At 42.2% G+C, this 68,273-nt stretch overlaps 2 protein-coding genes across 2 annotated transcripts; one reads left to right on the forward strand and one right to left on the reverse strand.

The window, feature by feature from the left end:
• Window positions 1-14,832: 14,832 nt before the first annotated feature.
• NUFIP1 (nuclear FMR1 interacting protein 1) lies at window positions 14,833-35,756 on the reverse strand. The gene is made up of 10 exons (XM_084227017.1): window positions 35,225-35,756; window positions 34,885-34,973; window positions 33,706-33,810; window positions 33,011-33,073; window positions 32,603-32,679; window positions 26,156-26,248; window positions 22,245-22,507; window positions 20,636-20,764; window positions 19,532-19,764; window positions 14,833-16,983 (listed from the first exon to the last, which is right to left on the reverse strand). Exons 1-10 carry the CDS (start codon window positions 35,691-35,693, stop codon window positions 16,645-16,647), a joined length of 1,860 nt encoding a protein of 619 aa, XP_084083143.1. The 5' UTR covers window positions 35,694-35,756; the 3' UTR covers window positions 14,833-16,644.
• Window positions 35,757-35,847: 91 nt separating this feature from the next.
• On the forward strand, window positions 35,848-53,266 carry GPALPP1 (GPALPP motifs containing 1). The gene is made up of 8 exons (XM_084226167.1): window positions 35,848-36,008; window positions 41,438-41,582; window positions 42,592-42,687; window positions 46,540-46,648; window positions 49,161-49,295; window positions 49,522-49,686; window positions 50,103-50,201; window positions 52,306-53,266. Exons 1-8 carry the CDS (start codon window positions 35,924-35,926, stop codon window positions 52,522-52,524), a joined length of 1,053 nt encoding a protein of 350 aa, XP_084082293.1. The 5' UTR covers window positions 35,848-35,923; the 3' UTR covers window positions 52,525-53,266.
• The last annotated feature ends 15,007 nt before the right edge of the window (window positions 53,267-68,273 follow it).

The raw sequence follows: 68,273 nt of genomic DNA on the forward strand, positions 1-68,273 counted from the left end.
CACAGGCTGCATTTGTGTGACTCCACTTGTTGCTCAGATGCCTTTTATTTTTGGTGCCTGTCCTAGCAAGCAATCTCCCCCTATCCTATTTCTACCCCAACCCTTCAGGCACAAACTGCAAGGACAGAGTCAGGCCATGAGTACAAACAAGCCTGTACTTACAATCTGTGATGTGAGTGAGGCCAGGCTACAATTTCCTGCAAAACCAACAGATATTCAGTGGTCCCTGGGACAATCAGGAATTGCCTGTACAGTGCTGCAGGGCTGGGTCTGCAGGTTTGCACCTCACACAAGGGCTGGGTGGGGAGACACGTGGTGGCTTCTCTGCCACTGGGCACACCTCAGCCCCTCCTTGGGCAAGCCTGGGCCTTTCAGCAGGGCTCAGCAGGGGACATGCAGCACTGCCTAGTGCTGAATTCAGGTCAGATCTTGAGTCTTTGCTGTTTCGTCTGTTTTGATTGTAGTGGAAACACCCCCATTCTGTTATACTGGTAAAATCATGTCAGGTAACATTCATCATTGTCACTTCCCCAGGATTAAAACATGGGTACTTTTTGTTATTTAAGATTTCCCCCTGTATCACGATTTGTATAGTTTATCCATTTCTCTGCAGCAGTAAAGTAAATCACAGGCAGACATTAGCAAGTCATACCAGGAGCAAACTTTCTCAGGAGCATTTCTGCAGGCAAAGCACACCCAAGTGCCTCCTTTGTTTTTAATGTCTAGAGATATTTTAATGTGTGGGAAAAAATCCACCTCTTAGCCTCTTATGTTCCACAGGTTCTGTCCATTTCTGTCTTGGAGCCATAATCCTTTCCAGTGGCAACTAGTTGGGCTGTTACAAATAAAGGATTATACCTTCAGGTGAGGCAGAGCTCCTTAAGAGCTTACTGCTCAGCTATTATAGATCCTGTTCTCATGCAGAAATCACACACACATAAGGACGTGTGCATTATTTAAGATGGAGCAGCAAGACTGCAGATGGATGGGTCTTCTAGCTGAGGAAATTCTAATTATTGTTCCTCTGGTGTAGCCATCCAGAGCTGAGGTGGGGGGAAATGGTGCATGGGGCATTAGATGGTCTCACAGATACACTTCTAAAACACACTATTCAGCAGGGAAGCAAAAGTTATTATCAGGATATGTTTCTCATAGTCAAGTGGCCAATGCTGGATTTAGGTTGATGTTTTGACAGGTTGCAGCTGTGAACCCCACAGTCAGGTTATTCCATTTGGATATTTCTGGCGTGTTGCAAGATTTCAGGAAGAAAGTGCACTTACATTTTTAATGTGCATCCTGCTGACACACCACCTTTCCCTGGGGGAGAAGCAGTGCTTGAGGAGGGAAGACTAAGAAAGAAGATAAGTAATTTCACTCACTTGGATAACTCATTGATTTCATGTGCACAAGGTTAAAAAAAAATTGAAATCATTGTTGTAATGTGTTTATTATTTCAGTGAGTAGCAAAATGTCATTCTAAAAACAATATCAATTTACCATGGGAAGCCACATAATTTTTATCAGGATAATTGATAAATCAGACCTCTATCTAATGCTTCCCCTCACAGAAAATTACAGCCTTGGAGAAGAACATTTACTGCAGAGAAAGAGTGCACACTGAAGAGCTGACAGCCCAGGCTGGAGACGGAGATCGCTTTTCATGGACAAAACAATGTTTCACCAGCACTAAACTGATCTGGACTGCACGAAAATCAAAGTAACAACATCTGCAGAGCTGAACCTGCCCTACAACCCAAAGAGTTACAAGAAGATTGCCCTTTCACCACACTTGTCTTTGAAACATGTAATATATATCAAAATACAAACTTAGAGGAAGCCTCCAATGATCTGCTGTTTTCCATCCTCTCTCCCCTGGATAAGAAAGATCTGTCACTCTGACACCAGATGAAGCCATTCCTGGCTCTTGTTTTCTTGCACTGTGGCTGCTCTGCAACTGCTTCTGACAGCCTCAGTCGTGGCTCCTTTTTCCATTTCCTCTCTCCAAAAGGGAAGACAGACAGCTGTACAGGGAGCCTTGAAAAACATACTGTGGAAGAATTTAAAAGAAGAAGGAAACAGTGTGAGAGTGTGTGCATGTGTGTGTATCCAGGTGCTGGCCCATCTCCAGCTGGCTGATGGTATGGTGCTGGCTTTCTTTGTTTCCAAGATGCAACAATAACCATAAAAACCTCAGAACCTAAATAATGCATTAATGGTTTGATTAATTTAACTTTTGTTCGTGTATCCCAGTATGTATGCAGCCTAAGAGAGACGTTTCACTGTGTAACTCTAAATAAAGGAGTCCTGTAGTTGTGGAAGAGTACAGGAGCCCTGGTGTGAGTTCAAAATAGCAAATAACACTCTGCTCTTCTATACCTACTGCATGCTAAAAAGAAAAAAAGATATTACAGTTCAGGGAGAATTTATTGTTCTCTGAATTTTTCTCCTAAGTGCCTGAGAACAAAATTAAATGCAAATAAACATTTCTAGGAACACCTGAGAAAATCAGTATATGCTGCCTTGGATTCCCAAGCACACTCCTGTTTCTTCTTGGCCCTGGGTGCTGCACAGTAGAAGAAAAGATGGATTTGTACTGTTCCTGATAATCTTAGGATGGTCATTCTGAAGGCCAGGACAGCTTTTGAGAAACTATTTTCTTTTTAAAAAGTCCCAAGGAAGGCAGTAGGGAATAGTTTTTGTTTTGCTCCATTGCTTAGCAGAATTCTGGTTAATATTTAAAAAGATCAATCCAGAATCACTCAAAATTAATGCCACTGTTCAGCTCTTCATAAGGCAGCCTGAATGTTGCATCTCATCCTTGACCTGCCACTTTGTAAATTCCCCATAAATTTACGAAACTAAACTAAATTTAATTCAGTTGAGGTCTTAGCTCTGTGTCCAGCAGAACACGCACAAGCACGCACACAGCATTTTCAGTGACAAAAGGAGCCACTGCCACAACTGATAGGCACCACAGGCAAATATCTTTCCGTGATGCTTTCATTTCTTCTGCTTGTAAATGATTGCTTCTCACTGTGCACTCCCCAGATCTTACTCTTATCCTGTCACCGAGCTGCAAGAAGTCATCTGTCTTCTCTCAGAAGCAATCTGCAAAGAAAGACAGACAACCTAAATCCTGACTCTGGTCCTCCCACAGAGAGTGGCTGTGTTAAAGAAGCGTGGTTTGACATAGCCTACCATCCAGCTGCATTTTGTGCTTTGCTGGCTTTATTGGTAGTGAAATGTCCGTGCAAAGCTCAAGCACCCTCCCAAGCCCTTTATTTGCTTTGCTGTGAGATTTCATTCTGCAGAAGACCAAAGGTAGAGCAATGCTAGATAAGCTACTCAGTCTTTCTCCAGACATATTCCTAGCGCTTTCACTTTCAGAGTCCACAAGAGCAGCATGATGCCCTTGCCTTTTAATTAGTTTAAGCCAGAGGGAGCAGAGATCTGAGGTCTGGGGCTTTACCAGAGAGAATGAAGAGCTGAGGCAGAGCTGCTGCCACCTGCCATAACCCCCCCTCACCATCAAGTCCCCATCAATGTCATCAATGTGTTTACTTCCCATCAGTGTGTGAAATCAGAACCTTTGTGCAATTTTTATCAACAACTACTTGATCACCCTATTTTTGTGCAGGTCTGGTGATTGTAGTGCTGTCAGGGAACGGGTGAGAGGCTAGGAGGGATCAACCTATTGCTTAAAAACAGAGTGTAACAGCTAGAAGGACTGCATTTTTTGCAGAGTTTTTTTATTCACAGGCTAAAATTGCTTCACATTAAACAAGCTAGGCTAATAGATGTGGCAAATCAAATGCTAAGTCAAGCCTGCCTTGACCAGCCACTGCAGCTGTGAATCTGATTTTTGCAGCCACCAGCTTGCTGGGCAGCATGAACACAGTTTGCTGGATGCTCTCATGGCTGGTGGTGCAATGTAAGCACAACACTTGGAATACAATCCACCAGTGTCTCCACGCCAGATCCCAAAACCTACTTCCTAGGCCTGCTGCCAGTGTTGTGCTATGAGTCACGGAGAGAAACAAACACAAGGAATGTCAAATTAAATAGGACGCAACGCTTTCGCAGGATTTAAAAGCAGAGCAGTTGGGCTGTGGAGTACAAACCTCCCTGGACTCCTCTTGGACTGCTTCTCATCTTGGTAATAAGAAACATCCCTTTAATTAGTTCCACCTAATGAAATTCATAAGTCAGGGAGTGGGAGTTTTGCTCCTGGGTAGAAACTGAAAACTTCTCTTCACTTGATCTGCCCATTTTCTGCAGCAGTCATTAGCAAATTTTATCAAATCTCTGCATTAAACAGTAACAACTATTGTTCATTTAGAACACAAGTCCATTTATGAGCTGCAATATGACACATCTTGGAAACCCCAGACTGAAAGGCACTTCTGAAAAAAAAAAAAAAGATTAGGACTGGCAAGAAAAAATAGTTTCAAATTGTCAAGAAGAAACAATAGAGAAACTTCTACCTGATCTTTCTGGCTGCTGAGATCAGAGAAGTTCCTTTACCTTTCTGGGTTTGGGTAAAATAATTTACAGAATTTATTTGTCTTTCCTTACAATTAAGGGGTACCCATTACCTCTCCAGCTGAAACTCTGGGTACTTCATTCTCCTTGCATTAGGGACAAGTAAAATAATACGAGGAAGCCTCAAGCTGTGCATTTGCTCCTATGGAAATACTGACCCACAAACATCTGTTTAAATTCATTTTGGTTATGTGTCTCTCAAGACAAAGCGATATCCATGGTAACAAACAATTTCACTGCAGAAGAGGGAGCCCATCCAGAAGGAGTGTGTAATCGCTCTGTTTATGGATGACTAAAAGCCTAAAAACACAAAGTTTGGGATCTCAGGCACAACAGCAATACTCTGCAGCAGGCCTGGACCTTTATCAGGACACTTGTGTAAATGTCTGTCTTAGAGGACAGAGAGGGAAACCAAAGCCTTGCCTGCTGTTTTATTTTCCAATCTTTTTTTGCAAGTTTCACTGTGCAGTTATCGCTGCAATTGCACTTTGAGAACTTTTACCGAGGAGAATGGGACAGAGGGAGATGATGCTCTCCTACATTTGGAGACTGCAAAAGCACCAATCTCCACTAGGACAAACTGCTAGGACAGTCTGGGGTTTGGTACAAACTGTTCCCAGCACCCACGGGGGCCCCTTGGTGTATCTGCACGCTTCCCTGAAAGTGGCTGCTGACCAATGCATCCATCCTGTTCTCCACACTGGGCCCCATAATTACAGAGCTGATTTGCAGGGCTGGTTAGAGCTGCTATTACGGGAAGGTACAGTGTTGGACACAACTGCAGTGCTGATGGGGGAAGGAAGGAGGAAGGTGGCACGTGGCAGCCCTTGCATGAATGCTTGCTGCACTGGAAAGGGGCAGCAGAGGAAAAGGAGGAGGAAGCCACAGCCCTCCTAGGGTCTTCCCAAGAATCCTTCACACTTATAAAGCTCTCTGATTTGGGCTGCATGGAGCAATTTTCTAGTTTAACACCCAGGGGCAAGAGCTTGAACTGCTTCTGCTCTCAGGGTCTCCTAGAGGAAGGTGTTGGTGCAGAGTGCACCTTGCTATGGCCCTGCAGGAGCTGATGGACTGCTTTGCAGGCTCAGAGCATTCTAAGCCAGGAGTGTCTTTCATTGCCCTGAATCCCTTCCCCTCCAAACCTGGCTGCCTGATAGCATTTGCTCTGTTCTCCAGTCTCCACTACCTTGAGACAAAAAACTCCCACCAGCATTGATCAAGGCCTTAAAGATAATTTCCTGAATTTTTGGGATCCTGCTGCCTGCAAACCAGACCCAGCGCTCAGTTGTAGCCTTAAACATCTGTGGAGGGCAATATGAGCTTGCCTGACAGACACTGCTGGGGAGACACCCAGAAAGAGACCCAAGGATAGATTTTTTCAAGCAATGTCTCAGTGCCATAACCCATGTAAACACTACACAGCCACTTGCAAATGATGTGATTGATTACAAATTACATCAACACTGTCCCATCAGACCTTCTTGCCCACCGTGGTGCTGACAGAGCACTCACCAGCTTAATTTCTGGGAACCCATAAATGCAAGGACTCTAAGGTCATAACACTCACAGGCAAAAGAAGGAACCCTTGTTTTGAGAGCCAAAGCAGCTCTATTAGGAATTCAAGGTCGAGGTCCTCAAAGGGGCACACACTGTCCCCTGAAGGTGTATCCAAGTTGAGCATACCTCCCACAGAAAACACAAAGTGTGACCCTTGCTTTGTCAGGGAGAAAAGACCAGGTTAATGTTGTATTGCCCTAAAGGTTTCTTTCAGGAGTTGGCTTTTTCCACTGTGGTTTCCTGTCCCAAAGGGAAACAGGTCCTACTTTCTAGAGGCCAAACCTCATCCATTGAGGGCAGCAAACTATTTGAAGATCAATTTAGTGTCCCCATGCACTTGCAAGTACCTGCAGCTGACCCTTCCATATCTACCTTCTCCCTGCCCCCACCATCCCTGGGAGAAGCCCTGTCGCTGCAGGGATTTCCATTGCAGCCGCAGTAGAGGGTGGCCTCTCTCTGCAGCAACAGTGATGTATTACCCACACAGGTACTGACCAGGCTCCACACATCAGCTGATCTGCCAAGGTCTGCTTCCATGGCCCTTTGTCCCTGTTCACCTGCTGAATTTATGCCCCTCCTCTGATGTACTGCTCCATGTTGCTGAAGCAATGATGAAGGGGGTGCAGCTAAAACCATGGAGAAAAAAGCTAAACTGTCTCACTTCACCAGGATCAGGTGGGATGCAACCTTACTCTCTTTTTTGGAATGGAGCAAATATCAGTAGATCAAAATGGCTTCAGGTACAGCATTTTTAACACTAATTTGAAAAAGCTATTAGAAAACATCCACACTGTCTTGGGAGGATGCTGGCCTGAATTTAAAGAGACCCCCAAGCGAGAGGAACTCAACTACATGGGCCAGAGTGAAACTCTCTCCTCCAGTGACTCTCAGTGGAAAGATACAGTGCCAAGCTGGGATTTTATTATAGTTAACCCTTTTGATGCTTACTGCTGGAGTTAGGGATTCAGATGCATATTTAGATGCTGCTGGTGTAAGCAGCATCTTCTTGAGTCCAGAAACCGATGGCTGGTCGCACAACTGTCTCTTGGGTCTTTTCTTCCCAGATAAAGTGGGTATTTATAAGTCACTGCTCTCTCATTCACTTGCCCTTAATAGGGCAATGCATTCCCAAAGCCATCTATCAGAGCTGGGCTGGCCCTGGAGTCTGTGCCATCTCCTTATTTTCCCTCCCCTCCTCTTCCACATCATGCCCTATAATGCTTCTCTTAGAGCTGGCCAAGATGCTGCTGAAGGTGACCGAATTTCAGACTACTCAGCAATCCCAGCTCCCAGAGGAGCACGAGATGCAGGCTGGAGAATCCTCTTCTGTCATTACTCCCTGGAGCTGTTAACAGCCAAGGAGTGTTTTTGCTGGGTCTCATCTCCTCTCCAGTTACATCCCCACCACCCGTGACCCTAAGCAGAAATCCCAGGCTTATAAAATTAAACAGGCCTTTCCCATGAGTCACCCTGGGACTCCATGCTTGGATGGGATCAGGGGAAAGAGCAGAGACACAGCTGCTCTGGGAGCAGTGCAGAAAAAGCAGTGTACAAATACAGGCTCCAAGACTCCCTAGTCCCAGTTTTTCTCATAGCTGCGAGTCAGACCGGACACAGATCTAGCACAGTAACCTATTGAACCAGATCTCGTTAGCTAACTGCATGGAAGTCTAGCAGACCATTAAAAATTAAACTAAATATAGGCAGACATCAAAAAAACAGTGACTCTAAATCTCTGTGCCTAATTCATCAGGGAGCAGAAAATCCCAGCGCATGGGATGTTCTTCAGACGATGCATATGCCTCTCTAGTGAGACAGGAAGCTTTAACCAGATCTCTCCAGAACCACAGGGACGATGCTGTGCTTCTGCTCTGCTGCCAAGAAGACCCAGTTTCCTGCATGCCTGGTTATTTTCCATGCTCAGACATGTGCAAGCTCACACAGCATCCTGGGGATGTGCTACCCTCTCCAGCCTCGGGAGGCTCACTCCTGCTTTCATGGCTGCTCCTGCTGGGTAGCCCAAAGGACAGCACTATTCATTTCCCTCGAGACCAGGAGTGTTGGTGGCAGTCAGTGATGAGCAAGACAGGCAGCCGTGGACAGCTCTTGGACAGCTGGTGTCACCAGGACAACCTCCTGGCCTAAGCCTGTGAAGCCACTGATGTCACTCCTGCTTTTGTCTCTCACTGAGGCAGTAATGACACTCGACTAACAGCGCAAAGAAGGCATCTATCAACTGAGAGAGTCTTGTGCAGTGGTCTAAGCACAGAGCCTGGCAGCAAGAACTGTCCCCAACTACAGCCTTTGGCTTTTATTAGGCTCTCATGGGGGCAGAATGAAGGAAGGAGACCGAGGAGAGACACTACCAGAAATAAAACAGGACCCTTACAGTGGTCCCATGAGATTAAATTAGTTTGTGTGGAGACTTCAGACTCACAAATAATCTCCTGATTCAAATCCCCAACATTATGTGAGACACAGTGCTTTGACAAGGGCTGAATTACTCCAGGAAACTTCAAAGCCATCAAAGAACTTGTGCTGGGTGACATTTGTGTGCAGTGCTTTGAGTGAGTTTTCTCTGCTTTCCCCAGTCACCGTGCAACAGTCAATTAAAAGCGCTGCTCTCTTTGTAGCCTTCTCTGCAGTACCAGGTTTATTGTCCTATTTATCACCATTGACTGCCTTGGGCTGAATTATTTATAGCACTGGAGAAGATGAATTAAGTGGTAAACTCAAAGTGGGTCAGAGGGATGTTGACTTGGCCTTGAGACACAGACGGGTCAGTGGGCTGATGTCTTGGCCTGCCTTGCTTAATGGGATGGAGCATCATCACCTGCTCTCCCACCAAAACCTTGAGCTGCCTGCATGCAGCCAGGGCTCCCGAACCAGAGTGCCAGGAGGCAGGTAGCAGCAGCCTGCATTCTCCTCCACAGGTGACTTGCCCCCACTTTTTTATCTGTGCATGCTATGGTACTTCAATTAAGAACACTTTGCAGCACCCTCATCCAGAAACTCCAATACAGACCTGCATTTTTAGCACTTGATGTGGCACATCAGTACATCACACTGCCATTGACGTGATGCAGGGTGAGCCAAAACACCCCAAAAATTCAGGAAGTAGCCCACTAGACTGAGGATTTTTGGTTTTAGTGTAGCAACAAAACAGCTACTCAAGCACAGGGCTTTTTAAAGGAAATCATCCTGCATGTATTTCCGTCCCTAAATCCCAACAGAATCTTATAATCCTCCACCAAGAACAGCCTGTGCTCCACATTGCCTCTAACTTTAATGATGAAAATGAATCAGTTGTTTCCCAAAGAGGAGACTCACTTTTCACATTACTGCTGTTTTTATGCCACACCTGACTGCATAGCAGAGGCTGCAGCAAGATGCTTATGCCAGGGTTCCCCCAATATTTTCCATGATGGAAAGTGAAGAGCACTCTTGCAGGCAAAGGGGATGGGGGTTCCTGCCTGGCACGGCCCTGGAACCACCTATATGAGGATATTAATCTCATAAATATTGAAAATTTACATTATTTTACTAATATATATGTTCAAATATGATACACAAACACTATTTATATACACTTTAAAAAATAAGTACATACAGGAAGTGAAAGGCTGCTCCTTTCACACACCCTTGTTCTTGGAAAGCACCAGACTTTGATTCTGGTCATCTTGAGGTTTTCTCAGGGGGTGTCACAGAAGCTCAGACACCAGCTCTGAGCTCCCATGTGTGGGTGGAAGTCACGGGCTCACAGACACCAAGTTCCCTGAAAGGGTCATCTGAAATTGAGATGGAAATTGTGCTCCTGGCCATGAAACCAAAGGACAATAAAAGAAGATTCTTTTTCCTGCATTGTTATTTTATCTCGATGGTGCAAGGGAGACAAATTTTATTCTCTCTTGTGAGAAAATATCTATCAGCAGTATCACCTAATAACACAAAAGATCAGAGAGGCACCAAAATTCAGAATGAATTTTAGAAGGGTGGGGAGAACAGCTCTACTTTTGGAAATCTGCAATAACATTTTGCTGCTATATGATGCAATCAGCTTCTCTCCAATGTTGCCTGGTACACTACTGACATCTTGCCCTTGAAAGTCAAAATCTCTTTGCTAAGGGACCAAAAGAAAATAAAGAGAGTTTAGATTTAAGCACAGCAGAATTAAGAGTTTTACAAACCATGAACTTGCTGAGAAATGTGGTTTTAAGTAATCCCACTGCTATTTTCCAATTCAGGTTGGGTTTACTTAGTAGCTCCAGCAAATGAGAAAGTGTGGACTACACTTTCCATCCCTGGCAGAGGAGGAGCAGGAGGAGGAGGTGAGGAAGCAGACAGCTTTGATTAACAAGAAAATTAATAAAAGTACTTGCTCAGGAGACAGGCATCCCAACAAAATGAAGCCCCAGAGTGTCTCTGACCAGGAATACTTCAAACATCACCTTGACTCTCTCCAGCATCCTCTGGCTTTGTTTTTTTTTTAATTCCATTTTGCAGAGATCTAGCCTCCCAGGCAAGAGATGCAGCCCCTCAGCAAAGCATCCTGGTCCTCTCCATAGGAGACAAACATTGTGGCCAAGTGGAGCCACGGAGAGGCAGGAGATGGGATCAGCCAGCCCTGCATGTTCCAAGGGGGCCACTCCAAGCAGCCCTCTCTTGGGAGCCTGGGAGTGGGGAGTCCCCTCCTATGCTGAGAAGGATCTGCTCTGGTTTCCTCATTTCTGTTTTAACAGAAACAAAATGTTTTTGTCCCAAGCGAAATGAAAGGTTTCACCAACCTAAAACCAATGTTCCTCAAAAGTTACACTTTGGACAAACATAAGAAAGAAATCTCTTCTGAAATCATTATAAACAGGTGTACTTTGGCATGTTTCAGGCCATTTCTGGAACTGGAAAAATACCCTTTTTGCCCAGATCCATCCATAAGTCAATCCAGTGGGAAATCTAGTTATTTCACCCCAACTGTTTGCCAAGGAAACAGAGTTCAAAAGGGACCCAGCTCTGAACAGATATCCTCTAATCAAGAGAGCGTGGATCAGTATAGATAAATACCGGTGCAATTTTCTTTCAGCTTCCCCAATGCCAGGGATATACTTACACCATTCAAGCACATCAGCCCGTGTTTGGAAAGCAAGATGGTGAGACTGGAGGGGGCGAAGCAGGTTAAACAACTCAGTACATGGCTTGCTGTGACAAATATAAAGCAAACTTGTTGTTTCCCTCCAAATACACATTGCACTTGTTCCAATTTCTTGTTTCTCTTTCCTCAACAAGTACCATATCAGTGTTTTCATTGAGACTTTAGTCAACCTGAAAGAAAATTAAATCCACCCTGAATTTCCCCTCACCCAAAACAATTGCTCCTATGACCACTTAGGGGTTTTGGTATGTCAGATACTCCTCAGCACACAAGGTTTTATTTTACTGAGCTGGTATTGCTTTCATACAAGAGCCCATGCTCATACACAGTGTATACAGCTTCCTTAATGTATACAAAAAGGATGGAAAAATTATGCCCTGCCAAGAAAGCTGCCTTGCCAAACAAGAGCCACCCCCTGAAGGGTATATTTAGAAATCAGAGGACAATTTAGGAAGAGAGTCACACAACATAAGCCAGAAGAGTAATGAAGAGTAGGGAGAGTGGGAGTTTCTTTCAGGTATTGAGCACTCCCAGACTACGCCAGTGAATACCCAGACCAACACGACTCTTTTTCACCTCACCAAGTAACAGCAAAACCCAACACTTACACAGCATTTTTCATTCATCCATCTCAAATTGCACCGCAGGGAGAGTTAAAGTGTTGGATTTAGCATCCCTCTCTGCAAATTGATGCACAGAGCTGAAGTTCAAGGTTGCACAAGGACAAACACTGGGGACAAATGTAGGCCATGCAGTCGCGTCAGGTGTCGCGGGTGCTGAGCTTGGACCTTCTCTTCAATACTTGACGCAGTCCATCAGCCTCGTGCAGGCAGGGCAGCCCGTGGGATCTGTCTGCTCTGTCATTTCATCAGGGACAGTGCCTTCACAGCAAGTGTTTTGCACCAACAAGCAAATCTGAGCAGCACATCCATTCAGCCTGCAGAGTCCCAGCACAGCTGAGGCTGGTGAGCACCTCTGGAGGTCATCCCTTACAGCTCTCACCCACAGCAGCCTACTCAGGGCTGCATCCTGTCAGGTTTTCAATACCCCCAAGGATGGACATGCCGCAACATCTCTGGGCAATCCGTGCCAGTAAAAACAGTAAAAACATTTCTCTCACAGAAAAAACCATTTCTTCAGGTATTTAAAAGAAATTTCCTGCATTTCCTTCCATTAGGGGTGCTTTTGTCAAGTCTTGTCCATGGGCACTGCAGAGGAAATCCTGGCTACACTTTTACTTCTCCCATCAGGCGCCTATCCACATGGATAAAAGCCCCCTGAACCTTCTCTTCTCCAGGCTCTCTCAGCTTCACCTCATAAGAAAGATGCTCCAATCCCTTCATCACCTTTATGGCCCTGCACTAGACTTGCAGTATGTCCATGTCTCTCCTACACTGGGCAGCCCAGCACTGGACCCAGCACTCCAGATGGACATCACCAGTGCTGAACAGAGAGAAAGGATCCCTTCTTCCAACCTGCTGGTGACTGATCACAGCCCTTTCAGCCTGGCACTTCAGCAAGTGCTCAATCTACCTCATTATCCACCTACCCAACCCATACCTCACCAATAAGGATTTTATAAGACACAGCATCTAAAGCCTTATCAAGTCTACAATGAGCAATATCCAATGCCCTCTCCTCAGCCAGTCAAGCAAGTAATTTCTCTGTAAAAGACTAGCCAAGCGATAAAGCATTCCTCCTTCATAAAACACCACTGGCTAAACCAAATCACCTTCTTGTATGTTAGATATTAGGAAGAAATTCTTCACTCTGGGGGTGGTGTGCTTTAGAATAGTCTGCACAGAAGAGCTGTGGATGCTCCCTCCCTGGAAGTGTTCAAGGCCAGGTTGGGTGGTTCTTTGAGCAACATATTCTAGTGGAAGGTGCTCCTGCCCATGGCAGAAGGTTGGAACCAGATGATCTTTAAGTACCCTTCCAACCCAAACCATTCTGTCTTTACTATGTCTGGAAATAGTTTCTAGGCTCATATGTTCCACCTTCAGTGAGGTCAAGGTGAAGTTGATGAGCCTGTAGGGCCTGAGATCCTCTGAATTGATACTTGTTTTCTTTCCAGTCCTCATGAACTTTCCCCAGTTGTCTTGTGCTTTCACAGATAGTCAGAACGATGTAGTATGCTGGATAAACAGCCAGAGGAATGCAGCATTCCAGCACAGACTTCTGCCTTTGACAAAAAAAAAAAAAAACAACAGCCCAAAGAGCCTGTATTTATTCCTCAACATTTTTCAAACATCTAAGATCTGCTAGGACTGCATGACTGTCATTCTGAATAATGACTGTACCACATGACTTGGATTAGCAGTCACAGGAACAAGGGGAAACAGAAGGGACACCCAGTTGTGACACAGAGGGCCATGGTGTTGGCAGCAGGGACAGCACCTCCCTTTGGTGCAGGGCTAATCAAACCACCCCCTCTCCTGGGGGTGGTTTGATTAGCCATCAACATGTAAAATCTGGGACTGCAACATCAACATGTAAAATCAGCTGCAAAAGTCCTCACTGACCAAGGAGTCGCACAGATTAGAAATGCACCCACCACTTGTTTCCCTTACTCTCCCAGGAGCAGCTGTGCTGTAGCACAAAGGATTTAGCTCACAGGCAAGCCTAAATTGCCTAAGCTGCACCTCCACAAATGAGTAGTCTTGATTTTTTTCTTCCCTCTCTCCACTCTTCTAGCTCAGTAGGTGAGATGGGTTTAAAACAAACAAAAACCAGCAAAGCCCAAGGGAACTGAATTTAAACTAGACGCCTACAACTACATTTTCAGTAGCTAAGTTATAAAAGAAGAAAGATAAAAAATAAAATTTCAGAAGTGTGAAGGTTGTCACTGGAATATTTTTATCTAAAGTGAGTCACAAAGACTGAGCAGTAGGATTCTTTTTTTCTTAATAACACTGCAAAAAAAAAAAAGAAAACAACAAAAACTTTAAGAAACTACCACCCCAAATCAAGACAATGAGAAAGCTAAAAGCTACACAAAGCACTGGCTCCAGCAGCATGCCGGAAACAACAGGCTCTTCTTACAGACACAGAGAGGTATTTTATTCGAGCGAACAAAACCCACCTCTGCTAACCCAGAGCAGATAAAACTGCAGGGACCAGAAAAGCCTGCAGGCATTTGAGAGTACCAGAGAAGGTCATCATGGCACCTTCCTTATACAAAGGCAGAATCCAAAGTACTAAGAAAGCACAATCTTGATGAGCAGGAAGGGGTCTGTGAAGTCTGAACATGGTCTGGAAGAGCACAAAAAGAAAAGTGGGGGAAGAGGAAAGGACAGAGACCTCCTGCCATTGACCAAGACTGCAATTCAGGGTTTGACATCACTGCAGTGTCTGTCTCCACATGGCTGCTATATGAGTTGGCAGAAATGGCTTGCTATAAGAAAAATAGCAGCTCTTCATGTATGTAACAAGTCCTAGGTTAAAACTTCGGGTTTATGCGAGGTACAGATCTCCCTATAAAGAAACCTAATTATTTCTATATATGAAACAGACTTTTAAAAAGATTCTTTTTTTGACAAAGTTTTTGGTTTTGTGTGAAAGTTTAATATTCTTAAGTCATAGTGACAACAGTATAAAGAATTCTTGGTAAAGGTTTTGTCTTTTCAAACACAAGGTCAAAGAGTACAATCAAAGAAAGCTCTGCCATCACCTTGATAGGACACAGGGTTGTTTAAAGTGCAATTTAATAGCAAATTTAAGACATCCATTTCTCTTCCTGCAGCTGTTACTTATGCTTTCAACAGCACTGGTACCACTCCACAGTGAAACCAGGTTCTGCTCGAGTGCCAGATCTCCGTGGCTGAGTGTTCTTCATTGGTATTTTCATTGCAGCAAAACTGTAAGAGCCAGAGGCAAGTCAGTGAGATTGAGATGGCTCGTGAGATCATCATGGGAAGAATGAATCATCTGCCTTGGAAATATAAATGTTTATGATCACTGCTTCTATTCTGCACATATATCCTTGAGACACACTACTTTTACAAGGGTGTTGGTATTTATATAATTCCATAAATTTAGACAGTGCATTACAAACACAATATGCAGTTGTAGTTATAAATAGCGGAGCAGCAGGATAGAATTTTCAACTACTTCTTGTTTCCTATACTCCGCAAATGAGATGTGTGGCACAAGTTAAGGAACTAAAGGAAAGAAAATACAGCTATTAGGCAACAAAAAAACCCCATGTGAATCTCCCTATTTCATGTGGTGGAATGGAAGGCTAGACTTCTATCAAAGAAAAAGAAAATAAAGCCAGTCCCTGAAAGTTAATGGCAATATTTAACCATGACTAAAAGACAAAGAGCAGATTCTGAAGTGGAGGTTTGGAGAATAAATTATTTTTGTGGGGTGTTTCCAGTGTCAATGTCACAAAATAACACCTGCCCTTGATAAGAAGCATTCTGACAAACAAATGCACAATATAATCAAAAGACTAAATTTGTTTCTAAATCTTGGCTGATGCCTCTTTTTTAATGCTCACAACACTATGGATGAATGCACAAACCCAAGAAGAAAACCAGTCGCTGGGTGCTGCAGGAGCACTGTGACAATGTACCAAGGCATTCTTCCATAAGGCCAACCAAAAAATTCCCAATGTATATGCAAAAGGTAACCAGTAACTGCTGGTAAGCTTTCTAAACTTTGATAATGATACTGAGGGCTTGCTTCAGGAGTTAATTTGTCAGGCAATAACTGAACAGAAGTTAAAGCTCAATACTGGGTACCTGAGTTCAACCGGCAACCCAGCACTGATGCAAGCAGTTATAGCATCTTTTTTTTTTAAATAAATAAATAAAACCTACATCCTCGTTTCCATTTCTCTGCTCAATTAACAACTTGATTCAGGGAGGAAGAGGCTCCTGGTAGAGGCAGTACTTTTTGAGACAGACCAGTTATATCTTCCATATTTTTACACTGGCTATATTAGATTTATATTGGATGTATCTTGAACAGCTGAAGTGAAACAATGTGTGCACTGAATTGCCATTTTGAAACTACACTGAAATTCTTCTGGACACTCAAGATACTCCACACACACCAGACCATGACTGCACATGTAGAAAATCCATCCTACTTGGCTCTGGGGATGGACTCACACACGTTCCATAAGAAGATAAGACACTCAGTATTCTGAAGCTCTAGTAGATCTGCATCTACTCTAGGGAAGGTCATACTCTGTGCCACTGCTGCCTTTGTGCCATGTGGATATGGAATTACTCAACATGTTTTCCAAGGAAATGGCCACCTAGGGCAGAACAGATTAGGAAAGTGGTTTTAACAGCTCTCGGTATGTAATGATTTTTTGTTACACTGATGTCTTTCAAAAAGCATCAGTTGGGTAGAAAATGTGAGCCTTTACTGTCCATAACAGACATCCTCTATGGTGATCCTTCACACTGAATTGGTGGGGTTTCCCATGTGTCCTCATCTGCCAACTGAGCCGTCTGTGAAGTCTGATTCACAGGTTCTTTCTCACCCTGGGCTATTAATAATGCATCTGCTTGTCCTCCTTCTAACGGAAGGTCAGAGCTACAAGAACAATTAGATTCATCAGGTTTTTCCATAGAAGGCTCTGATGTAGGTGTAGAGGACTGTTCAGTTTCTGCTTCAGCCTGTGGTTTTGTTTCAAGATGAAGTCCAAACATGTTATTTCTGATGAGGTATCGAACACACTGCAAAATCACATTCCTCTCGTGCCGGATGTCCTGGGCCAGTAACTGGAAAGTAAAAAAAAAAGAAGATGATGCACATTTCCCTCTATTGCTCTGCAGCTGATACAAGCATAGCAACATATACTGATCTACTCAGTAATTTCCAACATCTTTCAAGTTAAAGAGTTGGGTCTCTCACACAGGTCCTGGACACCTGGGGCTGGAGACTGCCATACCAGAGACAATGATGTTCTCAAACCACAGACTGGAACACCAGGCCGTGCATTCCAGTATATCAAGGTACCAGGTCTATTATCATTTTTCACACTTCTGCAATTTCATATCCCATGCATTTTTAATTTAAATCCCCTATGAGTAAAAGATAAATACAAGGAAAGGGCACTGATCCATCAGGTACCAGACCACGGATTTAAACAGCAGTAACTGGTCTGGGCTATAATACATATACCAACCTAATTCTAGTAGCTTAATGTGCTAGAGGCCTTCCTCATTGACTTTAACCTCATTAAGGTTCACTTTGGTAGTAGGAAAAAGAAACCTATCAGCCAGAGAGCCAAATGAACCTTTTTCAATGTGAGTGTCAGCAGAACTAGTAGTATGAACAAACAAAATCTGAGCCAAGAGGCTAAATTTGTAACTACCTTATCAGTTGCAGTAGAGCTGTATTACACACTGCAGGAGATTTGGCTAAGCTTGGCTAGTAATGTCAAGAAGCTTTTTTTTGTTGTTACAAGTTTCAATGGTGGTTTAACCAGCCACTTTTAAGCCTGAGTATTTCTACTTAGATCAGTTGCTAAGAGGTGTTACAAGCAGCTGACACCTAAAATGAGCCTTCAGGAATCTTCCATATGAACTAGGAGATGTACTTCAGGGCAGACAAGGGACAGAGTGATGTTCTCTTTGTTTGACTGGGAAAAACTGGTGAATTCCCAAATGGCCAAATTAGGGCCCAGCAGGGCTGCAGAAATTACCCTATCAAAGACTGTATCTTTGTATTTCATTTTTTAATGCAGGAATGGGTATCAGTGGAGTGACAGTATACAAGCTCTTGATTTTGTCAGCACAGAGAATGACTAAATACACATTAGTGTTTGCATGTCCACAATAAATATGTTTTAGTAGTGTCCAAGCTCATTGCTGAATGACTGCCAAGAGATACCTGCAGCTATTCTCCTACCTCCCTTTCTTTTTTTTTTTTTTAAGCATCATTTCATTGATACAACAACCTTTTTTTTAGCATTCTAATGTACTTTCTGGATCCATTTTGTAAAGTTTCAACCTTGCCCTCTCCCAAGGTTTTTGCACACTAACCATTTCTAATGACAGTAGAAGCCTACCTGCAAACCTCAGGCTCTCCTCTGTGATTCACAGCCACAGTACACATTCTTTAAAAACAACTCTGAGCAATTTGAAGAGGCAAAAAAACCTCACTAAAATACAGTTTTAAAAATGGACTATACTGGCAAGCTTCAACTCAAGTTTCCTATGTATTGCCAGCTTCTCTCAGTATGTGGGACTTCATCTGACTTTCTTCCAGAGTTGTCACTGCTTTGATCACCAAAAACTTTGAAGAGCAAGTGATAAAGGCAACTGTATGCTTAGGGAGCTACACAAGGGACAAACACTTCCTTTTCAGTCACTAGGAACTTTAATTCTTGGCAGCAATGGTACTATGTGCTAAAAAGACTACCAAGGGATTTCGCCCACATCAGCAGCTTGTGTCGTACCTTATCAGGTATCTCTTGCTGAAACATCCTGTGCTATTTCAGAGCTCTGATGTCAGTGGCACCCTGCTTTCTCCTGTGTTTTGCCCACTGCAAGTTTTTCCTTGATGGAGGAGCCTTATGGCATTTATAGAATCACAAGAGTAGTACCGCTTTTGAGTAATAAATACAATAAAAGCTCCAAGGTTTTGTCAGAGCTTTCTAAAAAAAGACACCAAGCTTTGTGGCCAAATGGGTTGCTCTGCACTGCTACTGGGAATACCTTGGACTCACCCCAACAAACCTCGTTTTACACTTCTGAGACAGCAACCTGCTGCTCTTCAAGGTGCTGTCCCTTCCTCAGATTGATCAAAACATGCCTAGAGAAGAAACACTGCTGCAAACAGGTTGCAGCTAAACACCACTCTGTATTTTAAGCCACCAACACACTTCCCAGCTAGATTTCTTTGCATGTGCAAAAAGGTACTGTAAGCTCTTCCAGCAGAGGAAGGTAGCTGAACAACAAAGCTGGGAGCAAAAAGATCAGATCATGGCTGCTGGGATTACATACAACCCAAACCTACTGGATACTGCCACAAGGAAGGGAAGAGAAGAGAGAAACAAAGGGTTTGTTCTTTGTGCAGCTCATTTCAGACACATGATTCACTTGTCATCTCTTGCTTACCAAAGTGAATTGTTACCTGAAAGCATGCCAGGGTATTTCTATTTGTCTATTAAAGCATCTTCACCATCTCTAAGTGAAAGACTCACTTTACTATTCTTAAGCCAGGCCCTGTGCTAACAGACTGCTCTAACTTCCCGCAGGGAAGAGGAGAAACATTCACAAATAGTTCTACTCTTGCACAGGGGGCATTATTTTAGCCTCTTACCATTTCCAGCAGAGTTGGACGGCGCTTGGGAAGGCGAGGTAATGTTTTCCTGCCCCGCTTATCAGGCCCTCTGGGGGGACGTGCATTTGAATTCGAGCTCCTTAACGCTGTGCCTGCGCGTTCTGGGCGGTTTTGATTTGGTTTCTGACTCTGAGGAGCAGGAGTAGTTTGAGGCGTATTTCTGAGCACAGCCTGGTTTCTCTCAGCTTTTGTTGCAGTCTTGACAGGGATTTCTTAAAGAAAAAGAACACACTTTCATCTCAAACTTAAAAGCCTCTTCAACATGCTCATATCCCCATGCACTGGCAGTTGTTAGTACTATTCTTGCTCACACAACCTGATGTTCAAGGTTTACTTGGAGGAAGGGAGGGTTTTTTTGGCTTGGGTTTTCTTTTTAAATACAAAGAATAATCTCTAAACATTCAGAGAAAGGAAAACAAGGTATTTCAATTCTACAGCACAAAAAGAAAAATAAAAGGAATAACACTTGATTGAGATGTTCAAACCTCTGCTCTCTTCTCACTTAAGAAGTACCTTGCTTCACATTATAGATTGCTGCAAATTTGGCTGCTGAGAAAATCATGCTACAGTTACGGCAGAGGATGCCCAAGTTCAATTCACTGTCTCTAACTTTGGGTAGGCCACCCAGGGCAAGTAAGGCTCAGTAAATATTTGCAAAAACAAGCAGCAGCAGCAATTCGTCGCCACACACTGATTCACACACTCAGAGAAGCACAAAATCCAAGTAACAGAGAGTTCAAGTCCTACTGCAATACCAAGCAGCCTTCTGTGGAAAAAGCCCTTAAGGATGTGGAAATTAGTTCATGGAGTGACAACAGCTTTTTCCTGGCACTATTCAAACATGATCTGAAGCAAGACTGAAAACAGGTTCCTTATTTTCCCCCAACTAGGGGAGAAAAGGCTTGGGAAATTTGACGACACACAACTTAATCAAAGACATTTTATGCCTCCTCTCTCAACCCAGGACACGCTGCTGAGAAAAGGACAGGAAAAAAAGCCATGGTCCTGCTTGCAGTCCCCATGACTGCAGTGTGACACAGGGTAGAAGGGGAGAGGAGAAGGGCAGAGGTTGTTTCCACACACCTTCGGGCTCGCTGTCAGATGCGCTGCCGTAGTTGACCGACAGCGCGCTAAGGGCAGAGGTCACCTGCCTGGGGACAACTGTCGTTCCCAGTCTCCCATCCTCCTCAGCTGCCTCATCCTTGTCAGATTCTGCAGGGAAATAAAAGGCAAGAGGGATTTTTCCCAACAATCCTGCCAACAGCCAGCCTTGCTGCCAAATCGCCATCCCAGCACCACACACACCTGACGTTGGGCACCATTGCACTTATAGAAAACCCCCCATATTTGTCTACCCTCTACAGATAGGGGGTGGCAAACTGGTGCCTCCACTGGTTTAAAGTGCTGCCAGCAAAGCTACTGAAACAAAAAGTTTCCTGAACTCAAGTTTCCTGAAGCTCAGCAGAAAGCTGAGCTTTCTGGTTCCTTCTTTGCATACCAAATATAATTTTAAATTTTGTTTTTAAGCATAAGTAAAGAGAGAGAGAGGATTTCATAATACATTTTGAAGTGTTAGTGGATTTAGTTCTGAGATGGAGGAGAAGGATTTAAAAGCCAATCAGGTGGAATAAAAAAAAAAAAAAAGGAGAATTAAAAAAAGATGCACCTATACAGTAAAATAATAGATTTGGGCTGATTTTTTTTTTTTTTATTCTACTTAGTTATATAGCGTTTGTTATTATTTGTTCTGGCTGTATTTCTCAATTGTATAAAAAGTTGCAAGTAGCTTTAATATTGTGTAATTAAGGGGTACCACATTCCTTTTCTACCTACTATAATAGAGGTCACTAGCTGTACTTTGGCATAATTAGACCTTTTATCATTAAGTAAAACCCAGATGCTGCAGGGAAATACAGAGATATTTAAGCATACTTAAGTTTCCCAACACGCAAAGATTAATGGAGTAAACAAATTGCATAGGGATGCTGAGTTCTTGTTCTCACTAATTGAAGATTATGTTTTCAAGAGGAAAAACTCAGCATCAGACATCTTTCCAGGGAATGTATTCTACCCTTGTTGCTAAAAATAGCCAGAGTATAAGTCAGCTTACATGCCATATTCTAGGAGTACTGCAACACTGCTGACTATATTATAAATAGTTAGATCTGAAGAATTTATATTGCTGCCAGCATGAGGAAACAAGACATGCTCGCAAAAAAAAAAAACCTAACAAAAAACCAAACCCAAAAAAACTAAGCAGGAATACTTCAGAGAACACACACATATGGAGAATATCAAGAGTAATAATACAGCAAAGAACAGAATTAAAAGTAAAATACTGACATTTTAAGTAATTCACTTAACTCATACAAGGAAATCCATTTGTTTTCACTTTCTAAATACTGTTGTTTTCAAAACCACAAAGGGATATTTAACAGTCTTTAAAAATAATTTGGCTGTTGAAGTACTTCATTCTCCTTCTGGTTTTGTTATCTCTCTTACGTTAATTTAGCAACCTATGTTGGTGCTGCATGGCCTTTAGACTACTGTACAATATTTACATCAGAACACGTAACGCTGCACACAAAGTTCATGTCAGACTTCCAAAATGGTAATTAGCAAGCACAAAGTCTCAGAATGTAAACTTAAAAAATCATTTAAAATAAAACTTCTCCAAGTTCCTTCATCTTACCAACATCACCGTTTGCCAGAAGACCAAGAGGGTCCACGTCTTTCTCATATGCTTGGCCTGCCAAAGCATTTTGCTTTTCATGTTCCTTTTCACATGTGCTGTTTTCTGGTCCATTGGCTTCATTTTGAGTTTTAGGTCCATGATAATCACCACCATTTTTCTTAAATTTCTTCCAGAACGGGCGCCATTGTCTTCTCCTGTGTCTTCGCTGATGGCCAAGAGCCTCTCCATTTTCTGGAGGTTTCCACATCCCCTTCATTTTGCTGGAGAATAGAAACAGAAAGCTCATACAGATGATAAGCTATGAGAATAAAAACAACTGATGTAACCAAATGGCTCAGGCCCTCGTTTCAGGTTCAGCAACACAGAATGGTGCCAGGACTTATACCAGCTCAGCTAACATGAGGTGACAGACCATGAAATCAGTCACACCTCATCTCAGGCAAGGCAATGGGACAAAGCAGGAACTGAATGAACAGTTTTGAAGCTCATGACTTTTAGTTTTTAGTTTTCAACAAGGCCAAGGGTACATGGACTAAGAAAGTTCCTCGATAACCTGCAGCGTGAGGACAGGGCGTTCTCATTTCAGATAACAAAGTCAACAAATACACTCTTCACTTAAGCATTAAAGTAATTCAAAACAGAGACAATGTGAAGTTAAAAGGAAAGCATCTACTATAAACATTCTTTCACTGGTGAAGTCCCGTCCCTTTTTTCTAGTTACAGCTCTGAAAAGCATCTTGCTGCACCAAATCCATTCAGCCATCTGACACCATCAGCTGCAATGACTACCTACTCCCGCCTCCAACCAACATGCCATTCATCTTTCCCATTTCAAGAAAAAGGAATAAAAGAAATGTCCATCAGGATAATGCATTTTTTAAAAACTGAAACAAAGTAACAAGTCCTGAAATACAGGAAGAGCACAGCATGCTGGTTCCACTTATCTTTCACAGTTCCATTATCTTCCAGGTTATCCTATAAACACACGTTGATAGGAAGATACCTGGAAAGCTTAACAAACTGGCTGAATTCTATAGCTACAAGAATAAATGTGACCAAGAGAGAAAAGCAGATATAGAAGGGACAGCTGAAGCTTTCTGAAAATATTTATTTCCAAGCAACAGAAACTTAATTCATCAAAACAGGACTTGTAACTAATCATCAGTACATTACAACAGCAAAAATGACACAAGATCTCCTGTCCTCAATGAACCCCATGGTTTGTTCTGATCAGTCCTCCCTGCCTCAGCCTCACCTACCGCACAGCTGAGGTCCTATTATCCCTCATGTGCGATGCTGTCTTCATGTCTGGCGTTGCTAAAATCTTGCAGCAAGGTGTTAATATTTTTTGACAAAGAACTTCTTTTTGTTTGTCTTCATTCTGAGGTCTAAACAAGTCATTTAGTAACCCATTCTTCTTGAGTTACAAGAATCAGTGTATAATTACACTTCATTCACCTCTTGCACCTATGCAATCTTTCGAGGCCTCCATCACACAGCCCTTTCAAGCCACCCGCTACTTTGTTTGTTCAGAAATGTTCCTGTTACCAGTATTCCTCTCTTCCATGCTTTTCTGGCTTTATCAAGTCCTTCTTTAGAGGAGAACAAGGCCAGTCATAACACTCAAAATTACTTTATATTACAACAAAACATATTTAATTTCATTCTCCAGTCACTTCACGACAGTGTCTAACACTGATTGCTCATCCCTGATGGCATCACCCACCACAGTGTTCCTGTGGTACAAGTGGCAAGCCACTGCCTTCCTGTGCATCAGTCCCTCACCCACAAAAGAAGGCTAATATTATCTCCTATGATTCAACCCCAAGAGAGAAAACTGCATTTCTGAATTTGTCCAACCACACTCTAAATTCAGCATGTTGTACAACCTAGAAGATATTGAGCAAATACAGGCTTAGTTAAAGCTGTTGTCCTTGACCAAGGGTTAAAACCAACTTTCTAAATTCTCTGGGGCCTTAAACACCCAGAAAGAAACCTCAAGGTCAAAAACATGTCCCAACAAATATCAGCCTGCTATCTGCCTTCTTACATTCCCTTGTGGAAGACATCCTGCTCTTCACTCTCCATTCAGAGGGCATGGAGAGCTGGGCATTACTCAGGTGTTGTGAGACACCAGACAGTCTTCCAAAGTGGTCCTTCTGCATCTCTCATCTCACACGCAGGGATGCTGAGACTTAGGAATTGCAAAGCACTTCAGACAACCACAAATGGAAAGCACCATGGAAGTGTTAAGCATCTAATCCTTTTTAAATCTTACTTAGCCATTTGCTTTAATAGTACAGCTTGCAGGGAACAAACTGTATTCTATTTTTTCCTCACACATCAGTAAATTTGCCAGATAAGCACCAATTGCAGAATCTTTACGGCTGATATACGAAGCAGAAACGACAGATTATAGACAGCTCACCAAGTCTAGAGTGCTAAGAGGAGGGAGGGAAGAAAAAGAAGAAACTTCTAGAATGAACTAGAATAAAAAGTTGCTATGCAGAAGTAAAGAACCTGCAGTTTTGAGGGCTTTTTTCTTTTCCAAACAGTTTTCCAGATATAAACCTACTAACAAATGTAACAGCATGGAATTGCTGATGGGCATTTAAGGCTACTTGATGCATCTGACTCACAGCCACTAAAGTTTGCAAATAAAACCTGTAGACATCAAACAGTTTGTTACTGTGACAAAGAAATGTCACAATATATATGTTATATATATACATATATATACACAATATATATGTCTGCAGCTTTAGTTTCAATGCCCAGGTTTGGTTCCTTGGGTGCAAAGCACTCCTGCAACTTTATATCCTTTAAAGGAAGTTTTGCTTCAGTCTTCCATAAACCTTTCCTTTCCGGCTTGAAAGGCAACTGGTTGAGCAGGGGCAGGCAAGTGCCGGATCTTCTGAAGAACATGCTGCAACAAGGTAATTTGCACTGTCCACATTTAATAAATTACACTAACTTCTTATTCTGCACTAACCCAACCATTTTACCATGCTGCAAGTTTGCAGGTTTTGTTTTGTTTGCTGCCATCCCCTACACAAAAAGCAAGGCAAACCCCAGCTGCACTTCCATGCACAAGAAAATGGCATTTTACAAGAGCCCCTTAGGACTGAGTCTGCTCCTACCTTCCAGGTCAGTCATTCCAGTTTAAACAAATGATATTTTAGGAGTGTGTCTCATTATAATATCTTTTTATTTAGAAAAAAATCTTCCCACAGGTCCTAAAGCAGAGCTAATGAAGTTAGTTGGTTCCACCTAACAATGAAACTGAGAGAGAAGAACAAAACCATGCTGGAAAATAATTTCTAAGGCAGTAAACAGATAAAAATCCAAGACAAGTAAGGACTAGCTCAGAACAACGGTAGCAGCTAGACTCAATTTTCATATAGTTTTCATTATAACTTAAGAAGCGCTGATTCTTTTTTCTGCCCGCCATCATCTTTATCTTTTTCCCCCCCTTCACTTGACTACTGATTTATCATCAGAAAGGAGAGAGAGTAAGAATAAAATCTCTGTTGGCCAATTTCAGGTAATAAAGGATTAAATCCTGTGGAATCATTATGTTGCATGACTTTTGCCCCCATTACTCCTTCTTCAGAGACCAGGGTTATGCTGATCTAATGAATGGCCACTAGAAAGTGGTTTTCTCAAACAAGCCAGAATACCAGATTTTTCATGTACTTATTGTTTCATTTAACCAAAGTGTACTTTGGAGCACTATGAAGTAAACAAAAGAATATTACATCAGCAGTTTGTCAAATAGCCTGTCCTCTCTTAAAGGGCAGCCAGATTCTGTATACAGTGGAAGCTGCAAGTGCTGGGAGACCAGAGTAAGACAGCATACTTTTGAACTCAGTGAGAGGAAAGCAACAAGCTTGGTACAAAACACTTACCCAAACTGCTGGGTAGTCAGCACTTCTCCCCTTTCCTCCTTCTGTGTCTGCATTTCCTTCTTCCTTTCAATGTTTGCCAAAGTAGGAAAATTTCTAGAAGAAAAAAAATTGTTTCACTGACTCTTAAAGAATTCACTGTAGTTTCTCAATCCCCCCTTTACCAAATTAGCTTCCTCTATAGACATTACAGATTTTTTAAAATTTTCAAGGAAGTTTAACAGACTGTTTCTTTCTTAAAAAGGCATTAGTGAGGAAAAGAAACCTGACTGCATTTAGGCTTACATATCCAAATGAAACAAAACAAAAATTAAAAAAATATATCACATTAGCATTCTTAGATTTACCAACCACCAAGCAAGGTACAGACAAACAGTTTGGTTATAGTCAAGGATCCTCTCTTTGCCCCAATACATAACAGCACAATTTAGTCCTCCTATATTATTTCTATGGAGCTTCAACAGGATTATTTGAATGACATGCCTTTAGCAAACTAACTGCTGAGTTCTTGTAAAGTTAAAAAAAAAAGGTTATACGAGCAGCTTCTGGGTGCACAAGATTCCTTTAATGTGACAGGCAAAAGCACACAAGTTCCTTCTTGAGCAGTATTTAGCACTGTGCTCGCACACTGACCTCAAGTTCACCAGAATTACTGCCCCTTTTTAATTCCAGGTTCAAGAAAAATTGCCAGATCATGCAGATGAAAAGAAATCTACTGTTACAACCATATTGCAACCCATTCCATCTCTTCTATTCCCCACCTCCCTTAACATCCTTCCCTCCAGACAAACGTCTCACTGGTTCTAACACACAGAGTCTGGGCAGGCTTTTTACCATCAAAGCCCAAAAATGGCTACACTACTTGCTCTGCAAACATTAGTTAGCTAAATGCCAGTGCTTTGAGATAAAGGTGGTAAATGAGAAACACATGCACATGCTCCCCCAGCTTCTGTATAGAAACACAAAGAAAAAAATATTTGATGTCTATTAAAATGGAGTAAAGAGAAACATAGAACAGCTTCTCCCTAAAAGTAACTATCAAAAAGACACATATATTTCTTTAAATGTTTAATCTTATCACATGTATTTCCCCCATATTACAGCATGAATGCTAAGTGTCACATTGATTCAAGACAGCTTCAACCACATACCAAGGGAAAAAGAAGCATTTTCTACAAGAAAAACCCAAACACACTACAGAACTAGTCCCCTTTAAGAGGATTTGAACATGAGCTGTCAACATCTATTTTCTTTGGATTTCTCCCAGAAATCTGCCATACAGCTCAAGTGAGCACAGGGATGTGATGTTTTACCTCTGCTCCTCCCTGTTAGTTAGATTTGTTCATCCATGTTACAACATTCCCAGCACACAGCAAATGTGCAATGAACTCTTTAATCTCAAAAGCTTCGTATTGACAAAGACCCCTGTGTGCCACAGTTTTAGGAGAAGGTGCTTTCCTTCAAACACAAAGGTTCCCAGGAGGACAGCAAGCCATAAAACAAGTAGTTATACTCAAAAATTCCTCAAGTTTATTGTAGAGATTGTAGGGGGGAGGGTGTTTTAAATATAAGGGAAGACCCTAAATACTAGAGCAAAGGAGTCTTCAAATGCTCCAGCACTTATGCTGATTAAGGACATATTCAGACACGCTCTCTCAACACAATTTGAGACATGAATGCCTCCCACTTTCATTCCTGTGAGTTACCACTCCCTCCACGAGCCACCGTAATGGACTGCACCAAGACTTTCAGTTCCATTTAACTGCCAAGACTGACAGATTTCTCCTAAACCACCCTTACAGCTGACACAGGCAGTAACTGACAGCTGGCGAGAGCTCAAGTCACAAGTCCCAGTATGCCTGCAGAAGCACATCTGAAGGCATCTGTAGTGGCTGTGTTTATCTTCTCCATCTCTTCTCAAATGTTAAATGGCATTTTACTCACTGCCTTTACTGACTGAGTCCCTCCACATAAAAGGCCATATGCTTAAATCCCAAGAGCTGACTTGGGTTTGCACCCTTCCAAGATGGCAAGCCCTCCTCCTCTCCTAAGAAAATGATGTCCCTAAAATGTTACCTACAAACACCACTGAAGTAAAGTACCCCAGCACTTATGCCCTGCAAACAACTTGTCAGAGCTTGAATACAAAGAGCTTCATCAGTCCACACAGGGCTTTACAAACCTAAGCAACTTATTGTAAAAGGGAGAGTTAAACCAGGATGTGATGGTCTGGCACAGCAGACCATCATCATGAAGCCAGTACAGCCTGAGAAGGCAGCCCTCTTTCATAGCAGCTGCAGGTCCCAACAGTACACATTTCTACAACCCAAAGCTTTTCAAAATAAATGGATAGTATCAGAAAACTGTTCTTCAGGTTGAGTATATTAAATATACCCCAACAAAGTGAGACATGCAGGTAAAGGATACCCTAAAGCTTCTAGAGACAAGGAACAGTGACACTGAGCCTAATCAATAACACATGTGTCTTAGGGAATAGATCATTTTTTTCTGATAAATGAGCACACTAGCCAGAGCCATGCATTTTTTTATAGGCCAGCATACTTTATCTTGCTCTCATAAACATTGAAGTAAAGCAGCTCTTAGCAAGCAGTGAAGAAACAGAGCTTTGCCAACATCTAACAGAAAAGAGACCTGTTTCTATAGCAGTTTATACAACAAATTCCTGAGTCAAGAGCTATACAAGCTCATCATTCTAATAGGAACAGCACTGTGAGCAAAATGCCTCAAAAATTTCTTGAGCTGGTCTTAATTGCATATACACAGCAAAGGAGACATGGATAGCCCAAAGGGAACAAAAATGATCCAACAGAGCTGATAAAATCTTGGCTTAACTTTCCCACATCTGATTTAACCATATGTTAGCTGAGGCAGTTTCACTACTGATCTATCCCAGCAGATCAGAGTACCCTTTATTGCATCTATGTTTACCTTGATCTATTGACTCATCCCTTCTACTTTGCTTTGTCTTCTCTACTTTTACCAAGTTACAAGAAATTATTTTCCATATTACATACTTCACTACTAAGAACACAACACCAGGGAGGATTCCAAACTACTCTAGGATTATCATTATGCAACTAGAGAACCACAAATTAATTAAAAGAGGTGTGTTTAACAGTACTGGACTTCAAGCACAAAGCAAATGCTCAGCCTGTGAGATGTATTGCAAGGAAATACAACAGACAACTCCTATCTGAACAAACCAATGCCAAGAAAATAAAGAAAGCAGGGCAGAAAGGGGAGAATTTACAAGCAACACACAAGCTCAAGAAAAGCCCCCAATGTTTCATTAGGAGCTAAGCAAAAGTAAATTAAATTATTCACTTTAACACTAAAGCAGCCTTGCCACATTCTTACTAATAACCATTGCTCAAGAAATGTTGGTGAGAAACAGATGGGCTGGCAGGACCCAGATCTCACTTGTGGAGTAGGGAAGACAGCAATACCTCATTCTGACACATTAAGGAAATGCACTGCAGATAATTCTCTTTAAGCTCATGTTAAAGAAAAAATATGCTGAAGACAGCACATTTCTCAACACTTGGAAGGGACAGAACAAATCAAAACAAGAAAAGTTGATGTCAGACTTCACAACCATCTGTCTGCAAAATACAGGGAAACCCTGAGATCCCATGGAACTTCATCTCTATTGCTCTTTACTTAATTAGATTTCTTGGCTCAGCAGGTTCAACAGGAAAATAGCATTCCAATCCAGCATGCTTTATCCAGAGATACTCCTTACTAGCTCTCCTCCTCCTCTTTCCTCTATGAGAGTAAGCTACACTTTAAACACAAGCTCTTTCTTGAAAATTTTAAGCAGGATACACAATTGAGCAACACAGCAGCTAATTAAGAAGAAAAATCTCAACTCTGCAAGTAATTATTTATAACGGCTGAAAGAACAAGCAAGACAGGATGCAGCATGGAAACACACATATTAAATCACTGCAACCTAATTAGGAACAAACTATTAATGACCTAAAAAGATTCATTCTTAGCTCTGATTGGAGCTTCTAGAATGAAAAAGGTTTTTTCCTGTCACTGTAAACCAAAACTGCTTAATAGCTCAGACTCCCTCTGGTGTCCCTCTTTTCTGTACAATGCAGTGTTTACTGTGAGTCAACAACAGACCTTCAGTACTAAACTGATGCTTTGCTGGTGACCCAATTAATGCTGCACAAAAGTTCCAGCTGGCTTTCTCTCTCTGCCTGCCTCCAACCCCCCTTTTTTTTTTAAATTAAAAAAAGAAGGATGCTCATAGAGCTTCCTCGCTGTACAAAGAGTAACAAAAGCCACCCAGGTAGTCATTCTACACCCATCCATCACGGCTAAATACCATGGCATACGATGCCCACAGAAGGCTTGAACTACCAAGATAAGGCACTACTCCATCTAGCGGCCTTGGCTCAGACAGTCCTAATCCCATTCTGCCTTTTCTGGTTGGTGCCTGCGACCACAGGACTTTCTGTCCCTTGATTTTACTGTGCTGCAGTGAGCAAAGGCTTTCAGCAATGCTGTATTGCAGCCAAATCATATTCACCTATAAAACCAACATCAGATCCTTCAGAAGCTCAGCAAAACCATCTCAGGCTTACAACTGAGTGTAGATAAAGGCTGCTGTGATTTGCAGCACCCACTCCCCACACAAATAATATCCATAATTTTACATTCAATTCCCACTTCCCTAATGTTCTAGTAGAGCACATACTGACCTATGCACCTTAAACATTATTTCAACACTTAAACCTCAGCATCAGCAGCATGACAGGAACTCTCCTGAACACTTCCCAAAACAGAGAAGTGTATGAAAATATGAAAATGAGTAGTAAAGCCTTTCTCAGAGACTGCATGAGTATGGATCTTCTTCCTTGGAGTTACTGTTAGAAAACTAGGTCACCAAAAAAAACCACAACAGTAATATGTAAACTGAAAGCAAATAAAAGCCAAGCCCTCAAGCATATTTTGAATAAAAGGAAACCTTGGAAGGAAAACTAATATAGCACCAAAACTTGCCTAATCTAACACCAAACTTATATTTGCAGAGATCACAACCAATTTCTGTCTGGTTAATGATGGCATTTTAAAAAAGGGAGAAAATAATCTCTTGTTTCTCAATCAAAAAAAGCTTTTTTTTTTTAAAGAATCTATGGATTATTTACATCTGTAAAAAATGAACAGAAGGTGCAACAGTTGACTGCTGTGATGTCCTGACATAATGGTAAGATTTCCCTTTGCCTTTTGGAAATTTGCAGAAAAAGCTGAAACCATGCCCAAAGAAAAATTAAAACCTCCAAGAATGAAATTACATGGGGAGAAATTTTGCTTCACCATACAGGAAAAAAATGGATGGGAGGCAGTTAAAAAATTCTACAATAAATTCCATTCATTTTTGTTTTTCAACAAAAACAGTGTAAAGATGTATTAAGGGAAGTGAAGTTCAAAGCAAGAACACCTTAACTTTGCCTTCTGACATGGATGCAAGATGGATACATCAGTAAGATTCCATAAAACCACTGGGTTTATTTTCACTAAAAAAAACCCACATCAGTAGTTCACTGCCCTAGCTCATCACCACTGATCTCAAAATTAAACTTATATCACTTCCCATTCTGCATATAGGACTCCTGCTCATGGAAACAAAACTCATGCACTGATCACTTGCAAGACTATATTCTAAATTATCAATAGAAGTGAGGAAAACCTGCAGCATCTCTCTCCTGCTGGGAAAACTGCTGGGAAAGTATGGATTTTAATCTGTTGAACTCTGAAGAAAAAAAAAAACCAAATCTGGGAGATAAATACTTCAATCCTGGTCTAGATAAAAGTTACACCCTGTTACATCACAGGACAAGAAAAAGTGAGAAATAGTGCTTATAGGAGAATTTTACCTTGCACCCTGCATACAATGTAAGTTAGACTACCTGAGAACAGCATCATTCACGGTTTTTGTTCTCCTTCATTAGAAAAACATCAAGCAACACAGAAAGCCCTTAAAAATTAGGAAAACTCCCTGGTATGGTCTACTGGGACAACTTAAGCTGGGGAAATGTGCACACAGTATTACAATTCTAATCAGTACAATAGTTCCAGATTTTTAAGCCATTAAAAACCACCACACAAACATTTCTGACCTAAAATGTGATCTGTGGTGAGGTTAAAAGGAATGAGACATTCACCTAACGTGGGATACCACATCAAGCATCTGGGAAAGCTGCTTCCTTCTCAGCTGATACCTTGCCTTCTATTATAATCTTTTAAATCATTATAATCTCTGCAGCTCATGCATCCTGACACAGATCAGTGCTGCAGGAGTTTTCCAGGGTCAATGTGACAGCAGAAGCAGCAAGTGCTGCTCCTGCCCCTCAGCTATCATCCCATGCTCCCACAGGGAAAATACAGTAAAACAAATCCATAGGCCACAAGTCTTACCTTTTTCGTTCTTCTCTCCATCTAGCAATCTCTTCTGGACTATCTAATTTTATTCTTTTAGCACCAGGTGCATGTGCCTAAGGAAAAAATATTTCACAGGTGTTTAAAAGGGGAAGCAAAAAACCCACAAATTAAAAAAGAAAACATCTTTATGTCAGGTATAGTGGTATCACAATGTTTTCATCTCCAAAACTGGCAAGACTGTCACAGAGATGATAAAATGAATCCATTAAGAAAATCCCATAATATTTAACAAATTTTCATCCACAATATTGTCTTGAAACAGATACTCCTCAGAGATGATACATTTTCTTTCCAGATGAATGAAAGGAAACCACTGAAGAATGAGAAAAGGGGCCATGGTAAAGATGGCACAGATTCCTACTTTGGGCCCAGAGGGTTACCTACATTCCTCCAGTGTATCTGAACGATCTTCTCATGGGCACTGAAATTGCAACCTTCTTCTGAGCACTGCAAGATAAGAGGATGAACTTAAAACACACCAATTAACACAAATTATAAACAAGCTTTTGAGCACACCTCAAATAAACTCAGTGTCAGTTGCCTGTACAGTTCGTTGCACATGCTGTGTAAGTTATCTTGTTTGCTAACAAAGGCAATTGTAAAAACAGCAAGCAGGGATAATGTACTTTTAAATTTCATCTGGTTTTAGAATAACCAGTGTAGGCAATGTATCTGATAACTGAAGAGAAAGTGAAGTTTAACTAAGATAAAAACTTGCAAGACTCTTCAATTTCAAATTTTGATACTTGCAAATTTTATCATTTTTCAATAAATGAAATTTTTTAAATGTTTCCACACAAAAACTGTACATGCTACAGTGCTGTCAATGAATTAATTCCTATGACTTAGTAATACTTCACAAGAAAAACAGCTTAAAAGGCTTCAGTAATGAAACCAAAAATACAGCTGAAGCCTCCCCTACCTACAGCATTCATAAAAAAATCCCCCACTAATACTTGACAAAGCTCTGGAATCTGATTCCTATGTCTTCCTATGTTTAAAGAGTGACTACAGCTAACTGTTTGTCAGGCACAAAAGAAAAAATCCAAGTGTGAATAAAAGAAGCCAAACTTATTAACCTCTTTATGCTGTGAAATGTGTTCATCATACTTCTCCTGGTTTTTATAGCCACGGTCACAGGTATCACAGTAATGAGAGAAAACTGGCTCTTTTTTTTTTCTGGTCTGAAAAAAAAAAAAAGAAGAAATAATCTCAGGATTGCAGTTACAAGACATTCCTGTGTTTAATTAGTCATGAAACATTATTAGTATTTTTGTTCATAAAGCAGTTACGTGTTTCAAAAGTTTCAAGGACAAGCTAACATAATACAAAAGTTAAGTTCCAATTACTTATCTTCTAAACAAAGTGTCTAAACGCAGCTCTTCCCACTACCACCTTTAACTCAATTATTGCTTCTGCAAACACACCGGTCTGCTGGCACGGACTTCCAGAGGGCTGTGAGATTTAGGCTAAAGCTCCATGTCTCTTCCCTACCAAGACAGGTACAAGTTCAGAGGGCAGCACAGACCCTGCCTTCTCCCACTACATACATCAGTGTCATCTGGCTGGCTAGTCTTGACCATGTAACAGCACTAGCATAATTCAGGTAGTTGGGCATCACCACAGTAGGGCAACATAAACTTGTATAAGAATTTGGTTGACATGTATCTTTCAGGAGTTACAGATTGTCATGTGTTTGTTCTCTCCTAAGGGCAAGCAGGTCAGACAGGATGTCTACAGTGCCTTGGGACAAGTGACACCATCACAGAATGGTTTGGGTAGGAAGGGACCGTCCAAGATCATCTGGTTCCAACGCCCCACCATGGGCAGGGACAATCTATGACTAGATCAGGCTGCTCAAAGCCCCATTCAATCTGGCCTTCAACACTTCCAGGGACAGGCCAGTCACAGCTTCTCTGGGCAACGTGTCCCAGTACCTCATCCCCTTCATAATAAAAAAAGTCTTCCTTATGTCCAAACTAAATCTACTCTCCTTCAGTTTAAAACCATTACTCCTTGCACTACCACTACAGACTGTACTATGAAGTCTGTCCCAGTCTTTCTCCTAAATTCCCTTAAAGTACTAAAAGGATGATGCAGGGTTCTACCTAAAGCCTTCTCTTCTCCAGGCTGAACAACCCCAGCTCTCTCAAGCTTCACGGGAGAGGTGCTCCACCCCCTAATCATTTTCATGGCCTTTCCCTGGACCCATGCCAACACGTACATGTCCCTCTTGTGCTGGGGACCCCATTCCATACCTTTGGCTTGTTATTTTCTTCTGGGCAATGTTTACTAAATGCAGGTGCTTGCTTCCCCTGCCGTTTCTGGGAGAAATTACCATTTCCACCTTCAGAACAGAGAAAAAAGGAAAGATGAGCCATTCACAGATACACCTGGTAAAACACGCTCCCCTCCCTCCCCCACATCGGTGGGCAACAGAGAAGGATCTAGGGAAAAGATAAGAGAGGGCTGCATGACCAACATGCTCGGAGGAGAGTCCTGCAGCCCCAAGGGTTCAGGACAGCCCCGAGGCCTCTGCCTGTGTGGGATGGGATGGAGCCCACGGGCCCAAGAGACGGCGTCTGCCCTGTCCCTCACCAGCGTGCGGGCCCTGCGGTCGCGCTCCGTAGGGCGGCGGGAACCAGGCGGCAGGCGAGCTGAAGCCAGGAGGGGGAAGGAAGCTCTCGGGCTGCGGGTAGCTCTTAGCCGCCGGGTAGCCCTCGGCGGGCTGGGGGTAGCCCTCGGGCTGCGAGAAGCTCTGGGCAGGCTGGGCATAGCTCTCGGCAGGCTGGGAGTAGCTCTCGGCGGCAGGGATGCTCTGGGCGGGATCCGAGTAGCTCTCGGCGGGTTGCGAGTAGGACTCGGCGGGCTGGGAGTAGCTCTTGGGCTGCGAGTAGGTGTCGGCGTAGGTGCTGTCGGGAGGCGGGTAGCGGCCGGGCGGCGGGTAGGGCACGGGGGCAGCCCAGAAGCTCGCGTCCCAGGAGGGCGGCGGGCAGAAGAAGGGTGGGGGGATGCCCGGCGGAGGCAGCCCCGGCGGGGGCGGCGGGTACCAGACGAAAGGGTTCATGTCGGGCCCGGAGAGGCCGCCCCGCTGTGCAGACCCCGCTCCGCGATGCTCTCGCACCACCACGTGGGGCCCTCCGGCGGCGGCCGCTGAACGCGTCACGTCCGGGCTGAGGAAGGTGAGCCCTCCTTCCCGGCGGGCGTGGCGTCATCCGGGAGCGCCGCAGGGGCGGGAGCAGGGAAGCGGAGCGGGACGGGGAGGGCGGCCGGGCTGCCCCCCGAGCCGGCCTCGCCATGGCCCGCCAGCTGATCGGCCCCGCGCTGCCGCCCGGCTTCCCGCGCCGCGCCGAGGCCGAGCCGGGCGAGGACTTCAGCCAGGGTGAGAGCGCGGGGACGCGGCGGCGGTGGGAGAGCGGGGCTCTGCGGGCCTTGTGCCGCGGCGAGCGCGGGGTGCTCCGTGCGGGCAGAGCGGGGCCCGCGGCCGGTGTTCCATAGTGTGAGGTGCTCTGCGAGAGGGATAGAGCGGCTCTGCAGCCCGTGTTCCGCGAGATGCTCCGTGGGTGGGACGGCGGCGCTCCGCAGCCCAGCGTGTCACAGCGCGGGGTGTACACCGCCTGGATGGAGCTAAACTCACCGGGAGGGTCATTACAGTGACTTTTCCGGAGGGAGGGAAGAAAAAACCACGAAAAACAAGCGCCGTATGCGATGGTATGCTACAGATATGAAATGCTCTAAAACTCATTTTAGAAAAATACCGCTTTTAGTCACTTACTTTTGTCCCGCTCAAGTCTCCCGTGCGCTTTGAAGCCTGTGCTATTCAGCAGCTCCAAGAGTGCAGTTAGCGGGTAGGAAAGGAGGAGGCTGGGCCGGTGCAGAGTGCTTTCCTTTGCCAAGCCAAACCACTCCGTCAGCTGTGGTTTTCCAGGCAGAGTGCTTCAGGATGTGGAGCAGAGTGCCGGTCAGTGGGGCTGCGGTGCCTTGCCTGCCAGGGTCTGTCATGTCGAGAGCTGTCACATCAGTGGGATCCCACCGAGACCAGCTGACTGCCAGGCTGGCTCTTCTGCAGTGGAGCTCAGTTTCCCCACTAAAATTCTTGCATGTTCTCTGTCACTAATATCTCTGGAAGCAGCGCTTTGAGCGTTTGTACTCCTTGCCTTTAATCCAGGCTCAAGGCGCTAGTTCATATATTCAGTTTCTAGCAGCGTGTCACTGACCACTGGGTTACTCCAAAGCAAGCAGCTCTGATGGGAAAGGTTTGTCGTGCTTGTCTGCTCTCTAATTTTTTAATCCAGAAGAGGGAGCAGTAGCAAGAGGGACAAAGCTGCTGCATTAGCTGACACCATGGCAACATCAAGCTCTGTGTCTGGCTTTGTGCAGAAACCCTGACTGCACGAGCTGGTGCTGCCTTTCCTGGCCATATCTGTGTTAATGCCTTATTCACTTTCCATCAACACACTGAGCATGCTGCAACTATCTGTATTGTCTATGAACGAAACAAGTTAAGCTTATCCTTAGGCCATGGGTTGTGACATGGGGTGTTTCAGCAGTGTCTAGTTTAGGTTAATCAGCTGAGTTTGTCCCCTCTTTGTCCCTGTGTAAATCAGTTCCATGGTATTGCAGTTGCTCTGGCAACTGATCCAAGAACTGCTTGGAAATTCCTGTGTGAAGTGGGTGAAGGAATTTATTTGCCTTTGAAAACAAACAAATAAAAACCCCAAAGTCCAGCTACTGGCAGGTTGTTTGTTTTTATAATTTTCACCAACTTTTTCTGACTTTGACTTACGGCAGCTCAGCGTCCCTGCTCACCCCATGAGGCAGACTGCTGCAGTGCAGAGGAAAAAAGGAGAACAAGTACTTTGGCATAACACACTTTGCTGTACAGAACTGCAGCTCCATCTGGAGCCCTGCACCTGGAGTGACAAAAATCACACGGTGGGGCTGCCACCAGCACCTTCTGTGCTGCAACACTTGCTGGGTCTTGAGTCAAATGGGCCTAGAATTTGTTCTGTAACAGTTTCTCCTGTGTGTTCTAACTATTTTAAGAAATGCTTCACCTTTGAAAGCTGAACAGCTTTTGCAATATTTTTCTTGTCACAGTAGTCTCACTGATATTTGAGCTGCTTTTCTTGAAGAGCACTTGTTTTTTTAGTCTACTTTCATAGTTTCTGTCTCCCAACAGCAAGAAAGTAGGACTTTGAGCAGTCTGGCAGAGAAGACTCTCAGGCACAAGAGAAGGCTCTCAGACAGACACAAGAAATAGGAGAGTGACTATGTATGATTATGATTGGATTTATTGCTAATACATTCCTTCTGGAGACAATCCACGTGGGAGCTCTCTGCAGCCTTGGGAGACTAGTTGGCCCAGTGTCCAGCAGCATTTTATACCCTTGTGCAGGCTGATGTGCACCACAGTCAGTAGCAAATATCTCAGCCCCCTTGAGCCCCACTCCCACCACCCTCTGGATACAAGCATCCAGACACTTTGTCCCACAATGCCCACTGGTGTTCTTACCACAGGACAAACCACATTGCCTGTGGTGTCAGAGAGGTTGCTAACAATACTTCTGTGACCCTTAATTGGCAGCAGGATGGAAGCAAATGGTAGCTGGACAGACCCAAAAGCTCATCCCTAGTAAATCCTTTACCTTCTTCAGCTTGTCCAGCCCATGGGATGCACTTATTTCCTGATTCTTCACTTCATGATGGTGCTTTGAAGCTGGACTAACTGTGCTCCTGCTGGAAGAATTGTACTTCCTTTGGTCCATTTGTCCCTGCCTCTGGGCTGTCCTTGTACCAGCAGGAAAGGCGTGCTAGGGAATGGCTAAAAATAACCAGAGACACAGAAGGGAGTTTTGTCTGTTTCAGCATTGAGGCTGCATACGGATGTGTTGATGTGTCTGAGTTGATCTACCACTGTGCTGGAGCTGAAAGGCCTTGTCTGTCCTTGGGAGCTTCCCAGTACATGTCTGATGGTGTGGTAGTTTGCTTAGAATCCCCAAATACAGCAGAAATAACCCTAACAAAACAAAAAGTGGCTTTTAATTTGGTTTCCCAATTGACTTAATTTTCTGGCAGATAGTCACCAGAGCCAGCTCATTAATAGGATGGTCACTTCTAGTAGCTTTGAAATATTCAGTTCAATCTCACTTGGTCCTGTTTCTCTCTTCACTATCCCCAACATTTTCTTCTCATACATTTTTATCCCATTGTTATGTTCTGAAGTGTTACAATCTCTGGTTACTTTGTCATTTTTCTGTTGTTCTGCCATTGCTACATCCATTTATCCTCCTCACCTCATTAGGTTTCATTTGCTGACTCTTTGAGCTGTCCTCTGTTCCTTCTTTCATCTGTATTTTTCCACTTTTCTGTGGCTTTTGGGGAATTTCACAGACTTCTGATTAGATCTTGGCCTCCCTCCTCACCCTTTTCTTTCTTTCCTCTCAGAATTTACGCTTAGCAAATTCCATTCCTACCTTTCTGCTCTTTCTTGTGGCTCCCCAAACCATCCTGATCCATAGCTGTATATTTGCCTGTGCTGATTGTTAGTCTCAGTCAGTACCATGATCGTATTAATTTTTAATCTCTTTCCCCTCCATTTCTTTTCACCATGTCCAATGACTTTTTCTTCCTCAGGCTTTAAATGCCTTTTTCCCTTCATTAGTCAGTCTCAGTCTCTGCTTAATTTCTGGTTGTCCTGCTTAGGCTGCAGTTCCACTAACAAACAGTTCTTTCAGGGGAGTCCTGTGTTTTGCAGTGTTATTTTTATCCCTTTTCAGTTTCCTGATCCAGCCTATTACATAGCCCATGCTAACAGTTTTGCCAACATAATAGAGAGGAATTGGGATAAAAGTATGTGTGTTAGTCCTGGTGTTGAACAACATGCCAGTGGGACCAGTCTCCTTCCTTAAACAGTTTTGGTTTTACTAGTTCTGTGCAGCTCACAAAAATACTCCTAATTTCTCTCTTCCTCTCTAGGATCAGACTCATCAAATTGTATCTGCATTTGTTCCTTCCACTCCAAGTCTTTTCTTTTGCATTTAGAGCAAATGAAGTCTGCTTGCATGATGTCAGGGCACCAGGTGGCTGGAGAAAGCAGTTGTGCAAGTTTTGTCTGGGTTTTAAGTGTTTTTATTCAAGTGTTGCTTTTCGTACCAGAAGAGGAGACTTCTTGAAAGCAGTTTTCATTCCTACTTGTCATTAATCTGTTTGTTTCCTTTCCTCTTGAACTTATTTTACCTTTATAGGCTAGGGTGTTGTGTTTGGGTTTTTTCAGCATGGGAGAAGTGGTTTGTTGGGGGTTTTTCTCCTTCCTAGTGCTGAAATGGATTTGTATGTCCCAGTTAAAGTCTTTTCCATTAGAGCAGGATACAAAGAAGTGGCAGATCTGCTGGGATGCTTTGTTACTAGTCTTGTGCTAAACATGATTAAAAGCTTTGTGAAGCTCACTCGAAGGACTTGATTTCTGCCTAGCCTTTGTCAGCTGACAATGGAACCATAATATGCATTAGGTTGTATTTTGTACTATCAAAAAGTTGTAGTTCTTCAACTGGAGATCTAATTTCCTGGTACCATTTATCTTTTCATCTGACCCTTGAGTATTCATAAAGGGAACAATGTCTTTTCCTCACCAAAGCACCTCTCTGTCCTGCAAGTCTTGTATTCAGTGCTTGAGATATTAAGAGGAGGAATGGTGTCTGTGTCTCAGGATGTTAAATCATCAGTAGAATCAAATCTCCATTATATGGCAACGTGGCCTGTTTGTACTGTTTGTGTAAATGGGTGCCTGGCCCTGGATTGGGAAGATTTTTTACCTGGGAACCATTGCTGATTTTTGCTTGCTCCAGCTGACTCCTTGTTGATCCAGCCTGTGAGGGTGTCTGTGTTGGGGGTCTTGTTTGGAGGGCATTTGCTGTTAGGGTCAATGACTATGCTGCTTCTGGACCCACTGCACATGGTGCTATAGCCAAAAAAATCTATAAAGATCAGTGTCTGTTGGTGGGCACAGTGCCAGAAGCAGCTCAGACCCGTTAGCAGTGTTAGTGTCTGAATTTTAATTTGCTGAGATATTACCCCAGAGCATGAAGGTTTTACTGGAGCATGAGAGCTCCATCCACTGCCCTGGCTTTCTGACAGCAACAATTCTTTGAATTCATTTTCTGAATGCCTGAATCATCCCCTTTTCAGCAGAGTACTTAAATCTGTCCATGCTGTTCACATTTAGCTGAACTGGGAATAACCTTAATCATTAAACAATTCCCAAAGCAGGCTGGCAATTAATTTAATACTTTATGGTCACAAATGCTCCCATTTAAAAATTTATGGTCTCCCACACTGTGTATGTACAGATGATGTGTTTCTTCACTAGTAAGCTTCAAATACTTCATTAAAGTGTTTCTTTTAAATATACTGGTTTATGCCACGTCCACTGTACATTAGTTGTTACACAAACAGGGCTTTCTAGTCCTGTTCCAGAGGATGCTCATATAGTAATGGATTAGTCATGTCCTAAGTCAGAACAGTTCAGGGTAGGTTGTTGAGGGAAATAAGGTGCTGAAAGGAGTAGCTTCTAGAAATTTGTTTACATATCTTCTCTAAATGCTGGAGAGAGCAGTGATTAAATAAGCTTAATTCCAAGTAAGTATGTGTTTTGGAAATGCTGTGGTAGATCCTACTTATTTGAAACTTTTGGTAGGTATCCTTATTTAACCTGGTCTAGTAGAAGGGGATTGGAACTAGATAATCTTTAAGGTCCTTTCCAATCCAAACCATTCTGTGATTTTATGATCCCAAATAACTCTGGATGTTCAGTTGCAGGACCAGCACTGCCTCCAGACTACAAAAGCAGCTGTAGCTCAGAAACTCCTGACAGTGATGACGACTCAGAATCTCTTCCTCTACCCAGAGACACAAACAGAGATTCTGAAGATGAGACAGAAGGAGATCCAGCACTCAAGTGAGTATGTTTTTGAATTATTTGTGTATTTTAAAATTGTATTGCAAATGTAATGTGTCTAACTTATGAAAAAGGGACAATGTTGTATAAAAAAAGGTAAACTCTGTACCTGTGTAAAACTTCTGATTACAAGTTCTGCTTGTTCTTCGTGGCCAAGAATGTTTAGCTGACCTGTTTGACACCCTATGGTGGAATTAAACTACTTGGGGCAGTCAGATCTCTGTATTATATGTTTTTATTTTAGTTCTGCAAATTTGCATGTTTATGCTAAGGACTGACACCACTTACCATGTGCATAAGTATTTGGTACTTGAGTTTTTGCCCTGGTTTTGGTATACTGACTCTCTTTGAGAGGCCATAAGATCTCTTTATGGAGATGAATTTATGCATTCAGTTAAGTCAACTCTAATGAAAAAAACCTGAATTGTTTAGCAAGTAACAGGAGTCTGCAGATGCTCTCATTTGTTGGGTTGATTACTCACAATTGCTGTGTTAAGAATTTGTGTGTGTTTGCTCTATAGCCTTATATGAGAGACTAGAAGGCCATTATGCCATCTTAATGAGTGCTAGAGTAATTATTATTCAATTTTTTTTCTTGTTTTCTTAGTCAATAGTTTTTCAGCTAATTAGAATTGAACAGGAAAGATACTACTCAAAATGCAGACAGCATATAAAAATGGAGAAAGTACTGAATTTTAAATTACTTTGTGACTAGAAAATGGTATTTCAACATTATACTAAACTTCTTTCCACAGCAAAAGCATTCTTAACGTTGTTTTTTTTTTTCTTTTTTAAATGTCAGAACGTTTTTGAAGTGAATCTTATACTCCCAATTTTTTAATTGCTTCAAATCATTTTGGATCCTTTTGCACTGTTTCCATGGTAACAGCAGGGTATTTAGTACAGAAGACCCTATGAAATAATTTTATGTGGTTTTTTTTTCCTTTTTAAAATGTAGATAATTGCTATGCTTGTCAAGGTAATTATTAAGTGAAATCTGTATTTGCAGAAAACCAAAAAGAATTCATGAAGATGATGATGATGATGGCTTTTTTGGGCCAGCTCTTCCTCCTGGATTTAAAAAACAGGATGATTCTCCAGAGAGGTAATTAAAATGGAATTATATTCGGATTCTTTTCCTCAAAACACAATTATTTTAGATTAAATGTTTTGTGTCACTATTACAGAACATTTCAGTTGTGCACTTGAGATTGAGAGGATTAGAGGTAATGCTTCCTCCATGTTCTGAGAACAAGAACAGCATTCTCTTGAAACAGAGCACCAGCCCTCCTAGGCCAGGTTGGAAGGAGAGTAAAAGAACTAATGTAAATTTTCCGAGATGTATTTTGGATGTCAAATTTCCTCCATTTCTTTTCATAGGTGTCAGATCAGTAGAGAAAAAACAAATTATAGGTACAAGGACCTGTAGTTCTGTAGTGTTCATTCAGGTCTGTGAGGGACTGGGGCAGTGCTACATGTGTGGTACAATACCATGTCCTTTGCTAATGAATCAAGGATTATTGTTCACATGTCTCCAGGTACAAAACTGCTCTGAACACTGTAGGTTTCTAAAAAAGAGGCTGTCAGGTCGACACAAATAAACATTATTTATGGTCTCTATCAGGAAGCTTTCTATTTGATTGCTTACAGTTAAAAAATACTCCGCCCCCAAAATATTATATGGATTTTCTCTATAGAACTCAGCAGCGTCTCACAGGCTTTTAGTCTTCACATCAATCTGGGCACTTCCTTCTATAATTTGAAATTATAGTCCTTAGTGGAATTGGTGTTTCTAAGGGGATACTTTCTGATGAGAAGTACAGAAGTCCCTTGATCACTTTTATCTTCCTCAGAGCAATAGGAGTTGGTAGAAAAAATAATACTTGCCTGTCAGGTATGAGTTTTCAGTTCCAGGAAAGTGACTCAATTTACTGTTGAGCTGTGTGTGTAGTATACCATCTCAAAAGACATTTCAAAATTAGTGCTTTTTTTTTTCTTTTTAGTTTGCATAAATTTTTATGATACTTGGCAGCATAAAATTTATGTAACTAAGCAAGAATTTATGTAACCAAGGTTATTTGGAAGTATCTCTCTCGTGTGCATTTGGTTCCATTTTGCTGGAATCAAAAGACTCTTTTGTAGTTGTGGGTATCATGCTCAGTGGGATCATTTGGTGCTTTGATGGTCCCACAAACAACTAATTTTTTTTTCCTTTTTCTTGTGTTGGGAATGCACGAAGTAGGATTTTAATTATAAAATTTACCAGGTCATTAAAAATAATGTATTCTCTATTAAAAAAAATAAATGCTTGTAACTTCTAATATCAGCAGAGGCAGCCTTCTTACTTTCTTAATTTTTGACATGGATACTCATGATAAAATGGAAGAGGAAGGGGCCATTCACTCAAGGGTTGCACTTAATGGTCCTTGTGGTTCCCTTCCAGCTCAGAATATTCTGTGACATTGAGGCAAGAGTCTGCTCTGTGTCTGTGACAGATTAAAGCAGTAGAAGGCACTTGGCACTCACTGTATTGTTTTTTCCTACCTCACCATACAATTGCTCCTAGCACACACTGAGAAAGCAGATTGAGGAGAGCTGTTTTGCACCCAGCCTGATTCCCTGAATAGGTGGGAAGAGTGAAATGTGTGGGAAGAGCCTTGTCTGTCTTCCACCCCCGCACACCTGGGAGTCTGGGAGGCGTGTGAGCTGTGCAGGGCGCAGACACAATGCTGCTGTCTGCCTGCTGCATTGCCCTTAGCCTTGAGCAGATTGCCAGCTGCCAACCGAGCCATGAATAATTGAAACAAATGCAGGTCGTTTGTTTCAGCGTATGGACAGGCTGTTTATCAGTTCTGTGTGACATACTCGTTCTTTTAGGAAAGCTTTTATTCTCTTACATCTTTTCCAGACTTGTCAAAGCATCATGTTCATGATTAGGGGCAGCTCGTGTGGCAACCTGCAGCTTGTTGAAAATGGTTTGAATCATTCCAACATAAAATATATATATATGTGAAAAGATTTCCTTCAACTTTGAAGATTATATTGCTGTTTATCAGTGTTAGGTAGAAGTACAGCACTCATAAATATTTCTGAAGTGTTCACACATCAAGGTAAAGAGCAAAGGGGATCTTAAAAAAATTTATGTTATACATCAGAAGAATGCTGAAACACCCATCTCAAAATGTACATTAGCAAGGACTTCCAAGTCCAACAGCAGTCTTTGGAGAACAGTCTTTGCCATGTATGAAATGCAAGAGTCCTTAAATTAACCTCTGCTTAGACCATAAGTTTGGGGGGTATTTCTGACATGGTACAGGTACTGAAGTTACCTACAGCAGTAAAATGTGTTTACCAGTTATTTATTAGTTAATATATTATTAGAGTAAATGTATTATCAGAGTTAAAATATTACAAGTATTTAGATTTAATTCACCTGTTTGGAGACCCTTTGGATATCCAGGAAACTGTCAAGGATCATGTCACCTCTGTAGTGCTGAGGAAAGACTGAAGAGATATTCATGTAGTGGAAAAGAAAAAGCATAAGGATTGGAAAGGATGGGAAGGAAGCATATGAAAAAACTACTTTTCTGTTCCCTAAAGGGCCTTTGAGCTGTGACAGAATCAAGAGAGAGCATTTGGGATTGGTTCTTTTTCACAGCCTGCAGAGATACAGCCCACAAAAGAGATGTTCATACATATATATTTCAGTAGAGAGCTTTTTTTTATAGTTTGATTTCTCTGTCTCTCCATGCAGATTAAAAGTTCTTGTCTACTAAAATAAAAGATTCTTTTTGCTATATCTGTGTAAGTTTAAACTCTTTACATTACATTAGGAATTTAAAACATGGTCTTAACTAGAAAGTAGTCATGAAAGAAGGAAGATAAAATGTAGCAGCTAGGTGGAGATGGAACTTCAGAATTAACCCAGACTTCTTGCCTGGGTTTAAAACCTCACCAGTGGCCTGGCCTGAGCTAATATTTATTGCTCCTGCGGGTATATCTGTGGTTGGTTCTTCCAGGAGACTTTGTGTTTTTTATTTCCCCTCTTTACACCTTGGCAACAATATCACTACAGCAGGGCTGTCCTGATTAGATTAAGTGGGATGGAGTAAAGGCCATAATTAGCAAATTCAATTCAGGTGTTGTTACATTTAATAACCTAAAGCTCACAACTGAAGGTCATAATAAACAAAGTCTACTCTTACATTGTGAGAATACTGTCAACTGGATATGTCTTCAGGTGACAGTTAAGTTTTTAATTAGTTTTTATTAGCTTTAAAGACTATTATGGTGGATTATTGAGAGTAATCCACATTCAAAAGACTTTCAATACAGCAAGCACAATTTCTTTGAGCTCAGTTTGTAGTAGTCTTTTCACCACTGAAAAGAGATTCTCACCTTTCTGTGTTTGTGGGGACAGCTGATTACCATTTCTTGCAGAGCTGTTGCTTAAAAACAAATCAGTGAAGTTACCTGAATTACAGAATACAGAATTACAGAATTATTTTACCTTCTCTTTCCCATTCCAAGGTAAAATAAAATCAGAGAGGTTCACTGTTTCTGCTTATTAAAGGACAATGAAACTGAGGCGCAAGACAGGAAGAACTAAATTGGGTTTGTTGATTGTTTAGGAGGAGTGTGTATTAGTCTTATCACCCTTCATTGCTCTTGAATCTGGTGAAGGGAGCTAGGGAAGAAAAAAATGGATTTCCTTGACTACATGCTGCAACTTTCCTGGTTCTGTTTTTTTTGCATCAGATCTGTCTGCACAGGTCCTCCTGGGAAATGGAAGCACTCTTATTCAGTTATTTCTACAGTATGTGTGCACAGGGGCACACTTGGTGGGGGGAGGAAGGAAAGTCATACTTCTCATTGATGTTTGATTTTTATTTTTATACTGATCTATTTTTCCCCCTCAACTGAAAAAACAAGATTTTTTTTTTCCTCTGCTGTCAAGGCCCATTATAGGTCCTGCATTACCACCTGGCTTTAGGAAAGCTTCAGAGGACACCAGAAGTAGCAGATGTTTCATAGGACCATCTGTTCCATCAGAATCCCGTCCCCAGGTTTGTGCAAAGAGAAGCCTTTTGTTTTAGTACAAGCTATCTGAAATGGTTAAACAAGTTGCAGCCTGAAAGAGACTACCAGACACTTCTTAGGATGACAGTTTAATTTTGGACTATAAAGTGTCTGGCATATTTTTGTTAGAGTCAAATACTTGAGCATAAATAAGCCTTAAAAAAAAAAAAAAAAGAAATAAAAAAGACTGGCCTGGTTTGTTGTGCTTTTGTTGTTAAATAGATGGTGCACTCACTGGACACAGGCAATCTTGGCATCCTAAAGTATAGGCAGAAAACACATCTTCACTTCCTTACAGATGTTCACTAGTGGCTACAACCTTTAAATAAGTTTATCCAAAAGAATACAATCAAGAGTGGCATTACAGTGTCACTAAATTGTTCTTAGCAATTGCAGGACAATACCTGTAAATAGGAGTGAGGTGCAGGCCAGTGACACTGACATGCCTTTTAGGCTCACGTTTTTTGACTTTTCTGGTCATGTTATGTAAAAACTAGGTAGAAGTTCTGGTTGCAAAATAATGCATGTGCTACTAAAGTGGAACAAGATGTGTGATAAAATACAGCTATGGGGAAGGTTGAACTCCCTGAACATGGGCTTCCAGCACCATTCTTAGGGATCCAAATTGCCCATGGGAGGGCCTGGCAGGTAGGGAGTAGCACTTTTAGAAAAGGTCATACCCTTCTTGAGCAGCACCTAAGTCAGGCAGGAGACCCTAAGACACCAAAAATGGTGCTGGATACCAATGCTTAGGCAAGTGAATCTCTCTCATGCTGTGTTAAACTGAATATTAATTCCTTGGGAGGATTAATGGTTATTCTGTTTATTTTAGAAACACTTACATTTTTACATTTAACTCCCAGATACTATGGGAGATGCTAGACACGCTAGGAAGGAAGGATGCAAAGGCTGCTCTGAGACTTCACTTTTTTGGTTAGCAGTTGCAAAGCATATAATTCTCCAGCCTCCTACAGTGAGTGGTGTTGTAATTCATCGTGCAGAAAGATTATCTGACATTTCTGAGGTACTCATCGTCTTATAACTCCAAATAATGATTAAGCAATTTATCATAGTGACAAATCTCTTGAGGCAGAGATGTCTGCTGTCTGCTTTTATATTTTGAAAACAAAAAAGTCTCTCTTCTCATAAATACATCTTCTAGCATCAGCTTTTTTACAGGTATTACAGAACTTACCTTTTTTCTCTCCCTAGTAGTTATCTTTTTGTTACCTCCTCCTAATAATACTCTTTTTCTTATTTTTTTAATATGAGTAATTTCTTGTTGGCTTTTTAAAAAATGTATTTAATTATTTTGTATTCAAGTACATCTTTAGAGGCATGCTGACTCTTCACTTTGCTTTAGTGAATCTAATGACTCACCACCTTGTGTATTCTCAAGTAATGTTTTGTGCTTCCTGGCTACACAGCCTTGTCATCCTACTCCCATTGCTTTATCACGCACAGTCAGACTGTAGCAAAATCTTTGCACTTTTGTAGATATTGGGCACCTTAGCTTTGCTCTCAGGGCACTGTGGCATCACAATTTTCTGTATTGTTTTGCTTCCATCCACATCTGTGCTGTTTGAACTTGGAGGGAGGCACCCGTGACCTTTCTGTACAACCCCTGGCAAGTAGGAAGATTTTTATTGACGTCTAGTCCCTAACAAATTTAATTTTTTAGCCCTTCTCCAAAAAATTCCTTAGAATGTGATGTCAGAATCATGGAATCATTAAGTTGGAAAAGCCTTCCAGGATCGTTGAGTCCGACCTTTGACCCATCACCACCTTGTCAAATAGACCGTGGCACTAAGGGCCACATCCAGTCATTTTCTGAACACTTCCAGGAATGGTTACTCCACCACTTCCTTGGCAGCCTGTTCCAATGCCTGGTAACCCTTGCAGTGAAGGAGTTCTTCCTGAACGGATCCATGAGGGATCGAAGAAGTGAATGACAGAGGCAAAGGATTAGTTGGAGATGCTGGACTTGCAGGGGCATAGTACCATGTGTGCCATCACTACCCTACCTTGCACTTCATTCTTTCTGACATCCTTACAGCATCTCAGCTCAAGACAGTTCTTGCAGTGTGAAATTGTGATCCTTATTAGGGAAATGCATCCAAACGTTGCTGGTGATGGTGAAGCCCAAAATATAGAAGTTGTATGCTTGTGTGTTCCAAAACTCACCCCCGACCACAGAGGCTGCGTGGCTGTGTGCAGAGCAATGTAACATAGCAGGGCTTTGTGTGCTGCCGCTGCTTTTACCAGCAGCCTGGCCTCAGACTAGAGATGCTGCTTTTGGCCAAATGGAGACAAAGTATCCGTGTTCAAGTGCTAGAACAGGTCTCTTCTGGAGTTCTAATCCAGGTTTTTATTGTCTGGGAAATGTGTTACATTAGATTTATATGCTCTTCTAGACAAAGTCATTCTAATTCTATAAAGCTGAAGTGTTCCTTGATGCTGTTAGCACTGTGTTTGAAAGAAATGTTTTATTTTTGGAAGCTGACAGATAGTAGCGAGGACGAAGACAATTTAATAGGCCCAATGCCTGCAAAAGGACCAGTGGAGTCTGATGTGGCTACAGAGTTTGAACGCAGAGCTCAGAGAATGAAAGAAAAGCTTACTTCAGCAGACAGCGTGAGTTGGATTTCTTAATTTATAGTATTTGGTTGCTGGAGTGCATTTGTCTTTCTCTTTGCCTATTGCTGTGTAAACCTGGTTGCAGTTCTACTTGGGATGCGACCTGTGTGCAGGTGTTAAAGAAGAACAGTCTATGATTTCTACTGGAAGCCAAGAGATTCAGACAGTAATTTTTGATTTTGCTTTTTTCACTCTTCCCTCCACTCCTATTTCTTTTGCAAAGGATGAACCCAAACAAGTTACCAGGGAATCATGGATGACAGAGCTTCCACCTGAGTTAAAAAGCTTTGGATTTGGCCCAAGAACATTCAAAAGACGAGCTGATGACAAATCAGGTGATAGATCTATTTGGACAGATACTCCAGCTGACAGAGAGAGAAAAGCTAAGGTGAGCATTTATTTATTCATTCATATACACTTGCAGGCAGTAGGTGTTACTGATGTTCTGTGAAAATAAAGATACTGTGTGTTGGTCGTTGAAATTTTCTTTCACAGATTTTTCTTTGTTATTAAAATTTACTAATTCAGGCTTAAAGATAAAGGCAATGAAGTAACAACATTAAATATCATTGATATGCATTTATTTCTGCTCCCTTTTTGCAGTTGTCAGATACTCTGTATCAGCTCATTGACTTTCCAATTAGCATGTCCAGTTTCTTCTTCCATCAAGCTGAGCAGAAAATATCTGATAGCCTCTCTCATGGCCTTTACTTTAATTAAATCTGGAGGGTAGATATAGATTTGCTTGCTTTTTACTTCAGACATTCTGATTACTATAGCATGTGATTTTCTTCTACTCATCAGGAAAGAGAAGAGGCAAAAAAGTCAAGCAGTAAGGATAATGAAGAAATGGTATTATCTGGGAGGGACAAGAGGCTTATTGAGCAGGTGACTTCATACAATGTAAGTGTAATCACAAAATACTTCCTCTATTTCCTTTAGTTCTTCACTTTTCTTCTGGTTCTTATTTCTAGTGCTTCTGGTTTCCATGGTGATGCCACTACGGTTTTCCCTTTTAGTGCCCAAACCTGCTGCTGTTAGAAGATATTAAAATGCTTGGCATTAACATTAACAAGAGCGGGATTGGATCTTCTGCAAAGTGACAGAATTTGGGTTTGTGTATATTGCTTCAGTTTTAGATGGTAATTTCCTTCAATCATTCCCATGTCAGGACATGGTTGCTGGACCTTAGTTCAAATATTAGCTTGCTTCACCCAATTACTGACATCCCAAGCATAAAACAACAATGCAGGTTTAACTTTTAGGCCAACATATGCACTAATCTAAAAAAGGGTTGATGGGCTAAACAGGTCACTGCATTAATTACCCTCTGTCATTAATTACATTAACTGCTCATTACAGGAACTTCACCACATGTCGTTTTTCTCCATCTCTACAGGAGCAGATAATGTTTACAGACAGATGTTGATTACTAGAAATCTGAACTCCATGTCAAATTCCCTCTCATTTTTCTGTCTGTGAGCTCTGTGCCTCGAAGTGTGTGGACCACTGCCTTCCTTACAGCTCTTTACTTCCAGTTCTTCCCTGATGTATGGCCCGAACGCTTACGGAAGGCAGTCTTGTCTCTTGGACAATTAACTTGGAAATCACATCTTTGTCTTATTTTACATGTTTATCTGATAATTAATTTAAATTCTGATCATTTATTTGTAATTCATTGTCATAGGTTTCTCCTGACTTAGAGACTTGCAAATCCAAAGCTATTAGCATTCTGTCTTAAGATTCTTCTTTAGTGTCTGTTTCTCCTATCACTATGAATATAGTAGAATAATTTTCATGTGAAACTATGGGTTTTGCTCTCTGCCATTGGTGGAATAAAACATCCACAGGCCTTTCCTGATTCTAAGATTCATGGAGTTGTCTCAAAGTTTAAGAACATTGTTTCTTGGGTTGTTTTGTTGTTTGTTTTTTCTTTTTTGTTAAATTAGATATTTTCTGATTTTCAGGTGATTGTTGTGGCTATTTTTCTTTTAAAGTTTTTTCCTCTATTCTTTCCCATTTCTTTCTCCACTGACATTTACTAGAACAGATTTCATTCTTAAAGTAGTTTCTTCTTTTGATGCTGATGCGACATACATTCTCTGGTGCAATTTTGTCAACGCAGATACGGTTACATCATGAATAAGTGTTGTCTATTTTCCATGAGAATCTTTTCTTAACTCATGCATAAGCTATTATTTGCATATGTGATGTAGTAAGTGTTTGCACAGGAAGTGAAGGAAAATCATGAGAAAACAGAACTGCTCAGCTTTTGCATTTTTTGATGAGAGAATTGGTTTAGATACACAAATGTGCTGTACCTGAGTAAATGAGGGGCTCATGGTCTTGGGAGTGCTACCCTGCTCCTGTGTGAAACCAGCAGAAGTTTTATGTTGTATTTGAGTGGGATCATGCTCTCTAAGAAATCCAGCTAAAGCCACTGAGTTGGCAAAACACATGCTCCAGCTCAAACTGTGACTTTGTCCTGTGGGCTTTCAGCAGATGATTCAAAGTTAGGAGCACACATTTAAAAACCCATCGTACTGCATGAAAGATTGAAAGGGTGTCTAGCTTGTTCCTGCCCCTAGCAGTGACCAAATCCAGGTGCTTCGGGGATGTGTTTAGGACACTAGGCCTGTACTTTGAGGTATTTCTTTGGACATGGTATCTTCATTCTACCAATAATGTCAGAGCAGCTTTTATATTTCTTTTGCATTATGTTTATAATTTATCTGCATTGTCTGTGAAGATTCAACAACATCATGGCTACCTACAACGTTATGGCCATCTACATCAGTGAATTTTTAGTATTTTAGCCTAGCCAAGATTGCTCACACTTTCTACTCCATGTATGCTAAATTTATCATTCTATATCCTGGTTACTAAGCTGTCTTCTTTTTCTGGAATTTTAAGCCTTCCTGACTTCAGTCTTTCCATTTGTATTTTCTGTATGTTGTTGTTGATATTCTTTAATACTTTACTTCCTCTTCCTCCCCATTTTTTCCAGGAGTCAAAGAGGTCAGAGTCTCTCATGGACATCCACCAGAAAAAGCTGAAGAGCAAAGCATCTGAAGAAAAGAGCAAACCTCAGGAAAGGCGGCCATTTGACCGAGAGCAGGATCTCAAAGTCAATCGCTTTGATGAAGCACAAAAGAAAGCTCTTATAAGAAAATCCAGAGATCTGAACAGTAAATTTGAGCACAGTAAAGGCAACATGTTTTTATAAGATGAAAGCATTAAGCTTTTTTGAAGTGAAGTCCATTAAAATTTGAATACTTAATTTTGTAAGTATTTTTCTGTAAATATTTGTATGCAAAATAAATATCCTGATGTTTAACTATTTTTCCTTGTCTGTAAATACTCTCTTAGGGAGGATCATCTGTACTAAAACTAAATTAGTAAAGGAAAGTCCTGGTATAAAAAAAAATTAGAAATTTGCTACTTTAAAACTTTGATACATATATTTTTTTGTTGTTTGCATAAAAATAATTAATTAAAATAGGTGGGTTTTTAAGGAGCTCTAGATTTAATCTTGCAATGGGGTTGGCAGTTTTGCTTTTTCTCCTGCCTTGCTTAAGATACTCTTTCTGAGCCTGACCTGAAGGCCATGGAAAAATCCCCTTTACATTTGTGTGCAGAACATTGCTTGACTGGAGTTCCTGCAGGGGAGTATAAACTCAAATGGCAGCTTTTACATTTGCCCAGTGCTTTTATTTCTCTGATTCTGTGTCTGTACATAAATACAGGTTTATATGTATGCAGTACTGTTACTGTACTGTAGCAGGAAGAGCTAGGGGTAGCAGGAGTAGTAAAATCTCAAGGTTTTCAGAGTTAGTTGTAAAATGGTTGTAGATGAGAAGAGAAAATCTAATTTGAGTTTCAATTTGTAGGGATTGTCATCAGAAATCCATCTTTTTTTTAGCATGTACTGTGTGAAAATCAAAATAAGTCCTATTTTGTCCATTAATTCGCAGACCAGAGCTGCTCTTCTGTAAGGAAGGAAATAAATCTGATGTTTTAAAAAGTCTACATTCGTGTTTAGAGTTCTTTACCTCTTCTGTGAGTTAGCTGCAGAAAGGGTTAAACCTTGCAGTGGGCTGCTCAAGGAGGTGGTGGAGTCAGCATCCCTGAAGGTGTTCAAGAAACAGCTGGATATGGCACTCGACGCTTTGGTCTACACAGTGGTCATCAGTCAAAGGCTGGACTCAATGATTTAGAAGTCTTTTCCAACCTAAATGATTCTGTGATTCTGTGGTAATTATTTAAAATTAGACCTGTGCTTTTTTACCCTTTGTCTCAAATGTTCAGGATTGTTCCTAAGAAGTTACTGGAAGTAGCTATACATGAAAATAATTTTATATATGAGATGTTGGTAATTTGCTTGGAGGTATAAATACTGTGGGGTTTGCTGTAATTTGAAAAAAATTCCTATAGTTTGAAAAAAAGCTACCCTGAGAGATGGTGTCTGGGTTACTTCATGTTTAATTGAGCAGTGACTTAACAACCTCCAGAAATGAATAGTTAAAAACTTGGTCTTATTGCATTTGTGTGTGAGCTGGAGACACAGGCTTGATGTGCTGAGAAGTCTTGGAGAGTTTCCGATGTTGCAAATGACTGCTTACGTGGAATGCATTTAGATACCACTTCTTTTCTAATGGACAATTTATTTTGCCAGCTGAAAAACCTGCTGCCTTCAGGAGAAAGATTGATTTTGTATTGTGTTTGCTTTTTATCAGTTTTCAGTTCCTGAGCCTTCTGTTTTGAGGTGAGAGGAGGGTTTAAATAAGGGCTATTTATTTTTCTTCCCCTAATACAGACTTCTCTTGCCTCATGCTTTTTTAACTCAGCAAGCAAGGCCTCATTAAGATTCTACTTTCTGAGCAAATGTAGATTTCTTTATTGGAAAAGCAGTATTAGAAATGTCTGGGACTTTTTTAGGCAACTGAAGCGATGACAGGGTGAGGATGGTATGACTAGCTAAATCTTCACAGCTGAGAAAAAAATTACTTGATGAGCACATCGTGCAGTCCTTGCTCATTCAAAGTCTGGAGCGAGGATGAGGGCTGCTTGTATAAAAATTTTGTTGTTGTTGTTCTGTGCTGTTTTGATTTTTGTTCTTTGGCCCCCCTTCCAAACTGAGGACTGGTCATCAGATGTCACAGATGGCCAGGTCCAGTTGGCTCCTGGCTGTTTGCTCTCTGGCCTGCCTGGCCCCATCATGGTCTCCTGCCCTGTCCAAGGCCATGCTTGAGAGGAGGCTCTGTAGTGCTGCTCGAGGGGAGAGCTCTCATAACGGGGGTGCAGCAGCCCTTTTGCCATCATGCACTACTCTTCCCTCTGTGGGACACGTGGTTCTAATTAATGAAGCCTTGGTGTGAGCTGGGAACTTGGTTTTGACTCTGCTTTCGCTCCCCCCACCCCCCCGTGGCAGCTTCTTAAAGACTTGATGGTATCAGTGTTATGAGCTTGAGGTGGGGGAAAGTGGAGTTTTGAGAGTTCAAACTTTTCATTACTTTGTGTAAATTGCATGAACCTTTAAACTGAATTCACACACAAACTTGTCTCTTACTCATGCCAAGCCATCCCCTCAAGCAGTCATTAGAAGAAGTAACTCAGTAAGTTACAAGCTCTGTAAGCTTTCATGGGAAAAGATGAGACCTCTTCTACAATTTGGACAAGTTGTAAAGCTTTTCTGCTGCAATGTTAGGAGGTCTTTTTTTCAGAATCTCATTTGAAAAACCAGAATCTATTTTACAGAGAATCTTCACCATAATTACTATGCAGTGTTTCTGGTAACCAGCTCCCAACACAGATTTAATGTATGCTGTTGCTATTCTGCAGTGCCAGCCCATGTCACACCATACTGACTCCAGGCATATCAGGAAATCCTGTTTTGTAAAAAAAAATGTCAGAGAGGTTTTCCTGAATGTGAAAAGTCTACCAGCCTAGATTTTAGTGTGCTTACCTTTGATTTGGGCTGGCATAAGCATCCTTTATTTATACTGATGTTGAACATTCCTGCTCAAGAGTGAGGTCTCCCTCTTCTGAAATGGTAAATAGGTGTGTAATTCACAGTATAGTCAATAAAAAGAAGGCTTTTGTGGTAGGCGTATGATAAATTGGGTGTTTTAAAGGAATTTTAAGGAACATTATATGTTAACAAAAAAGAAAGGGAAAAGAACCAAAAAACAATCGTTGAGTTTGCTGTTACCAAGGAACAATTAAAAGCAATAAAGACATTTCTAGAAAACTTACTGATTGCTTTGTATGTGTCTTCAAGACAAATATATTGAGCTACTGTGCTGTCTGAGATGGAAAATTTTGTTAGAATATGATACAGTAATACCTAGGTAAATCTCTGTCTTGGCTCTTCCAATGCAAACACTTATTTGTGGAGTTATTTTTTGCTTTTGCTGTTGCAGAATGGATATTGGTGGATGCCCCGTGCATGTTGGCTTTCCTGGGATAAAATGCATTTCCCAAATAATCAGTGGCAATAGAAATGTGTTTTATTTAGGGCTTTGATGGCATCATATTGATAGCACCAAAATGGCATTGTAGAAATATCTTTCTTTTAGAAAGAAACATTAAGATGAAACATTAATATATTTCAGTCCAGTAGGAAAGGGGGTTTTCCACATAAAAGAAGATTTTAAATGCTCCAGAAGATTCCAAGAGTTCAGGGCTAATTGAGCTTGAGGACTTGTTTTGTTTCTGAAATGTAAATTTGTTGTCATTTCTGTCCAGCCATTTACAAATCACACGATGATTTAAGAGTCATATAGCATTAAAAATCAGAATCTGAAAACTTTCTGTGCATGCATCCTCAGCTCCTGCCACCCAGCTTGTGTACAGTGCATATAGTTTCTAATTGCATAACTACCTAATTCTCAAATAAAACACATGTATGTGTTTTCCTGTCCTTATGAATTGCATGCAGTGGTTTAGATGCTGGGGGGGGAAAACCCAACAAGTTCTGCAATGTCTTCCAGACAACCTCTTCAAATTTTTCTCATGTGCTCACAAAGATGGTTGAGAAACACAATTGCGGCTCCCTGTTGTTGTGCACCTCTGAAATGCATCTTTCTGACGCTTCCAGCTCTGGCAGATGTATGGGAAGTGATGACCCTCAACAGGATCTCACACAAATGTGGCATTTCTGTTCTTTCCCAATAGGGCATGAAGGCTGAGGCATTACCTGTGCAGGGCTGATTTTTTCATAGCAGCCGCTTCTGGATCCTCCCAAAGTGGCTGTCCTGCAACAGACAGTTCATCCTTTTTCTTACATTGGTCCTTAAACCAGTAATAAGTCCCACTGCTCTTTGAAATTACACCTATTTCAAATCAGCACAGAAATCAAGACTTACTTTTAAAAAGCAAAGTCTTTCTTTCAGAGTGGGAATTTAAGATGTCTAGGAGACAGCAGCACAAACTGTCAGTTCAGCAAGAGCAGATGCAGCTGTGACTTCCTCCAAATAAGTATTCCAGACATAAATATTCAAAAACAATTTTCATAAACAGATTTAGAGGAAGGGGGGGAAAAATGGATGACCCAGGCTCTCAGCTGCTTAACATTGCAACTGCTTGCTTCACTTCATAGGGCTGTAGCCACTTGTCCTTGCACATGTGACACCTGGCCAGGAGTTTGACAACTTGGGGTGAGTTACATCTTCTCTCTGTCCTTGCCTGACTGTCTCTCTCAGAGAGCCTTGCTGGTACCTGGACAAGCCCCCAGCTCACATCCCTGCTGCAGCTGCACCACTCAGCCCTCCTCTGCTGCTCACCAACCAGACCAGCATCACGTTGGCTCTGCTCACACACACCCACTCAGACCAGAAAGAACACTCTGGTTTAAACCAGATAAAAATAGGTTTTAATGAGAATACAGAACAGATTGGAGTGATCAAGTGCAGGCAGGACTCAGGCAAGCACACTGACCTGCCCTTTTTATACTCTTTTTTTTTTCCCACACTTGCTCCTTTACAATCCACCTCAATTCCTGCCTCTCCTCACTTTTAATCCATCCCTAACATCCTGAACTAAGTCTTGTACATTCCCACGGCCCTTGGAAAACATCCCAAAATAAGTTGTAGACAATCCCAAAAATGTTTTTTCCCACCACAGAGATGGGTATAAGACTCATCCCTCAATGAGCCTCATACCCATCATCTTCTTGTAAATACCTCTAGGTGTTTCTCCATGACCCACAGGAGGGTCATGTGTCTGCTCTGCAGGGCCTCACATGCCATTGACACCGAGGCCATGGTAGCCTACTGATCCTTTCCACTGCTTGGAGTCCCCTTTTTTCTGGTCAGCTGCTTTGTACCTCTCCTGCCAGGGCAGTGAAGGGTTGGCCTGACCTAGAGGGACATTTGAGCTGTGTGAAAGCAAGCAAGCCAAGCTCCTACTGCTGCTTCCCTGTGCAGCACCACTCCCCATCTGATGCCTCACAGCACCAGGAGATGGTAAATCAAAGTGGTGGGTTCCCACGGAGGGAGAAAAGGCACAATGGAAAAAGAGCAACTTCAGGAAAAGGAGACCAGCTGGCTGCTGGTGTGTGCAAAGCCTGCAGCCAGGGGGAAGCTGTCTAGAAGCAATGAAGGTGTTCCTGTTGTTTCCAAGGTAACTTCCATCTTCTGCCACCCAGGTGAGGCTCAGCCTTTATCATCATGTGAGCAGAATACAAATAATGGACCTGATGTGGAAAACAAAGCACACACAAAATGCCATGTGTTACTCCAGCTGCTCTGCTAGTCATTTCTCACCTTCCACATCAGCCTACTGAGGCAAAGTGACAGGAACAAGGAATTCATCCACAGCAGCTGAACCTTCCTGACTCGCTGCCAGATGGAAGTCAGCTAATTCAAAATTATCATAGTGGCTTTCCAACTGGAGTTACAACTCAGGAGCCCAGGAACCTCATCAATGCACAGCACTTTGGTGCCCACATCACATGGATCTGACCTTCCCATGCTCATCTGAGAGGATCCATGAGTTCTCCAGCTTGCATGGGCACCAGCTAGGCTTGGCTGTCACCTCAAAGCCATCCTGGGATCTTCTAGGGAAATAAAGGAGTGAAGGCTTCTCAGAATTTGTCTCTGGGGCAACCACAAGAGGGCTGGGCTTCTGCCACTGAACCAAGTGGCACTTGTATGGAGTCACATGGGTCAGATGTTATTGACCTCTGCACCACCTGTGACAAAAGTCACTGGCTTTTAATTGCCTCTTCAAAACCAGCACCAGAGAGGAAAAGAGGAGTGAGAGGATGTGCCCACAGTCACATACTGAGTACAATACTTTAATCCTTTGATGTATGCATTATTGTCCACAAAGGGAGTTTCCAGGAGCAAAGAAACTTAAGGGCATCGCTTTGTGAGGTTCTTGTGTCATTATCATGCTGTGCACAGGCAGGGAGCCCACACTAAAAATACCAACCTTCCACAGAGCCCTCCCAGGACACACTGCCAGGTTGTGGCCCTGCTGCTGCCCCTGGCCCAGCATCTTCTCTCCAACTCCTTTTCAGAACAGAGACCTCAGCAGGGAGAGGGACACAAGTGCCGGACTGAGCTGTTAGGGCAGAATCTAGCCCAAGACCAGCACCACAGTGCTGAGGGCTATGAGGGGATAGTCTTTAGGAGGTTTCTGCTCAGTATTGATACTCTAGAAGGACAAGTCCCCTTGCCCCAGAAGGGGACCTGCAATTATACTAAATGCAAACATTACCTGAAAAACATGGCAGCAGGAGGCCCTCCTTTCCAGGTATTTGCAATTTTCTTGGAAGCTGGCATTATTTATTCCAGGTGTCAGCTCTATTCACCCACAAGACCCTGTGTCACAAAATATCCCATCAACATGACTTTTTTAGAGTATTTCAAAGGAAAAACCCCAGCACTGCCAATACTGAAGAGTTCATAGCACTGTGTGCTAAAAAGCTCTGGTTTGGAATATGGACTTAAACTTGGGAGAGGCAAATTTGGGACTCTTCCTAGCATGAGGAGTTTGTTTTTCTTTTTTTTTACCAGATATACCTCCACCTACAAGCCCTCAACCCTCTCACAAATGCTGAGAAGAAATGTGTTGGTGCCTAAGAAGCAGCTCCCCAAGACCTGCTCTGGCAATGCTGTACCCCAGGCAAGGAGGCTGGCTGCATGCATGGTTGGGCTGCAGCAAAGCCAGGATGAGTGGATCTGTGAGCAGGGAACCTGCCCACCCCAGAGGATCAGACTTCTCCATCTGTGTGGCTGAGCTGACCAGCAGGAATCTCATGGCTTGCTCTCTTGAAGGATGTGGAGAGATCTACTTCGCCTTGTCAGCTTCTGGAATGAAAAGATGTAACACAACCAGCAGCTGAGGCAAACAGTAAAATTTCTGTCCCATACCTATTTGTCAAATCCTGCTCATCAGGGTCCTGGAAAATGGAGTGTGGAAGGAGCTGCCTGGTCACCCACCAGTTGGTGGTGATTTTCTCTAGTACTCAGAGATGGGCATAGCCCAACAAATTGACACCTCCTGGAACACGGACAAGCGAACTTGTAACCTCTCATTTGGGTTTAAGCACACAGAAAAAGCAGAAATCCAAATAGCAGTAGCAAGTGAGATGATACAGGCAGCTGAAGCATCATGCTATTTTGACTGCTGTACCCCCTCAATTAGCAATTGAGTAGTCTTGGTTACAGAGTCATATTAAAAACTCTTCACCAGGAGGAATTCTTGGTTTAGCAGCTAATATGAGAGAGTGAAAATCTGCCAAATGCTTGGGAATTCAAAATGCACTAGGCACAACTTTGCAAAGGCAAAAGAAAGCTTCTTTCTCAGCCTGTCAAAAGATACAGCCTTCAACTCTTCAAAAGAGTCAGCTGGGACGAAGTGCTTCCAAAAGGCAACATTCCTTACAGTGTAGTTGTTCAATTTCTGATCTTCCAGCCTTGATTCTCAAAGAAAATCCTACAATATCTTTGTGAGGTAAATCTGGGGACTGTATCTCATTACTTTCCTGAATACTAATGTTTTAGAATACATTACCATCCTCCACTCTGCACCTTTCCCAGTTATCAATCTCCCAGTGCTCTGCATCACACTACTATTATTCTACAAATTACCTGCATCTCTTTTCCCCCTAGGATATAATCACCAATATAGTCTTTATATTCCATGCTGTCAGATGTCTAGCTCAGACACAGGTCTAATTAAACCCAGAACAATTGTACCCAAGATGCAGTTAGGTTTGAAATTCATCTCATCTTTTCTGAGGACTGTACATGCTCCAAAACTCATCTGCTTTCTTCAGATATACTAGGTGGCTTCAGAAATCTATTACACCTACATAAAAATCTTTATCTCGAAACCTTTGCTCTTACAATACTGGCATGCCAAAAGCCTTCATAGACTGCGAATAGGAGGGGCAGCAGGGGAGTGACTGGATCTGGTTTCTAAAAAATAGAGATGTGACACTATGACATGCTTCACAGAAAATCTTAAATTCTCTTTCACAGGACAGAGTGGGGGTTGAGCACTAATTTAAAATAGATGCTCACTTTTGAGTAGCAACAATGACCCATAGCTACAAATTCCTGCAAACTCAGACTGTCCTTCAGTCCTTCAGCCCCTGCACTCCCTCAGGAGACTCCTCTCCATAAGGGAAGCAGCCTCTGAGCTGCCCTTTTACTGAGCCTCAGTCTCCCATCTGCAGAACAAGGAAGGAGCACAGGCTCAGGCTTAGCCACTCCAGCTTGCCGTCTCCCCCACTGCTTATCCATCGCTGCTTGTGTTTGCTCCTGACCATGGCCAGCCTCTCTCCAGCCACCTGCACTGCTCCCCCCCAGGGTTTTGCACATTCACTGTCAACTTACTGCATGAGAGGGACAGTGTGTCCTCCCTTAGCTCCCAGGGCAGCTGTGTAATAACTTTATTGTACATTTCCAGGGGGAGAAGACTTGAATCTCCTCTCCTGGAAGCCAGGCATCCTGACTGAGACCTTCAGAGATGGCTTGGAGAAGGAGCACTCCTCACAGAAGGCATCAAGCAGGGCAGAGGATGAGGGAATCCCCACAGCGTGGGCCAAGTCAATGTGGCAGCAGAGCCCCCAAGGGAAGTGCTGACAGTGCGGGACTGAGCTGGGCAGAAGAGCAGGTAGCTCTGGGACCAGCAGGAACCCAGCCTGCAGGGGGACCTTTGGAAGGGGAATTACCACAATACACATTTACCCCATTCAGAGAACACAGGAGATAAACTTGACTGTGGCCAAGGTTTTAATAAAGCATGAGACTAGCTGAGGCCTTTCTCATACCTGTAGTATTTTAGGCATTCTCCTCCCTCAGGTTGCTCCGTCAGCTCTTAAGGGCTGGGTTTACACTGCTCTTGTTCTCTCTCACTGCATCTCTAGCAGCATCTCTTTCCTCAACTGGACCTCTAATTTCCACAGATTTGTGGCAGTATAGTACCTTTAGGCTTTGGTTGAAACTGATGGATAGTTTCAAAAGATAGGGACAAAGCCATTGTCAAGCAGATCCTACACAGACAATATGATCCAAAGGGCTTCCTTCCCATAGAAAAACAAGCGAAATCCTATGTAGTCATGACATTCAAGGCTTTATTATTATAATGCAGAAACATAGAAATACAAAAATAATGGGGTGTGAGCCGCCTAAACTTTGGCATTCTTTAATATTTGGCTACTTGGCTTTGCAGTTTTAGTGACTCTTTTAAGGAATCATTTTTATATTCAATGCAGTACTTTGTGCAATGGCGTGTTAACTTTGACGGACTCTGTTTAAGTAGGAGAACACGCCTTGTAATTTTCTGTTGATTTTCACCTCTTTTGCATTTTTCCCTCACACACTCTTGCCCACTGAGAGTAGATTCACAAACCCTGTGCACAAATATGCAGAGGATCAGCAATGCAAAAGCCATCCACATCCTTGCCCCACGCCATGGATGATGGGAGGCAGATGAGTCTGATCCTGGAGCCTTGCACAGACAGGCTTATTGAACTTGACAGCACCACTTGTGTGCAGGGAGATGACTCATTCGAGCAGAGGCTGTGGGATCTGCCCCTACTTGTTGAGCCACTTTCTTCATAGCAAATACTGGCTGTTCAAACAACACTCACGTTTCTATTTTGGGTCACTGTTTACAAGCACAGACTAACAACAGTGGGAGAATGCAAATCTGCTACCAGCCAGCACACTCCCGGCCCTCTCAAAAGCAATTTTCAGAAACTACATTATTGGAGAGGATCAGAAAAGACAATTGCTCTAAATACCTTAAAAATATATTACTATCTGCCAGAGACTTCACATTTCCTAAGAGGAAGGTGAATATCTGGCACTTTCTCTATCTGGTTAGAGGAGTAATTACTAGTGCAGAGACATCAACTCTTATCTTTGATAAGTTGTCAAGGATTTCTGAGACTGGTGAAGTATCACAATGTTTCCAAAATATCAGCAAATTTTCTAGTGAAGAGCTGTACAGTTATGGGTGCTTGACTGAAGCATCTCTTAATGGCTGTCAGAAGTAATTTCCACTGTTGCTCAGCAGAGGCAACGGATGGTTTAATATCCAGGCCTTTTGCTCTGCACAGGCATGTCAGCTAAGTACATATTGTACCCAAAGGAAATTGCTACCCATTCTTTGTACATTTGCTTCTCTTTGTGTGAAATCGCCTGCTACTCCAACAGCCCAGTTCAAAGTCCCCCATCAAAACCATAATTGTGGTTCAATCAACAGTGTTTTACAGAGGGACAATGACTTCACCACAAGTGCTCAGAATGGACATCATGTCAAACTTACAACTCATCAAGGGGCACGGACATTTCGCATGACCTGCCTTGATTTTCAAAAGCTGAATTTTATTGCACAGTCATCTCAATAATTTTGTGTTGTTCTCCTTTCTAATCTAGCAGTGGGCTCCTTTCTGCAAAGGATTCTTATGCCTTGAATGCCCACAATGAGCTGGCAGGCACAAGTGACTTCTGATGTCTGGGTTTTCTTCAGCAGAAGCATGGTTGATATGTCACTGGGATCAGAACAAAAGGTCAAGGAAAGCAAAACAAAGAAATTTAATCTTGAGTCTGCTACTCATCTCTCCACATGGTAAGAAAATCCTTATGTGTTTCCCTTCTTCAGTTTCAGCCCTCTACATGTTGAAAAGTATTATACATCTGTTAACATAGGGTTAATACCTAAGATTAATAATGAGGGAAAAGCCTATCTCAGCCAAAACAAGGACTCAAAGTCAGTCAAATGAGATTCCAGTGGAAGAGAAATAAGACTTCCTTGTTCCTTGCATTGTCAGAAAGATACCTTCTCTTTCACCCCAGAAATTCTCCATGTGAACAAAGAAAGTTCAGGTAATTTAACGAAGAGGTTAGCATACAGCTTTGTTAGAAAAAGCTTCAGTGACTCATCCTCAAGAGTATATGAAATGAAGAGTTGACCTGATCATGTGGGGACTCCAGAAATGACAAGTGCGTGTGAAACAGTGGGTGAGCTTCACGAGGGAGGAGGAAATATCCCACAAGCTGCAAGTGCTGATTTGAGGGCTGCTGCTGCCAAATGCTCAGTCTCTGGAAGAAAGTGTTCTCAGTGGTAAGTCTGCACTTTTCAGGAAGAAGCAGGCTATCAAGAAATGGCATCTGATAATAAATAATCCTAGAATTATTGTATTTCTTCCCCCCCAGCCCCATGTGTCATTTACCAGAAGATAAAATGAAACAACATGAAGCCATCAGGACTAGCTGTGGTCTCCGCCCCTCTCATGACCATTTGGCCCCCTTGTTCTCATTGGATTTTCTTAATCTTACTGGTTTTATTTTTTGTTTTCCTCGGTTCCTTTTCTGTTTATTTTCCTCCCACTGACTGAAATGTCATTTATGTTCCTTTTTTTTTTCATGTTTAAGCCATAACAATTAACTAGAAGTCAAAATTTCAGACCTCATTTAACCTCATCCATCAATAGAAATCCAGTAAAATATGATCCAATTACAGGTCTGTAACACTTTCTACTCATTCCAGTTTATTTATTTCAGTTTGGTGGGAAAGCTGTTCTTTGTGGCAAAGAGAATGTATTTTGCTCTGGTCTGTAATAGCATTGTTAGCTTATGCTGAAAGGAGACAAACTGCTTTTGCATAATCATATTTATGAGATCATTAGTGCTGTTTTAGAGAAGTGCCAACAAGCAGCACATAGGAAAAAAAGTGAGTTATCAGCAAAGGCCATTAGGTGGAAAAACTTTGGAGGGAACCCGCAGGCAGCACACACCAGTAATGAAGCAGACACCTCTGATGTCTCCAGTTAATTATCTCAGTGAGAATTTGTTGTGAGGTGCTGCTGTGGCTGAACTGCAACGAGGTGCAAGGGTGGGACACGAGGTTAGATGCGCATGCATGTGGTTCATTTCCTTTAATCACAGCACTGACACATGTGGCATTGAAGAGTCCCAGAGTGATCACTTCTAAAGCAGTGACACCCACAAACTAGATGCCTTTGTTGTATTTATATGTACACACAATCCCAGAATTATATACACCTGCCTATGCTTTCAGGCTGGCAGGCTTTCCAACAGAAGTGCCCTGTTTTTCTTTAGGAACATTGTAGATTTGTTCTTCTGGTCAATAATGTTGTTTTTGTTCAGTTTAGTCACACAGCCTTCTCCAAGTCTCATTGGGAAGCTCCCTCTGCAAAACAGTACTTCATTAGGAGATAATTTATGCATCAATAACATACCTTGGTGACTGTGCATTGCCTATACCTACAAAATAAGGGAAATATCAGTGGCATAGAATCAAGTTTGTTAAATTATAACACAAGGGAAATAAATCCATTGAAAGCAATTTTTTTGGTAGCTGAAGAGAAAATGCCTTGCTCTTTACCAACTCATTAGTGGAAAGTCCAGGAGATGAGTGACTGTAGATGCTGCTGACCTTTTGTGCTGAGGTAGTACATTGCCAGAGAAGATCAGAAAAAATATGCAGGAGAACAGGTTAAACTCAGTTCTATGTAACATTTTCTATACACCTACAATGAAAAGGCGCTTTAGAAAGCAACAAGTTGCTGAAACCTCACATTACCTTTGTACTATTACTAGGTTGAAAATGTTGTATGCTTAAAGTTCCTTCTTGAGAGACACTGGTGAAAAAAGGCTAGATAATACGTTTTTTATGCCTGCAAGGCACAAAATGTACCTTGAGTTAAAGAGATAATGCCAATTTTAAGGTCATTAAAAAAATTATTTTAAATTAGGTTCAAACCAAGTACCTGAAACTCTCTGACAAGTGTTTTCTTCCTTTGAAAAAAAATAATTTTCAGTTGCATCTTTCAATTTTCTTTCTTCCCGCACTCCCACTCTTTCCTTGATACGGTGAAAAACCTAACAAGCAAGAGTCCAAGCTGCCTACAGTCAAATTTACTGCACACTGTCAACATGATGGAAGACATGGTATGGGTTGGAACTGCAAGCAGATGTGCAGTGCCATTACTGTGAAAACTAAGTGTTCTCCAACGCATAGTACAGATAAAAATGTGTAGCTGTAAATACATAGAAATAATTAAAAATTATAAATAAGTGAATGAAGGCTGCCCTCTGTTCAGGACTGCCTTTTTGTGTTGTGTTTTGCAGCAGAAGTGCCATGTTGAAGATTTCACAGTGCCTAGGATTGTACTGAAATAGGAGCTCACCCCTGTGCTTGATGTTTTCCAACTCTCTGCTACAGAACAGCTTGGAGTAAACAAGTCTGTTATTAACATGTAGCTCAAAAGCAGTCTGAAAACACAAAAGCTCCAACATATATTTTTATCTTAAAAAGACACACCGAGAATTCTTTGCTGCCTCAGGAAATAGATACGCAGCTTGATGGCCATGCCCTGTTTTGGAGTAAGTTACACAGAATTTCTTTTCTCTTATTCAAAAATAAATAATCATGATCTGCCCAGATGTTCTTTTTGTCTTTACAGATTATTTCTTCTCTTTTTTCCAGCTTACACAAACCAACTGTGCCACAAACAAGAGAATGATGCATTACAGTTGAAGATGGCAAAAGTTTGCCCTCCTCTTACTCAAGCAGTTTAAGCAATAAACGTAGTTTTGAGATTTCAGTTTGAGTTTTTCTTGCATCCTCATAAGTCCATGAGGTCTTTGCTGACTGAAAATTCAGGTATTCGGAACACAGGAGAGATCCCTGCTGGAGGGCAGAGCTCTGCTGATGCTGCCTTGTACTTGTTACAAGGACAAGCAATGTTGTAACAATCTCCCTCCAGTAGTTTTCCTCTTCCAGCATGAGTTTCCTGCTCACCTCTATTTGTTGATGAGGAGATTAGTAGGCAGGAATGAGTAAACTTAGAGCATCAGCTGTTGGTGGAATAGTTTCCTGGCTCAATATTCCCAAATCAAAATCAGTTGCTGCAGGAGATTCCCTCTGTGCTTTGCAGCAGATCTCAGCTCTGGCTCCAGACCCAAATATTTTGACCCTATGGAGGCCCAGCACAGCTCTGGTGTACAGTGCTGAACTCAGGGAGCATCCAGGTGTGGGCAGCACTCGGCTCCTCCAGCACATGGAAACCTCTCTGATGGTGTCCATCACTGATATCTTGTGGGACCACCAGCTCCCAGGAGCACATCTTCCCTAGCTCTTGCTGGGCTTTGAGGAAAGTACATGGGCTCCTAAATGGAAAACTCCCATCAGCTTCAACAGGGCAGCATCAGGCCTCTTGCATCTTCTGCTGAGCTGGTTTTCACTGAGCACCACCAGGCTGCATCAATTAGGTGATTCCTAAAATGGATGAAGAGAAATTCTGTGTGGCTGCTGATGACACTGCCAACTCTTCATCTCACCTTGGACAAGGGGAAAATAAAGAATGAAAGGCTGTGCAAGTCTGAATTTGGCCATCTCTCTTCTCAGACACATCTGCTTCCATGCAAGCAAGAAGAAAATGGGTGACTAACACACAGCTCTACAGCTCAACAGCTGGCCCCTGGGTCCTCCTCCATGGCACTAAATGGGTCCCTGGCAAACACAAGGTTGAGATTTTAAATGAGGAATTAATGAAAATGCGCTCTTTTTCCTGCTTGTTGTCCCTTTAAATTCAGTTTCCATGGAAACTGCTATGGAAATGCTGCCTGGAGGAAGCCAGGAGAGATCTCTGCCTGGCTGCCTTCCTCTCTGGGTTGCCAGCTGAGCCACCCCAATTGTCAGGCTATTAGCCACCCCAGTTGTCAGAGGTTTTTTCTATTGTTATTGACACTTGGAATATGAGCAATAACTCCTCATGGATTCCCTCTCTAAGGAGTCCTGGGGTGGTCAGCCCTGCTCCTGTCACCTGCTGCTGGGCTCTTTGCAAGTGGAGCTCCTCTCCGTCCATCCGGTGGAGCACAGGCCCATCTGAACCCCCATGATGATGCTTTGCTGCAAATGTCACCCCTGCTAGAGACATCCATTCCACTGCTTTTTCCTTTTGAAATGTAGTGGTGCACGTGGTCTGAGTACACAGACTGAGCTGGGAGCTGTGGCAGAGGGACAGCTTTGTTGTTAATTCAGTTTTTATCCCAGGGCAACGTTTGAGATCCCTCCTGGAGTACTGCATCCAGCTCTGGGGTTCCCAGCACAAGACAGAACCAACCCATTGGATAAGGTCCAGAAGAAAGAAACTAAAATGGTCAGTCAGAGGGCTGGAGCACCTCTCCTATGAAGATGGCTGAGACATCTGGGTGTGTTCAACCTGGAGAAACAGAAGGCCCAGGGAGATCTTTCTGCGGCCTTTCAGTACATTAAAGGGGCTCACAAGAGAGAAAGAGAGACACTTTTTATTCAGGGCCTGTACTGAAAGGACAAGCTGCAATGGTTTTAAAGAGGATGGGTTTAGACTGTATATCAGAAAGAAATGTTTCCAAATGAGTGAAACATTGGAATAAATCATCCAGAGAAATTGTGGATGCCTTATGCCTAGAAGTGTTCAAAGCCAGGTTGGATGGAACCCTGAGC

The sequence above is a fragment of the Fringilla coelebs genome, assembly GCF_963513975.1.
Source record: "Fringilla coelebs genome assembly, chromosome: 2".
NCBI classification, from domain to species: Eukaryota; Metazoa; Chordata; class Aves; order Passeriformes; family Fringillidae; genus Fringilla; species Fringilla coelebs.

Coding starts and splice junctions, on each gene's coding strand:
- NUFIP1 (XM_084227017.1), bottom strand. CDS start 35,693: ATGAACCCTTTCGTCTGGTACCCGCCGCCCCCGCCGGGGCTGCCTCCG. Junction 33,811..34,884: donor AAGAAAATAACAAGCCAAAG/GTATGGAATGGG, acceptor TTTTTTTTTCAG/ACCAGAAAAAAAAAAGAGCC. Junction 22,508..26,155: donor CTGACTACCCAGCAGTTTGG/GTAAGTGTTTTG, acceptor TCTATTCTCCAG/CAAAATGAAGGGGATGTGGA.
- GPALPP1 (XM_084226167.1), top strand. CDS start 35,924: ATGGCCCGCCAGCTGATCGGCCCCGCGCTGCCGCCCGGCTTCCCGCGC. Junction 46,649..49,160: donor CATCAGAATCCCGTCCCCAG/GTTTGTGCAAAG, acceptor TATTTTTGGAAG/CTGACAGATAGTAGCGAGGA. Junction 50,202..52,305: donor AGCAGGTGACTTCATACAAT/GTAAGTGTAATC, acceptor CATTTTTTCCAG/GAGTCAAAGAGGTCAGAGTC.